At 46.2% G+C, this 70,191-nt stretch overlaps 2 protein-coding genes and 2 long non-coding RNA genes across 6 annotated transcripts; 2 read left to right on the top strand and 2 right to left on the bottom strand.

Annotated features, from left to right (window-relative positions):
- Positions 1–22,883: 22,883 nt before the first annotated feature.
- On the bottom strand, positions 22,884–50,396 carry LOC148128619 (vomeronasal type-2 receptor 26-like). Of its 3 annotated transcripts, none has more exons than XM_087948711.1 (5): positions 49,865–50,396; positions 41,030–41,821; positions 32,204–32,416; positions 24,854–24,980; positions 22,884–23,998 (listed from the first exon to the last, which is right to left on the bottom strand). In XM_087948711.1, the coding sequence occupies exons 1-5, from the start codon at positions 50,120–50,122 to the stop codon at positions 23,313–23,315; spliced, it is 2,076 nt and encodes a 691-aa protein (XP_087804837.1). In that variant the 5' UTR covers positions 50,123–50,396; the 3' UTR covers positions 22,884–23,312. The 3 variants fall into 3 exon arrangements, with proteins under 3 accessions (XP_087804837.1, XP_087804838.1, XP_087804839.1); XM_087948712.1 differs by having other exon boundaries at positions 22,884–23,848; positions 49,865–50,395; XM_087948713.1 differs by lacking the exons at positions 41,030–41,821; positions 49,865–50,396 and adding exons at positions 45,188–45,476; positions 46,303–48,402.
- A 4,082-nt stretch (positions 50,397–54,478) lies between these two features.
- On the top strand, positions 54,479–54,856 carry LOC148128618 (uncharacterized). Its single transcript, XR_015746227.1, has 2 exons — positions 54,479–54,687; positions 54,719–54,856. It is a non-coding gene; the product is annotated as an uncharacterized LOC148128618 (long non-coding RNA).
- A 2,724-nt stretch (positions 54,857–57,580) lies between these two features.
- On the top strand, positions 57,581–61,573 carry LOC148128617 (uncharacterized). Its single transcript, XR_015746225.1, has 3 exons — positions 57,581–58,729; positions 60,913–61,045; positions 61,488–61,573. It is a non-coding gene; the product is annotated as an uncharacterized LOC148128617 (long non-coding RNA).
- A 2,844-nt stretch (positions 61,574–64,417) lies between these two features.
- Positions 64,418–69,548, bottom strand: LOC113428572 (zinc finger protein with KRAB and SCAN domains 4-like). The gene is made up of 5 exons (XM_087948714.1): positions 69,278–69,548; positions 68,484–69,090; positions 68,111–68,225; positions 67,927–67,994; positions 64,418–66,997 (listed from the first exon to the last, which is right to left on the bottom strand). Exons 2-5 carry the CDS (start codon positions 68,895–68,897, stop codon positions 66,827–66,829), a joined length of 768 nt encoding a protein of 255 aa, XP_087804840.1. The 5' UTR covers positions 68,898–69,090; positions 69,278–69,548; the 3' UTR covers positions 64,418–66,826.
- Positions 69,549–70,191: the final 643 nt, after the last annotated feature.

The raw sequence follows: 70,191 nt of genomic DNA, 5'->3' as shown, positions 1-70,191 counted from the left end.
AGTTTTATGTATTTATGTTTTGTGTAATGTTTGTTTATGTTTGAAAGGATTTTGGAAGAGAATTAATGAAACTATATATAATGAATATATATAATTTAAGGCAAAAGAAATACAATTAAACAGAAGGAAAGGGAGCAGTAAAGAGAAGTTGGGAAAGGATATGAAGTTGAACAGATAAGATAAATATATATATTAAATTGTGTTTGTATAGAAATGTGATAATTTGGAATTATCTTGTTTTTAAATAAGATATTCTATGTGTTTTTTAGAAAAAGATATTTTATGTTACTACATCCTATGTTTTGTTTGCTTGTGTGTGTTTTTTAAAGAAATAATAAAATTTGTTCAAAAAAAAGAAAGAAAAAGAAAGCCCGCCTCTGAAGGAGGGGCCCTCCTTGGGATTGGCTGAAAGGGACGTTATGATCGTCGTCACGCTATGCCACCATCTGGTTTATGTGTTTTGGCCTGGCACCTATTGCCAACATTGCAGTTCTCTTCCATCGACCTGGGTTAAGGGCATTGTGTGGACTCACCTAGTGGGGAGGGTCAACTCAGCCTGTCTGCACACAGGATGGGGAGCTTTTCCTAGGATCCGTTTCTGGCTCCTTGGGGGGTTTCAGCAGCTGCAACATTTGGAGTAAACTACGGCTGAGCGAACGGGGGTTGGCGGAATGTGTGAACCGGATCAGACTTTGGCATTCAGGGGAAAAAGTTTTGCAACCGGAAAGACTCACTCAGGATCCGTGGAGCTTCGGCGACTCTGCCTGAGCCTGAAGGGCCAGGAAGGGCCTGGATTCACAGGGCATCCCAGGCTTGGCTACAAGGCGGCTCAGGGCGGCCTCAGAACCAGCTGGGATGGCTCCCAAACCAGGATCCGGGTCTTTAGGGGATATTGAGGGTCAGTCCAATTCACGGTGGCATGTTTCACTTCTGATGGCCATAAGAAACCATGTTTTCTGCATTCTGCAAGCTGGCCAATGACTGAGGGTCTCTTCAGGGCTCTCTGTTGTTTCTCAAAATGGAGGAAACGCGTGGAGAGAGGTTGGTCTGCATGAGTGTTTTTCAAACGTGAAGAGGAATGGACTTCAACTCCCAGAATTCCCCACCCAATAATGCATGGACTTCCTCATGCTGGGCAGGGAATTCTGGGAATTAAAGTCCCTTCATCTTCAAGTTCCAAATTTGGAAAATTCTGGTCTACCTTTTTCGCTGAGGTGAGGAGTTAACGCCCTGCACCAAGACTTGGCTAACTCACAGGTTACTCCATCTATTTTGTTTCTTTCTCTGTGTCTCCCTCCCTCTCCCACTCTCCCTCCCAGGTAACCCCAGATCCCCCTCTGAAGACCCGGCCCTGCTTGGCTTCTTCCTGAGAGGAGCCTCTCCTGGAAAGCCACGGAGCCCAAGTGAGGCTGGAGAAACCCTGGGCTGCGTCCCCCCAGCATTCAACCAGGGACTCATAAACCAGGTTAGTCCCTTCCCAGAAATGGGGGCCTCCCTCAAATCCCTTCCTCTTTCCTAGCCCTCTCTATGGATCTGGGCTTTGCTTTCCCCTGAGTGCCCCATGTATGAAAAAAAGTGGCAGTGGAACATGGGACTTGGGCTTCCCTCTTCCCAGGACTTGCCTGGCCTCTACATCGGAAAAAAAGGCAGGGGAACTATTTGGATTTTGGCACTAAATAGGCATAATGAAATGTTGAAGTTGAACGTGTTAAAAAGAAAGAATAGCTAATAACTGGAATTAATGAAATTAATGAAAGTTTAAAAAGGGAAAAGGGGAAAAGAAAGGGTGGAACGTGGAAACAGAACTGAGCCCGCCACTTAATGGTAAAGGGAAAATTTCAGTGACTCTTTGAAAAGTCTTTTTAAAATTGGAATTTGAAAGGAAACAAAAGGAATTCCATTATAATAAAAACCCTTAAAAGTGAAATACTAGAATATTAGAAGGGAAAAAAGATACATGAAGAAATTGCCCTGGGATTATTTGGTGACTTTGGGAAAAAGTTGGAAATACACAGAAGGAAGCTGGAAACAAAGATTTATGGACACTGACTGTTGAAATTTAATATAAAGGACGCTGGTTGCAATAAATTACTAGACAATTGGATTGGACATAAATATTAAAGAAAGGAAAATAAAAGAAGTAGTAGTGTACAAAATGGGAGAAATGTGTGTGGAAATAAAATTGGAACAACAAAATAGGAAGGAAATGATGAAAGAAAGCTTGGAAATGTACAGCATTATACTACAAAAATTAGAAATGGTAATGCAGATTAAAGAAGAACAAAGAGAAACAGAGGGGAGGAGTGAAATAAAGAGGAAACCAGCCCTAAAGAACAAGTGGAACAACATTAAAACAGGAAAAAAAGAATTAAAGTTAAAAATGTGAGGTTTGATGTGATAATTAAAGGGGGAATTGTTTGGAAAATTAAACAAAGGAAAAGGAAACAGCAGAAGAGGGAATTACAGAGGAGAAATCAAGAGAGGGAGGGGGATAAAATAAATAATTGGAATAAGAAATGGAGAGAAATTATAAAGGAAGAAAGGGGAATTAAGAGAAAGAACCAGAAAATGATGGGAAGTAGAAAGCAAACAACAATGAAAAAAAATCATATAGTCAGGAGAATGAGAGACAATGGGTAGAAGAAGAACAGGAAGGGGGATTCTGCAAGGTAACGTGTCGTGATATATAAGAACATAGATTTAAAAATGGAAAAGAATGGAACTGATATTTTTCTTTTAAGGATTATTGTTAAACCAGACATAGATTTAATTGAAATAGATATGGAAATGGGAATTTACTGTAAGAATATTCATTTATATTTAATAAAGCAGTGAATAAAGTTAAAATGAGATGAGAATTGTAATGGAAAGACTAAAATTAGTCTTTCTAAAATCAGTTTCTAAAATTAATTGAATAAGTATTTTTGATATATGATTTAGAATGTAATTGAGAAAAAAAATACCATGCGGAATCTGACACACACACACACACACACACACACACACACACACATATATACATATACATAAATACATGTGTGATATGTAGTAGTTAGATTGTTATTAATGTAGAATGTGATAATTAAAAAATGACTATACTATGGTAAAGCTTTATAATGATTTAAAGGGAATAAATTGGGAGAGTGTATAAGGCAAAGGGGTGGCAAGCTCGAATTGACAATTAAAGGGGACACCTGGATTATTAGAATTAGGATGGAACCTATTGAACAATGAATGGAATAATAGTATGTGATGAAATTGCAAATGTGACAGATAAAAGTAAATATATGTACTGAATATAGAAATGAAATAAGAACCTTAGATAATACTGTAAAACAAGATATGAGAATATTTAAAGAAAAATGAAATAAGTTATGATATGAATTGGAATTGGATAAGTGTAATGAATATAAGAATATTTGAGAATATTTAAAGGAAAATGGAATAAGTAATAATATGATATGAAATTGAACACGAAAGATGAATATGTAACTATGGTCATTTTGTATTGAAATGTAAAAACCTGGAACCACGCTGTTCACCAAAAGAGATGTTTTTTTAAAATATAAAAATAAAAAAAATATTAAAACAAAAGAAAGGGAGGCAGGGGAACATGGGATATGGGTTTCTGCATCCCCAGGTCTCAAAGAAGGAGGTTGAAAGAAGATTTTGCTTGTCTGTTTTCCGTCTGCAACACGAAGCTCCGGAGCTCCCCTTCCCTCCCTCCCTTCCTCAATACCAGTTCTCCACAACTGGTCAAAACCTACTGAATTCCACTTCTGGATAAACCCCTCTTTCATGTGGCACAAAGCCACAAGTCTCGGCCTTTTTCTACTGCTTGTGCGAGAACCAAAGGGATTTTTGTGAATCTTAGACTGACCTTCTTCTGATCCAACAGAGCTTTTCTTATCTCCTTAAAATGGAATTTGCAAAGGGATCCTATTCGCAGTTAGGAGCCATTATGAGACATAAAAATTGATTCCCAATTGATCAGCAATCTCTGTGGTTGGAGAGCAGAGCAGCTTCCACGGGTGCCTCTTCCTAGAAACCTAGAAGTCCCCTCCCCACTTATTCAGCCCCTTCTTGGACCTGGATGAACATTATGCAGCATTGGAGGTTTGTGACCTGGTCAATGATGCGGCTGCCTTGAGACAGGATCCCTGCAACCTCCTCCTGGGAAGAGTCCCAAGGTCCCCTTTCTCTGGACATCTCCTCCAGCCCTTCACAGACGAGACAGGCTTGGAGGAGGAGTAGAGAAATGCTTCAGGTACAAATTGTAGAGTGGAAAATTAAAGAGCCTGAAAACGGCTATTTTATTTCTCTGGTTGATGAAAGAAAAAAAATATACAGTGGAAATTTCTTTACAAACTTCATTTTTTTAATTTTTTAATTTACTTTTTTTTTGCTGTGAAGTACATACAATCCCAAATTGAAATCCCAGACAGCTGTTCTGCTGAATTCTTTCTGCAAAGGAGGTTTTATCAGGAAATCAAGAAAGACTCATATAAGATGGATGAAGATTTCCCTCCTCAGCTGGGAGCCAGTCAAGCATGGCATTTCACATCATTCTGGCATTTTAGGGAGAGGATCAGGCAACCAGGCTGGTGTTTGGTTCCCACAGCTTCCTCCTGACCTCTTTTCCTACACATTCTCTCACCACCCACCCACATGTTTAGCTGCTGTCAGTGGGAACAAGTGCGTCAATCGTTTTTTATAAGGTATCATGTTCAGTAGCTGTTGCCAAACAGCTGAATTCCTCTGAATTTTACAGTGGTCTCTGTTAGGGATATACACCCTAGCAGAACATGCAACGGCAGTCTAGCAGGCAGGTATGTGAGATAAACGTTGTTGTAGCTTACACTCAGTAAGACAGATACACTGTGCCAGTTAAATAGTTTTTATTCCAGCAAGAGTTATAGCATAGTCAAACAGTCCATATATCACACACTAGTTCAGTCCATCCGGGGATTAATCAGTTGCAAAGTCCAGTGTCGAAAAAGAGGTCGGTAAACTTACAAATAATCAGTCCAGTAATATATCTCTTTTGCAGTTAGAGATATGAAGAAAATCAAACCTCTTTTCTTCTCTCAGCAATAGTAGGGAAAACACGCAGTCATCACCATCAATCCATCATTGTCAGCATTCCAGTAAAAGCCAGCAAACAGTGAGCACTCTTATGGTGATTTTACAACCTCACCCAAAATACATGTTTTACAGTTAAAGTGATACATACACTTAAACTCACTAACATAGTTCATATATATTATTTTACCCAAACCAAGTTAGGTAACCAATGTTATTCCTAACAGTCTCTTTAGCAATATTTATTGAGATGGGAGGGAACTGCAAGAATTCCAGTCGTTCAACAATTCCCCATTTTGTAACATACAGATATCATTTTCTTTGACTCCTGCATACTATCAAAATGGAAATCAAATAAAAGAAACATTAACAATTCTTCCACTATCATAATGATGTTATATCTCATGTTTTTACATTTGTTCTGGCTGTGAGATGCTCCTTTGTGTTCAGCTCTGGCCTCAGAAGGATATTGTAGCACTTGGGGATGAAGATGCAGCCCAGCAGACCAGCACTGGAGGCCAGGATGGAGAAGACCTGCACAGCCACCATGTGTTTCCCTTTGGTGCTCAGGTAGGTGGGCACAAAAGTCACCCAAACACTGCAGAAGACCAGCATGCTGAAGGTGATCAACTTGGCTTCGTTGAAGGCCCCAGGCAGATTCCTGGCCAGGAAAGCCACCGTGAAGCAGACGGCAGCCAGGAAGCCCATGTAGCTGAGGGTAACGTAGAACATGACAACGGCCCCTTGGTTGCATTGCAGGATGATCTCTCCTGGCTGGGAGAGGAGGTCAGAGTCAGGGAAGGGGGGAAAAACTCCCAGCCAGATGGAGCAGATGATAACTTGGACACCAGAAGAAGACAGGATGATGGAGTTGGCCAAGCTCTTCCCCAACCATCTCTTCAGTCGGTTTCCTGGTTTTGTAGCCAGGAAAGCCAGCACCACCATGATGGTTTTGGCCAAGAGAGAAGAAACGGCAACTGAGAAGATGATGCTGAAAACCATTTGTCGGAGAAGGCAGGTGGCTTTCCTTGGTTGACCAATGAAGAGAGAAGAAGACAAGAAGCAAAGCAGGAGGGAGACCAGGAGGATGTAGGAGAGGTCCCGGTTGTTGGCTTTGACAAGGGGAGTTTCTCGGTATTTAATGAAGACGATTAAAACAAGGCCTGTGGTTAGGAACAAGAATAGGGCAAAAGAAACCAGGATGATGCCCAGAAGTTCTTCATAAGACAGGAAGGTTATAACTTTGGGGATACATTGGACTCTTTTTTTATTTGGGTATTTATCATCTGGACATTGGGTGCATTTTTCTGTATCTGAGAAAAAAAACAACAACTCCATATTTCTTCGTCCTTTGCATTTCAAGATATATTATACATTCTTTGGGAACAAGTGATTATCAGGAGCATTTTCTGGGATGGATTTCTTAATATCTCCAGAGACAAAACATAAGTGTATCACTTGTTAAAAAATATAGCTATGGTATATTTTTGACAGGCTATGAAATTGAGGGAAGGCTTAGGACTTGAAAGATTTATTTTGTAATGTTCAGAATATGGATAGGAACCTCCATTACTAAAGGTAAATAATGAATCAATTAATCTTTCTAGAGAAACTTATCTGTCAGGTGGCAATTCTTCTCATACTTGCCTCAGAGGTGGCTGGCAGATCAAGTGACTGCTGAAAATAATTTGGAATGGCCATTGGAGCAGTGGTGATACGGGTGCAGCCAGAAACAGGCATAACTGTCCATGCCACCACATTGTGCATCTCGTATATCAGCAATACCTTTTCAGTGTTCCTCAAAGGGAACCCGTGTAGACTGCATTGCAATTCTACTTTCAGGTGGTGGACCTAAAACCATTCCTCACATTTCAAGGAACTCAGGTGTTCCTGGAGAAGTCAATGTGGAAGGAAGGACACATCCAACCTAAAAAGAAGAAATATTTTCTCTGGCAGTAGTAAAACTTGCCCAATCTGCCACAGCCACCTCTCTCTATCCAGCCCTTCCTTCACAGTCTTTTTGTTCTTCTGTTTAGATAAGGAACGGGGAATTTTGGAAATAAAGAAGAAACCAATTCAGCTTCAAAGTGTTTTTTAATTCACACTTTCATGACAATGCTCTGGATGGATCCGGTTCCATCAGGCCTCCCATTTTCCTCTGGTGTCACCCACCTTTCTGAGTGGAGAAGGTCCCCTCCGGACAAGGAGCACAGTCATAGCAGCAAACTGCCTCTCCTTCTCGAGCCCTCTTGACAAATCCAGGATGACAACTTTCCACACATTCAGATTGAGGAAAGGACTGAGCAGAAAAAAAATAGGATTGGCAAAGGAAATGTGTTACGACTCTCCATCCATGGAAAATGGAGGTAAAAATGGATATTAGACAAGATATTAGATATTAGCCTCTGGTCTTCACTTAAGTAAATACAAAATCTCTCACTATTTACAAATGGTTGGAGATATAACTTCTGGAAGATTCTTCCTTTAGTTCCTCTCTTTTGCTTTTGGCATCTCACATTGCTCCCAGTCAGTCCTTTTTGTTCATGCGTGGCATCGCCTGCAGCCTGCTTTTGCCCACTCGCCAGGCCAGCCATTGCTGCATGCCTTCCGCTGTGGCCCTACCTGATCTCCCTGGGTGAGTGAGGTTCTGCAAGCTCTGGGGCCCAGTCGCCTATATGCCACTGCCGGTCACCTTTAACCCCCCCACCCCACTTGCCTTTTGCTGCCACCACCTGCCGCCCTCACCCCCAGCAGGTAAGGCTCAGTATCTGCGGTGAATCCAGGTGAGAGGCGAGATGCAGACTGGTGGGGACCCGAGCTACATTTCGCTGTACTGGAAGACATGTGGGGAGTCTCATGTCCTCCTACTGCTGGGAGAGCAAGAGAGTCTTTCCCGGCACAGCTCCGGGTGGCAGAGAGAAACAGGATTCAACCAGGCTGCTTCTTTGCCGCCCAGAGCCGCCCGTTTCCCCATTGGAGAGGAAGTTGCAAACTTTTCACTGTGCTGGGAAAGACTCTCTTGCTTTCGCAGCAGCAGGAGAACATGAGCCTCTCCACATGGGATTAGCTGGGATTCACGCAGCTGCTGGCAGTGAGGCAGAGGTGTGGGGGAGGGAGATCAGGGAGCATGGTCCATTTGCCTACCATCCCTTCCCTCTCCCGCCCACAGCCCCATTGTTGGACCCAGAATAATCACCCCTGGTTGGCCCTGCCACACCCACCTGGTTGCACCAATGTAGGCAACAGGCATTGTCATTTTGAAGTTGAAGGAGAATTTGGGGAAAGAGTTGGAGGGTCCTGCAGTGGATGGTACAGGAGTGCCATTGAGAAGCAGGGAAGTGGCCTTCTAGTAGTCCAACCTGGTGTTCAGGCTGGAGGCGGGCCACGGGAAGTCAGAGCACTGAGGGAAAGGGGTATTGCCAGGAAGAGGCACCCTCTCCTAGCAGAATTGGGACCATTGGGGTAGTCCTAGGAATTGGGTGAGTCGAGCCACAGCTCCTTGCCTTCTTAGCTCACACACAGCCTTCTGACCCTGCTATTCTTTGATTCTGTAAGGATCTCCTGCTAGAGCAGGGGGTTGGACTAGATGATCTCTGAGAACCCTTGCAGGCCAGCCCTAGTGTGCTGCTTCAACGAGTCTTCTGAAGCCAGGGTTTGTGTCCTTCCTTCCTCTCCTTTTTTTCTCTCTCCCTCCCTCCCTCCTTCCATGTATTTATCTATCCATCCATATATCTCATTAACTTTCTCCATTCTCTGTCTCTTCCTTTCTTTTTCTTTTTGTCCCTTCCTTCCATCTCTCCCTTTCTCTGTCTATCCCTTTTCTTCCTTTTGCTTCCTTTCTCTTTACTTTCTCTTTCTCTCTTCTTTCTTGTCTCTCTCTTCCTCTCTCATTCACTCTTTTTCTCTCTTTCCCTCTCTTTTTCTCTCTCTTTCTCCCCTCTCTGTATCTCTCTGTATCTCTCTCTCATTCTGCCTCTTTGCCTGTCTTCCCCCTCCCCCCCCACTTGGTGTGTGTGTGTGTGTGTCTGGCAATTGTTCAGCCAGTCTGGATTCCAAAAACAAGAAATGAAAGAAGTAACGAAGAGCGCCAAGGAGAGCTTGCTGGCTTGGCCATACCACGGCGTTCAGGGAGACACACAAAGACACACACAGAGTGGGAGAGAGATTCGGGAAGATAGGGACCTGGCCACTTCACTATCCCCCGCCATCACCCTCACCTTCTTAGACCAGGCAAGGGAGAGGAGGGTGAGGGGCGGGGCCAGCCGCTTCAGCAAGGTGAAGAGGTGGCGACCAAGCACAGGCGAGTAGAAACCTGGGAACGGCGGCTCCTAAAGGGCTTTGAGGTCGGATGACCTGGAGCGGCCAAGATCCGAGTTAGCATTGCACCACAGGTTCACCTGATCTCCCACTTCTTTGGTGTTGGCTTTACGGAGCTGCAGGGTGAGGTCTGGGCTGACATGTGACAGCAGTGCCTTTAGCTGTGCTCGCTTGTAAGTGTCCAAATAATATGGTGAAGATGGCGGAGGAGTCACTCAGGTAGACCTCCCCCATCCGCAGTCTTCCTCCTGCACAAAAAGGCCATTCCCTGAGCTATGAAGGCAAGGAGCTGCGGTTCGACTCACCCAATCCCTAGGACTACCCCAAATGGTCCCAATTCGGCGCAGAGAGGGCAGCTCCCCCTGGCAATCCCCCTTTCCCTCAGTGCTCTGACTTCCTGTGGCTCACGTCCAGTCTGAACACCAGGTTGGACCACCAGAAGGCCACTTCCCCGCTTCTCAACGGCGCTCCTGTGCCGGCCACTGCAGGACTCTCCATCTCTTTCCCCAAATTCTCCATCAATTTTGAAATGACGACATCTGTTGCCGACATGGGTACGACTGGGCTGCCGGTCACCTTTACTCCCCCACCCCACTTGCCTTTTGCCACTGCCATCCACTCACATGGAGCTTTGCTTTTTCTGTCTCCCAAGTGCAAAGAGCTGATGAGCCCAGTGAAGAAGTCCCTGAAGAATCTGGATGAGCCAGAAAAAAAGCCATTAGAGAGGAAGAGCAGCTGGAGCAAAGTCGGAGTTGCCTGCTCAAGGTAGGAGACCACATGGCTGAATGTTTGAAAATCCACCCTGAACAGGAAGTTCTTGAAGAATGGAGATGGTGGTTTGCCTGCCCACCAATTCTGCAATCTCCCTCTCTCCCCCTCTCTCTCTTCTCCAGATGTTCCAGTCAGATTTGCAAGTCAGGAGTCTTTGAGTTTGGAGGTCTAGGGGAAGAAGAGGCAGAACCTGGGGATGGAGTTAAAAGAGGAATCGCCTAGAATCTCTACATAGCCACAAGCAAACAGTCCAACTCTCCTTGAATACCTGCTGCAATGTGTCAGACTGTGCTCCTTCTAAATCCCAAGAAAGAAATACTCAGACTCCATGCTGTAGAGCAGAATTTATCTTTTACTGGAAAATGAATGGTAGCAAACACAATCAATTCCAAAACTAAAATATTGGCGGGTAAAATGCATATACAAAGGGATAGAATTGCTCCCCCCCTCCAGAGATCAAATGATTCTTCCAATTAAAACTTCTGAATAGGATCATGTGGTCATCTCTAGGTGATGATGAGGCTACTGTCAGTGACCTTGACATATTTTGATAAAAGTTCGCAGTTGCGCATATAAGAGGACAGAGGTTAGTGAGAAATGGAAAGTTACAACAAAGAATCCCCCCTCCCTTTTCTTACCCAGCAAAGGAATGCAAAACACCTCCTGTCTTCTTCCCTTCGAAGATTCCCCCCTCCCACCGTTTCATGACAGCCGAAAGAGAAGTAAAAAGCATAGCAAGAAATGAGCCATATTTAGGAGCGGAGATATCTTGATAGGTAGGGATGGATATCTCTTGAGGCTGACATTCGGACCCCCTAGAAAAAGGACATTTGTCCCTGTAGGAGAAAAACAATCATGTATTAACATTGGCATACATTCCTAGGGTTTATCAGGGTATTTGGCATAAAACTTTTTTAGCAAATCAGGGGCCCTAATGTCTTTTTCATTAACCCATTCAGCTTGGGAAGGAGGAAAATGTTTCCACGCTACAAGATATTGGACACGGCCCCTCCATTTCCTAGAATCTAGAATTTATTTAATCTCGAAATGTTGTTCCCCCTCGATTAACAGGGGTATGGGTGGATCAGACTGGGTCGGTCTCAAAGTACTGGTATGTTCTGGTTTCAACAAACTAACGTGGAAAACAGGATGAATACGACGAAGAGTCTTTGGTAAAGTCAGTTGAACAGTCACCGGATTTACAATCCTGTCAATGGGAAAAGGTCCCACGTACTTAGGACCCAACTTCTTCGACTTCTGAGTAGTCTGCAAATATCTGGTTGAGAGGAAAACTTTATCGCCCACCTTATACATCATCTGTGGGGCTCGCTTTCTGTCAGCAAATTTCTTATGAGATTGGTGTGCCTCGTCCAGAGCTTTACGCACAACCGGCCAATTTTGTTGAAGCTTAGATATCCAATCGTCCAACGATTGGATAGTGGGGTTTTCTCGAGGCAGTTCAGGTATGGGCACAAAATCTTGTCCCGTGGCTACTTTGAAAGGGGTAAATCCCGTACTACTGTGTACAGAATTATTATACGCCACCTCCGCAAAAGGCAGTAAATCCACCCAATTATCTTGCTGATAGTTTATATAACATCTGAGGTACTGTTCTAACACCACGTTTGTCCTCTCACAGGCCCCATTAGTTTGGGGATGATGGGCGGAGCTTAGGCTCTGGGCGGAGCCTATCATTTTCAAGAATTCTCTCCAGAAGTTCGAGGTAAATTGGACCCCTCGATCAGAAACTACACGCTCAGGAACGCCATGCAACCTGTAGACATGTATAATGAACATTCTGGCCAATGATTTCGCTGAAGGAATCTTAGAGCAAGGGATGAAATGAGCTTGCTTGGAAAACAAATCAGTCACTACCCAAATGACCGTATGTCCAACACTCTCGGGTAGATCTACTATAAAGTCCATGGAAATTTCCTTCCAAGGTGCCGTTGGCCTGGCCACATTCTGCAACAAACCTGGTGGTTTACCAGGCGGCCTTTTCGCTGAAGCACAAACTGGACAGCTCGCCACATAAGTCTCAATGTCCTTTTTCAGCGAAGGCCACCAGAACTGTCGTTTCACCAAATGTAGAGTCTTCACAAACCCAAAATGACCAGCCGCTTTAGAATCATGAGTTTGTTGTAAAACTTGGCTTCTTAGGATTTGGGGTACATACAATTTTGCACCTATCCAGGCTAGACCATTTCGAATAGTGCAATTATTCGTATTTGCTAGGAACCAGTTATCTGTTTTCAAAGCCTCTTTAAATCGTTCCATCAGGTCAGTGGACAGATCCCTCTCCTGGTCTCTTTTTTGTGCTCTGGTAATTACAGGAGCAGCCAACTGTGTAGTGGACACGATTGGTCTTACCACTTCTTTTCGGATACTGTTGTATTGAGGCATTCTAGACAAAGCATCCGCCATAAAATTTTTTCCCCCTGGGATATACTTCAATGAGAAATTGAATCGCTTGAAAAACTGAGCCCACCTAACCTGCTTAGGAGATAGCTTTCTAGGAGTCTTTAAAGCTTCCAGATTTTTATGGTCTGTCCATACCTCAAATGGATGTTTCGCTCCTTCCAAAAATTGTCTCCAGGTTAGAAGAGCCCAACGGACTGCAAAAGCTTCCTTCTCCCAGACGGCCCATCTCCTTTCAGTGTCAGTCAATTTACGGCAGGTATAAGCACACGGCTGTAGTGTCCCCTTCTCGTTTAATTGAAGTAGAACCGCCCCCACCGCCACATCGCTTGCATCAGCTTGGATCACGAAAGGGGCATCCATGTCGGGGTGTTTCAATACTGGTTCTGCAGCGAAAAGTCTTTTTAACTTCTCAAATGCGGCTTGGCATTCCATGGACCAATTCAACGGTTGGCTGGGTTTTGGTTTCGCTTCCCCCTTTGTCTTCAGAAGGTTGGTGATGGGCATTGCTATTTTTGCAAAAGACGGGATGAATTGCCGATAGAAGTTGGCGAACCCAAGAAAACTTTGAAGTTGCTTCCGGGTTCTCGGGGGCCCATTCCAATACAGCTCGCACTTTCTCTGGATCCATCTCGATGCCCTCGGAGAGATACGATATCCCAAGTAGTCGATTTTTCTTGATGGAACTCACACTTGGACAGTTTGGCGTACAGTTTGGCTGCCCTCAGCTTGTGCAACACCGAGCGTACGAGTTTCACATGTTCGTCTTTATTCTCCGTGTAGATGAGAATATCATCAAGGTAGACCAGAACCCCCTTGTATAGATGTTCGTGAAGCACTTCATTTATCATTTGCATGAAAACAGCGGGCGCCCCCTGTAGACCGAAAGGAAGAACGTTGAACTGGAAGCAACCCATCGGGCAGTTGAACACAGTTTTCCACTCATCGCCTTTCTTAATCCGGATCCTGTAGTATGCCTCCCTCAAGTCCAACTTTGTGAAAATCTTCCCCTTCGCCAGGTGGGCTATCATGTCCTTCATCAGGGGGAGGGGGTACATATTCTCCACCGACACCGCGTTTAAATTTCTATAGTCAACTACCAGACGTTTTGAGCCATCTTTCTTCTCGCGGAACATTACAGGGGCCGCCACTCGAGGTCTGGCAGGCGTGATGAAGCCACGTTTCAGGTTTTTGTCGATGAACGCTCTCAGTTCTTCCAGCTCCCCCGGTGTCATCGGATACAGCTTCGGTTTCGGGAGCGTTACCCCCGGTAGAAATTCGATGCTGCAATCGGTTGATCGATGGGGAGGGAGCTCGTCAGAGGCTTTTTCACTAAACACTTCTCTTAAGTCCCAGTATTCCTTCGGGATTTTCTCCTCCCCCTCCACTCGTTCGACACCTGCGGAAGCTACCTCGGCCGGACCTTGGGGCTTCGGATGGGGCTTCTCCTCCCCCTCCCGAGAGTGGGGCTCCTCCCCTTCCGGGGGGCGATCGGTGCGGATGCGTATCCACCCTTCCCTCCAGTTTATGTGGGGGTTCCATTTCCGAAGCCAAGGTAGTCCCAGTATTAAAGGCTGTTCCATCCCAGGGGCCACGATAAAACACAAGATCTCGCGGTGAGTTCCCATGGTCATTTCTAAGGGTTCTGTTATAAAGCTTGCCGGGCTACCTCCCGCCACAGATCCGTCCAATTGACAGAAAGCTATGGGTGTTTTCAAAGTTCTTAGTCCGATGCCCATGTCTTTAACTACTTTCATGTTAATTACACACCTCGTGCACCCCGAGTCCAACAAGGCCAACATCTCTCCCTCGGTCCCCGATGTAGGGTCCCTTAACTTTATTGGGATGGTCATGGGCCCCTGGGTAGGACTTACCGAGGCGTCATCCTCCGAATCGGTCTCGTCGAGTAAGGTTGGAGGTCCCAGCTCCTCCCCCGCCGGAAGGGCGACCTCTACAACCTCCCTCGCCTTCAGTCCGGTCTCGCGGGCTTGGTTGGGGTTTACCGGGCTTCGCCCCTGGACCCTGCGGCTTTGGTGGGACCAACTTGACTCGGCACTCCGCCATCCGGTGGCCCTCTTTCCCGCAACGGAAGCAGGCTGTGGTCTTGGCTCTTGCTGCCATCCCTCCTCTTTGGGGAGTGAGGGCCTCTTGGGGGCGTGGGGGTTTAGATTTCTCCAGCCAGGGCCCCTTCTGCGTCTGTTTCGAGCCAGATCAATATCCACCTCTTCCGCCAGCAAGTACCACGACTGCAAATCACGTGGATCCTTCCGGGAGATGCACATGTGGTATACATCTTCATTTAAGCCGTCTTTGTAGGTTTCCACCAGGGCCTCTTGGGGCCAGCCTCGGAGACAGGAGACCAACTGCCTGAACTCCTGGGTGTAATCTGCCACCGATCTTCCCCCTTGGGTCAAGGTTTTCATTTTGATTCTAGCCCTTCTCTCTGCCAGGGGGTCTTCAAATCTTCTCCTCAATGCAGTCATGAAAACATCGAGGTTTCGCAGTTGGGGGGAGTTATCATTGAACAAAGTCACCACCCAGTCTGCTGCCATCCCTTCCAGGGTCCTGGTGACACATCTCACTTTGGCTGCTTCAGAAGTGAACTCCCTTTCAAATTCTGCCATGTAGCTTCCCACTTGCACCAGGAAAAACCCCAAGTCTCTGGGATTTCCTCCAAATTTCACATCTAAGGGAGGCAGGGGGCGCCTTCCAGGAAGCACACCTATTGCTGGGGCTCCCCAGGCGGCCGCGGGTGGCTGCACCGGCGTAGGTTGGGCTAGGGGGGTGGGGTTGGCTTGACTTCTCCGGGCTGACTTCGCTCCCTCTTCCCCCTCATACCTTTGAGCCGTGCCGGGCTTTTCAGAAGCATCCATAAGGAACCTGCCACCTTGATCCAGCCTGCATTCCATCTCCTCCCCCTCCTGCCACAGTTTTTTTTTTTTTTTTAGAGTGTGTTGCACAAGCTGAGGGCAGCCAAACTGTACGCCAAACTGTCCAAGTGTGAGTTCCATCAAGAAAAAATCGACTACTTGGGATATCGTATCTCTCCCGAGGGCATCGAGATGGATCCAGAGAAAGTGCGAGCTGTATTGGAATGGGCCCCCCCGAGAACCCGGAAGCAACTTCAAAGTTTTCTTGGGTTCGCCAACTTCTATCGGCAATTCATCCCGTCTTTTGCAAAAATAGCAATGCCCATCACCAACCTTCTGAAGACAAAGGGGGAAGCGAAACCAAAACCCAGCCAACCGTTGAATTGGTCCATGGAATGCCAAGCCGCATTTGAAAAGTTAAAAAGACTTTTTGCTGCAGAACCAGTATTGAAACACCCCGACATGGATGCCCCTTTCGTGATCCAAGCTGATGCAAGCGATGTGGCGGTGGGGGCGGTTCTACTTCAATTAAATGAGAAGGGGACACTACAGCCGTGTGCTTATACCTCCCGTAAATTGACTGACACTGAAAGGAGATGGGCCGTCTGGGAGAAGGAAGCTTTTGCAGTCCGTTGGGCTCTTCTAACCTGGAGACAATTTTTGGAAGGAGCGAAGCATCCTTTTGAGGTATGGACGGACCATAAAAATCTGGAAGCTTTAAAGACTCCTCGAAAGCTATCTCCTAAGCAGGTTAGGTGGGCTCAGTTTTTCAAGCGATTCAATTTCTCGTTGAAGTATATCCCAGGGGGGAAAAATTTTATGGCGGATGCTTTGTCTAGAATGCCTCAATACAACAGTATCCGAAAAGAAGTGGTAAGACCAATCGTGTCCACTACACAGTTGGCTGCTCCTGTAATTACCAGAGCACAAAAAAGAGACCAGGAGAGGGATCTGTCCACTGACCTGATGGAACGATTTAAAGAGGCTTTGAAAACAGATGAGTGGTTCCTAGCAAATACGAATAATTGCACTATTCGAAATGGTCTAGCCTGGATAGGTGCAAAATTGTATGTACCCCAAATCCTAAGAAGCCAAGTTTTACAACAAACTCATGATTCTAAAGCGGCTGGTCATTTTGGGTTTGTGAAGACTCTACATTTGGTGAAACGACAATTCTGGTGGCCTTCGCTGAAAAAGGACATTGAGACTTATGTAGCGAGCTGTCCAGTTTGTGCTTCAGCGAAAAGGCCGCCTGGTAAACCACCAGGTTTGTTGCAGAATGTGGCCAGGCCAATGGCACCTTGGAAGGAAATTTCCATGGACTTTATAGTAGATCTACCCGAGAGTGTTGGACATACGGTCATTTGGGTAGTGACTGATTTGTTTTCCAAACAAGCTCATTTCATCCCTTGCTCTAAGATTCCTTCAGCGAAATCATTGGCCAGAATGTTCATTATACATGTCTACAGGTTGCATGGCGTTCCTGAGCGTGTAGTTTCTGATCGGGGGGTCCAATTTACCTCGAACTTCTGGAGAGAATTCTTGAAATTGATAGGCTCCGCCCAGAGCCTAAGCTCCGCCCATCATCCCCAAACAAATGGGGCCTGTGAGAGGACAAACGGGGTGTTAGAACAGTACCTCAGATGTTATATAAACTATCAGCAAGATAATTGGGTGGATTTACTGCCTTTTGCGGAGGTGGCGTATAATAATTCTGTACACAGTAGTACGGGATTTACCCCTTTCAAAGTAGCCACGGGACAAGATTTTGTGCCCATACCTGAACTGCCTCGAGAAAACCCCACTATCCAATCGTTGGACGATTGGATATCTAAGCTTCAACAAAATTGGCCGGTCGTTCGTAAAGCTCTGGACGAGGCACACCAATCTCATAAAAAATTTGCTGACAGGAAGCGAGCCCCACAGATGATGTATAAGGTGGGCGATAAAGTTTTCCTCTCGACCAGATATTTGCAGACTACTCAGAAGTCGAAGAAGTTGGGTCCTAAGTACGTGGGACCTTTTCCCATTGAGAGGATTGTAAATCCGGTGACTGTTCAACTGACTTTACCAAAGACTCTTCGTCGTATTCATCCTGTTTTCCATGTTAGTTTGTTGAAACCAGAACATACCAGTACTTTGCGGCCGACCCAGTCTGATCCACCCGTACCCCTGTTAATCGAGGGGGAACAACATTTCGAGATTAAAGAAATTCTAGATTCTAGGAAATGGAGGGGTCGTGTCCAATATCTTGTAGCGTGGAAACATTTTCCTCCTTCCCAAGCTGAATGGGTTAATGAAAAGGACATTAGGGCCCCTGATTTGCTAAAAAAGTTTTATGCCAAATACAAAATATTTTAGTTTCGGAATTGATTCTGTTTGCTACCATTCATTTTCCAGTAAAAGATAAATTCTGCTCTACAGCATGGAGTCTGAGTATTTCTTTCTTGGGATTTAGAAGGAGCACAGTCTGACAATATTCCGAAACTAAAATATTGGCGGGTAAAATGCATATACAAAGGGATAGAATTGCTCCCCCCCTCCAGAGATCAAATGATTCTTCCAATTAAAACTTCTGAATAGGATCATGTGGTCATCTCTAGGTGATGATGAGGCTACTGTCAGTGACCTTGACATATTTTGATAAAAGTTCGCAGTTGCGCATATAAGAGGACAGAGGTTAGTGAGAAATGGAAAGTTACAACAAAGAATCCCCCTCCCTTTTCTTACCCAGCAAAGGAATGCAAAACACCTCCTGTCTTCTTCCCTTCAAGATTCCCCCTCCCACCGTTTCATGACAGCCGAAAGAGAAGTAAAAAGCATAGCAAGAAATGAGCCATATTTAGGAGCGGAGATATCTTGATAGGTAGGGATGGATATCTCTTGAGGCTGACACAATGCCTCAAATGAGATGCCGTCTCCAATTGTTGAATTCCCCTATTTGGAAATGTGTTGTTAAATATGAGTGTTAAAAACAAAATCCACATTTTAGTCCAAACCCCTAGAAAACCATGATACCGGCATTTGCAGTAGTCAAGAAAAGTACCAGACTGGTCATGCCATGCTTGCATCAAACTCTGCAGACTTTATCTTGGGAGTCTTCATCACTCAAGTTTGAAGTAAGACATTTTTGTGTAAGAGGGAACTTTTGGGCCCCAGAAGAAAGCATCTCTCCATCACTGCTTCTTTGGGGCTTCTCTTTCCTCCAGCATGAAAAGTCTGGGCTTCTGGCCCAGCTCCTAAAAAGAGAAAATTAAAATAGCTGTTCACCTCCTTTCAGGAATCTATGGGTATTTGCCTCCAAGTTTATTGAATTGAACACCAAGAAAGTACATAAGTGTCAGTCGGTGCTCCATTCAAAATCCAAGAAAGAAATACTTAGACTCCATAAATTAGAGAAAAGAATTATTTTACTGAAAATGAAGTGGTAGCATCAGTAGGATTCTGAATCTGAGAAATAAGGCACGCAAATCAGATATACAAAGTGAGGGAATTGTTCCCACCCCCCATAGTTCAAAAGATTGTTCCAATTAAAAGCTCTGAATATGATCATGTGGACATCTTCAGGTGGTGATGAGGCCTCTGTCCGTTGACCTTGACATATTTTGATTAAGGTTTGCAGCTGCGCAGAGAAAAGAAGGCTAAGTGAGAAATAGAAACCTAAAAGCAGGAATCTATGCTCCCCCCCACTCCTCATTTACACAACACAAGAATGTAACACCTCCAGCTCTCTTCCCAGACATTAGCCCCCCTCCTTCCCCCATTACTTATGGCAGCCAAAAGATGCAAAGCAGTAGTAGAAGATCTTGAAGGCTGACAATAAGTTGCTCAAGATGACTAGCAAAAAGCAAGCCTGGGAACAGAAGGTAAGAACAGAGGTGTGTGTGTGTGTGTGTGTATGTGTTGTGTGGTAGAATGAAAGGGATACAAATATAAATAAAGAGAAGGAAGGAAAGGCAACATTTTGTGCAAAAGAAAACCTCAGGAACGAGAGGAATTCTGGTTGAGACTTTTAGGCGGGACTGTGCTCTTTTCTTTTCTTTTCTCTCTCTTTCTTTCTTTCTTTCTTTCTTTCTTTCTTTCTTTCTTTCTTTCTTTCTTTCTTTCTTTCTTGCTTGCTTGCTTGCTTGCTTGCTTGCTTGCTTGCTTGCTTGCTTGCTTGCTTGCTTGCTCCTGGCTCTGCCATTGCTGTGTTAAGAGCCAGGCGTTGGGTTGTAGAAGAGAGGAGGAGAAATCCTATCTTTAGGAGGGGGAAGACTGTCAATGCTCAGGGGAAACAGGTTGGGGATCAACGCCGTGGAGTCTTCTGGACATTCCTTGATGGGATTGGAATTCTCGGTGAGTCTCCAGCTCCTTTTGCTGGACTTGGCCCTTTATTAACCAATCAGAATGGAGCTGGAAGGGACCTCGGAGGTCTTCTAGTCCAACCCCCTGCTCAAGCAGGAGACCCTATAGCAGAGGTGGGATTCTACCAGTTCGGACCAGTTCTATAGAACTGGTTGTTATGATTCTGCACAGTTCGGAGAGCTGGCAAATCATGCCCCTGGCTGGCCCCTCCCCTCTCCACCCTCCCCTCCCAATCAATCTTTATTGCACCTGCCCGACATCACTGACTGCGTCCTTCCCCACCCAGTCACTCCTGAAGGCATCTTTTCAGGTTCTTTTTCCCTTCCCAATGATCAGCTGTGCCGGGATCCCCCTCGCTGTCTTACTGCTTTGCCCTGGACGCTTCCCTGAGGCCCAGGAGGCAAAAGGGGTTGTGGGATGCGTATGTATGCTGCGCCCCCCGCCCTGTGCTCCGTTTTGTGCCTTCTTGCGCCCCAGGGAAGACTTCTGGGAGCAAAAACGCCCCCCAGGAGGCTTCCCTGAGGTCCAGGAGGCCCAAAAACAAGGGGGGTGCTGCAAAAAAGAAGAAGCCACACCCACCCAGCCACGCCCACAGAACTGCTTGTTAAAACAATTGAATCCCACCCCTGCCCTATACCATGTCAGACAAGTGGCTGTCCAATCCCCATTGATGGACTTACACCCTCTTCTTCTTCTTCAAGTTGCCTGCTGAATGCAACTGTGGGGGTCCCTGGGGTGCCAAAAGGGGCTGGCCTAGCAAACGTTGATGATGAAGACATTTTGGGCCACAAATGAGGAGGTGGGCGGAAGAAAGCCTGAAAGCTTTCACTTTTCTTTCTGTTTGTTTGTTTTCATCTTTTCCTCTAGAAGAGGCCCTCCAATATTCTCCAGTCATCTCTCTCCTCCCCAGCTCTGGTTAATAAGACCCAAATCATTGTTACTGTTCGCCTTTTGAGATTTCTGGTGATGTTTTCAGAAGAAGAAGGAAGAGGCAATGAGTGGCAAGCGGCTTCGTCCAGAAACTCCTGGGCCCAGCCGAGATATTCCGAGATATTCCGATATCTCCTGTCTCCTCACCCTTCCCAGATGCATGGACACCCACAAGAGAACCACCCACAGCCAAAGAGAAGACATTGCAGCCATGCAGGTGAGCGGTTATCAGGCCCGGCCCAGATTGGACCTTCAGGAAAGAAAGACTCGTCTTCATTTGCAGTCGAGCTGCATCTAGTAAAAGGTATGCTTTCACTAAAGCCAAGTAGTCAAAGCGAAAGCAAAGCTAGATCTGAGGATTCCTGCATAAACTCGGTAATCTTCCCTTTTTTCTCCCTGGTCATCTACAATCATGTCCACTGAAGGCCAGTCATGCAGATAAAATGGCATTTCCAGAACCTTCCATCTCCGCCTTCATTCCTCAAATGAAACAATGGCATTGTTTATGGAGCCTACCCATCTTCTGGGAAACGCACAGCCTAATTTTTTGCATGAATTGCCGGTCAATTTGAGTGAGCTTCCTGACAATAATTGATTTAGAGCTTGTTGGTTGTTTCGGCCAAGATTCGGGAGGCTTTGAGTTCTAATCCTCCCTCAGGCAGGAAAACTTCCTGGGGGACTTTGAGCGGATCACCAGGAGACTTTTGAATTCCAGTCCCGCCTTAACTCTTATTGAATTTGGGGTGGGAAATTTGGAAACATTTTCTCAGATTAATGTGAGATACTAAAATTGGATATTCCTAGAGTGTGAGATGGCCGAGTGTCCAATGTTGTGGGTAGTGATGGAGGAAAGTGAAATTGTGGGATAATCACTGTGGTGGGGATCATTTTTTTTACTACTGGTTCTGTGGGCGTGGCTTGGTGGGCGTGGCTTGGTGGGCATGGCTTGGTGGGCGTGGCAGTGGAAAGTTACTTCAAAAGCCCATTCCTTCCTCTCCCGAATAACCTGCTTTCAAGCTCCGTTCTCCTGTGCAGGGCAACCAATCCAGCCGATCAGCTGGGACTCAGTGGGAGGCAGAGAAGAGATGGGGGCGAGGCCACTCAGAGGCAGTATTTGCCAGTTCTCCGAACCACTTAAAATTTCCACTACCAGTTCTCCACAACTGGTCAAAACCTACTGAATTCCACCTCTGGATAAACGCCTCTTCCATGTGGCACAAAGCCACAAGTCTCGGCCTTCTTCTACTCCTTGTGCGAGAACCAGAGGGATTTGTGTGAATCTTAGACTGACCTTCTTCTGATCCACCAGAGCTTTTCTTATCTCCTTAAAATGGCATTTGCAAAGGGATCCTATTCGCAGTTAGGAGCCATTATGAGACATAAAAATTGATTCCCAATTGATCAGCAATCTCTGTGGTTGGAGAGCAGAGCAGCTTCCATGGGTGCCTCTTCCTAGAAACCTAGAAGTCCCCCCCACTTATTCAGCCCCTTCTTGGACCTGGATGAACATTATGCAGCATTGGAGGTTTGTGACCTGGTCAATGATGTGGCTGCCTTGAGACAGGATCCCTGCAACCTCCTCCTGGGAAGAGACCCAAGGTCCCCTTTCTCTGGACATCTTCTCCAGCCCTTCACAGGCTTGGAGGAGGAGCAGAGAAATGCTTTAGGTACAAATTGTAGAGTGGAAAATTAAAGAGCCTGAAAACGGCTATTTTATTTCTCTGGCTGATGAAAGAAAAAAAAAATATACAGTTGAAATTTCTTTACACACTTCATTTTTTTTCTTTTTTTTTTATTTTATTTTTGCTGTGAAGTACATACAATCCCAAACTGAAATCCCAGACAGCTGTTCTGCTGAATTCTTTCTGCAAAGGAGGTTTTTATCAGGAAATCAAGAAAGACTCATATAAGAGGGATGAAGATTTCCCTCCTCAGCTGGGAGCCAGTTAAGCATGGCATTTCACATCATTCTGGCATTTTTAGGGAGAGGATCAGGCAACCAGGGTGGTGTTTGGTTCCCACAGCTTCCTCCTGACCTCTTTCCTACACATTCTCTCACCACCCACCCACATGTTTAGCTGCTGTCAGTGGGAACAAGTGCATCAATCGTTTTTTATAAGGTTGATACCTTATAGCTACTGGTCAGTAGCTGTTGCTGAACAGCTGAATTCCTCTGAATTTTACAGTGGTCTCTTTAGCAATATTTATTGAAAGGGGAGAATTCCAGTCGTTCAACAATTCCCCATTTTGAAACATATAGATATCATTTTCTTTGACTCCTGCATACTATCAAAATGGAAATCAAATAAAAGAAACATTAACAATTCTTCCACTATCATAATGATGTTATATCTCATGTTTTTACATTTGTTCTGGCTGTGAGATGCTCTTTTGTGTTCAGCTCTGGCCTCAGAAGGATAATGTAGCACTTGGGGATGAAGATGCAGCCCAGCAGACCAGCACTGGAAGCCAGGATGGAGAAGACCTGCACAGCCACCATGTGTTTCCCTTTGGTGCTCAGGTAGGTGGGCACAAAAGTCACCCAGACACTGCAGAAGACCAGCATACTGAAGGTGATCAGCTTGGCTTCGTTGAAGGCCCCAGGCAGATTCCTGGCCAGGAAAGCCATCGTGAAGCAGACGGCAGCCAGGAAGCCCATGTAGCTGAGGGTGACGTAGAACATGACAATGGCCCCTTGGTTGCATTGCAGGATGATCTCTCCAGGCTGGGAGAGGAGGTCAGAGTCAGGGAAGGGGGAGAAACTCCCAGCCAGATGGAGCAGATGATAACTTGGACACCAGAAGAAGACAGGATGATGGAGTTGGCCAAGCTCTTCCCCAAACATCTCTTTGCTCGGTTTCCTGGTTTTGTGGCCAGGAAAGCCAGCACCACCGTGATGGTTTTGGCCAAGAGAGAAGAAATGGCAACTGAGAAGATGATGCTGAAGACCGTTTGTCGGAGAAGGCAGGTGGCTTTCCTTGGTTGACCAATGAAGAGAGAAGAAGACAAGAAGCAAAGCAGGAGGGAGACCAGGAGGATGTAGGAGAGGTCCCGGTTGTTGGCTTTGACAAGGGGAGTTTCTCGGTATTTAATGAAGACGATTAAAACAAGGCCTGTGGTTAGGAACAAGACTAGGGCAAAAGAAACCAGGATGATGCCCAGAAGTTCTTCATAACACAGGAAGGTTATAACTTTGGGGATACATTGGACTCTTTTTTTATTTGGGAATTTATCATCCGGACATTTGGTGCATTTTTCTGTATCTGAGGGAAAAAACAACCCCATATTTCTTTGTCCTTTGCTTTTCAAAATATATTGTGCATTCTTTGGGAACAAGTGATTATCAGGAGCATTTTCTGGGATGGATTTCTTATATATCTCCAGAGTCAAAAAAATAAGTGTATCACTTTTTAAAAAATATAGCTACAATATATTTTTGATAGACTATGAAATTGAGGGAAGCTTTGGACTTGAAAGATTTCCTTTGTAATGTTCAGAATATTGATAGGAACCTCCATTACTAAAGGAAAATAATGAATCAATTAATCTTTCTAGAGAAACTTACGTGCAAGATGGCAATTCTTGTCATACTTGCCTCAGAGGTGGCTGGCAGATCAAGTGACTGTTGCAAATAATTTGGAATGGCCATTGGAACAGTGGTGATACGGGTGCAGACACATACAGGCATACCTATCCATGCTGTCACATTGTGTATCTCGTACATCAGCAACACCTTTTCAGTGTTCCTCAAAGGGAACCCATGTAGACTGCATTGCAGTCCTCCTTTCAGGAGGTGGACCTAAAACAATTCCTTGTGTTTCAAGGAACTCAGGTATTCCTAGAGAAGTAAATGTGGAAGGAAGGACCCATCCAAGCTAAAAAGAAGAAATATTTTCTCTGGCAGTAGTAAAGCCTGCCCAATCTGCCACAACCACATCTCTCTATCCAGCCCTTCTTTCACAGTCTTTTTGCTCTTCTGTTTAGATAAGAAATGGGGTATTTTGGAAATAAATCAGAAATCAATTAAGCTTAAAAGTGTGTTTTAATTCACATTCATGACAATGCTCTGGATGGATCCAGTTCCGCGAAGCCTCCCATTTTCCGCTGGTGTCACCCACCTTTCTGAATGGAGAAGGTCCCCTCTGGACAAGGAACGCAGTCGTAGCAGCAAACTGGCTCTCCCTCTCGAGCCCTCTTGACAAATCCAGGACGACAACTTTCCACACATTCAGATTGAGGAAAGGACTGAGCAGAAAAAAACCAGGATTGTCAAAAGAAATGTGTTAGGTCCATTGAAAATGGAGGTAAAAATGGATATTAGACATTAGATATTAGCCTCTGGTCTTCACCTAAATAAATACAAAATCTCTCACTATTTTCAAATGGTTGGTGATATAACTTCTGGAAGATTCTTCCTTTAGTTCCTCTCTTTTGCTTTTGGCATCTCACATTGCCAAAAAAAAGAGGACTTTATTAAATAGAAAAGTCTGGAGAGATGGAACCAGTGGTGGGATTCTACTGGTTCTGTCCAGTTCTATAGAACCGGTTGTTATGATTCTGCACAGTTCGGAAAACCGGCAAATCGCACCACTAACTGGCCCCGCCCCTCTCTGCCCATCCCTCCCCTCCGTGCCCAGTCAGTTCTTTTTTTTTTTGTAAATTTTATTTGAGTTTTCACAAAGAGAAAAAGAATACAAATAAAACATCTTTTTTGAAAGTAGCGTAATCCCGGGTTATATTCTTCGTACAGACACAAATTCAGGTTCATCCTCATTTTTATATTCTATTCCATATCTTATTACTATTTTACATTTTCTGCATAGCTTCTCCCCTCTTTTAATTTTCTCAATTTTAATTATCTCATCTCAATTCAAATCATTGTATTTATATTTTTTGTCTGTCCTGTTTCAATTATCTATTATTTTTTCGCCTTAAACAAAATTTCTCCTCTAGTTACTGATTGGAGTATGACGCCTTTATATCTTTTCCCTAAAGTTGTAACATTCAATATAATACATAACTTCCATTCGGATTCTGCTTGGTACATTCTTAAAATACACACTGTATTCTTAAAAAAAGAAAAAATTATAAATGTATATAATTAAAACAACAAATTCCATTCCAATTCAATTCTATCATTAATATTAATATTCATTAAAGTCTTAACATCTTTTACATTACTTTTCAATTAAATATCATACTTCTATGAGAACAATTATAAGCTTTCCATAATTAATTCCCCCCTCACTTATATTTTATAAAACATTAACTAATTAAAATGTTCTCGTTCCTTCCTAATTCAATTTTCTCATTTATTTTATTTCACTTATTTTATTCACAAACATTTCACTAAATTACACTAACTATTTTATCCCTCATTTTAATCATACGTTGTTTCCAATTTTCTAAAGTTATTTCTATTACTAATATAACAATCTTATGTACCTTTACAGAATCCCTTTTTCAGTTAGATTTTCACCCATGATCTCTAAATAGGTCCTGTTTCTCTATATCTTGTTCCGGTCCTTTGTAACTTCTTATCCTTTCCTTCTTCCCTCTCTTCTTCTCTCTCCCCTTTCTACCCCCTTGTCTCTCTAGCTCTATTACTCTCTTCTGTATTCCCCTTTTCTGTTGCTTTCCAATATTATACTTATTTTTCTAATTAGTTTTCTTTTCTTTGGTTGTTTTTTAAGTCTTAAATTCTCCATTCTCTTTCCCCCTTTCCTTTTTCTTCCCACATAAAATTACTTGTTCATTAAAGATGGCTTCTTCTTTGTCCCAGTCTTCTTGTTTTGCAGTCGTTTCTTGTTCTTTCTCATAGTTCCAAATCTCCATTTCTAAGAATTGAAAAACAAAGCCAAAAGAACCCTTCCCTTCTTGTGCATCTTCTTTGTACTTTTTAAATTCCATTTTCAATTCATCCAGAAGTGGTGCCATTGTATAAATTTTTAAACAACCACCCGATTGATTTTAGTCATTCAAATATAATAACCAAGAATCCAAAGATCACCATATAATCTAAATACAGGCAAGCTGTTTCTTTTTGCTCTTTTTTTTCACTTTCTCTTCCTGGGGTTACTATTTAGTTGCAAAGTTTCAGTTAAAATGTATCTTTTAGAAGTCTTGTTGAAGTTTTACTGTAGATTCTTTTTAATTCCAGGCAGTCTCCTCCCTCTTCCAGATCCTGCCCTTATTCTTTTTCTCTCCCTTTCTGCTTATGAAAAAGAAAGCTTTTAATGTCCAGAAATCTTTATTATCCCTTTGGCATTTTGTTTTATTTTCAGCTTAATTGCCTATTGATGTCAAAGCGGATTTTTCGATTTCTTATTTAAGTCTCTTAGTTGTCAGTATAGGGAAGGAGAGAGAAGAAAAAAAGCCAAACCTTTCCCTTTTCACTTTCCTTTGCTGCTTCCGACTCTTCTTTGGGAGCGATGTTGTTTTTGTAAGTTTAAATTCCAGGGTACCTTGGTTGTTGCTTTTACAATTTAACCCAGTCAGCCAAAACTTTCACTTCTTATTTTCCTCCTGCACATTCTTTTCCGGTCGAGTTCCTCTTTGTGGTGGCCATTTCTGACCACCACTGCAACCGCCGGGAAAGGGAGTAATGGCCAGCTGGGGAGGAGAGATGCGGCTCTCCTGAACCCTGCTGGTGGTCTCCCCCTCTTCACCACCTCTACGGGTGGCTTAGCCCGAAACCAGCCGGCTCGGGCACTCCAGCAGCGAGCCCAGACAGAAACCGCGCACGATCGTGGATTTCTGCCTGTCACCAAAGCCCTTCAAACCGGAAGTACAATGCCCAGTCAGTTCTTATCGCGCATGCGTGGCATCGCCTGCAGCCTGCTTTTGCCCACTCGCCAGGCCAGCCATTGCTGCATGCCTTCCGCTGTGGCCCTGCCTGATCTCCTGGGTGAGTGAGGCTCTGCAAGCTCCGGGGCCCAGACACCTACCAGCCAGTACCAGTCACCTTTTTCCCCCACCCCACTTGCCTTTTGCTGCTGCCACCCGCCACCCTAACCCCCAGTAGATAAGGCCCAGCAGATGTGGTGAATCCAGGTGGGGGCGAGATGCAGAACTGGTGGGGACCAGAGCTACATTTCGCTGTACTGCAAGACATGTGGAGAGGCTCATGTTCTCCTACTGCTGGGAGAGCAAGAGAGTCTTTCCGGCACAGCTCTGGGCAGCAGAGAGAAACAGGATTCAAGCAGGCTGCTTCTCTGCCGCCCAGAGCCGCCCGTTTCCCTATTGGAGAGGAAGTTGCAAACTTTTCGCTGTGCCAGGAAAGACTCTCTTGCTTTCCCAGCAGCAGGAGAACATGAGCCTCTCCACATGGGATTAGCTGGGATTCACGCAGCTGCTGGACCCTGCCGGTGGTGCGGCAGAGGTGTGGGGGAGGGAGACCAGGGAGCATGGACCATTTGCCTACCATCCCTTCCCTCTCCCACCCGCAGCCCCTTTGTTGGACCCAGAATAATCACCCCTGGTTGGCCCTGCCACCCCACCCGGTTGCACCCATGTAGGCAACAGGCGTTGCCATTTTGAAGTTGAGGGAGAATTTGGGGAAGGAGGTGGAGGGTCCTGCAGTGGCTGGTACAGGAGCACCATTGAGAAGCAGGGAAGTGGCCTTCTAGTGGTCCGACCTGGTGTTCAGGCTGGAGGCGGGCCACGGGAAGTCAGAGCACCGAGGGAAGAGGGGGATTGCCAGGTGGAGCTGCCCTCTCCTAGAAGAATTGGGACCATTGGGGTAGTCCTAGGAATTGGGTGAGTCGAGCCGCAGCTCCTTGCCTTCTTAGCTCAGGGAATGGCCACTTTCTGCAGGAGGAAGACTGCGGAGGGGCAGGTCTACCTGAGTGACTCCTCCGGTGTCTTCGCCAGATTATTTGGACACATACAAGTGAGCACAGTTAAAGGCACTGCTGTTAAACAGCACTGCTATAAAATCTTTTATAGATGGCATCTCCCTCCTTCGAGGATAGCGAAGATGCACCCCAACATGAGTCCACATTGCTGGAAGTGTAGGAAAAAGAAGGAACCTTTTTCCATATGTGGTGGTCTTGTGCAGAAACCCAAAAGTATTGGAAGAAAATCAAAACTTGGTTGGAAGAAATCACAAAAGAGCAGATCGAATACAAACCAGAGTCCTTCCTACTAGGGATTTTTGACAAGCAAATTTCCAAAAATCTAAATACATAACAATACACATTTTAACAGCGGCCAGATTAGCCTTTGCTCAACACTGGAAACAACATCAAATTCCATCAGAAGAAATGATTATTGAAAAAATCTCCAAATGCGCAGAAATGGATAAATTGACTTTGGCGCTAAAAAACAAAGACACTTCACTATACTACGATAACTGGAATTGTTGGTATAATTGGATTGACCAAAGACAAATTATATATCATAAGGCATAAAAGAAAAAAGTATCAATCCATAATAATGAGGTAGCGATATAAGTAAAAACAGGTGTGGTTATATGACACAAGTTAAGGTTATGAAAACAACAGAAGATCTTGCAAACTGTTAAAATAAGAATACTTTTAATCTTGTAACCTCCTTCTTTCTTTCTTCCCCCTTTCTTTTTCTTTCCTTTCTCAAAATTCTTTCCCTCTCTTCCTCTCCTCTTTTCTTTCTTTTTCTTTCTTTTGCTTATTTGTGTACGTATTGTGACTGGTTTTAATTAATAACTATAATAAACTATATTTAAAATAAATAAATAAAGGCACTGCTGTTGCATGTGAGCTCATGCCTCAATCCACAGCTCCGTAAAGCCAACACCAAAGAAGTGGGCGATCAGGTGAACCTGTGATGCAATTCTCACTTGGATCTCGGCCGCTCCAGGCCGTCCGACCTCAAAGCCCTTTTAGGAGCCACCGTTCCCAGGTTTCTACTCGCCTGTGCTTGGTCGCCCCCTCTTCACCTTGATGAAGTGGCTGGCCCTGCCCCTGACCCTCCCCTCTTTCACCTGGCCTAAGAAGGTGAGGATGAAGGTGGGGGATGGCGAAGCGGCCGGGTCCCTATCTTCCCGATTCTCTCTCCCACTCTGTGTGTGTGTGTGTGTGTGTGTGTCTCCTTGAAAGCTGCGGCATGGCCAAGCCAGCAAAGTTCTCCTTGGCGCTATTCATTACTTCTTTCATTTCTTCTTTTCGGAATCCAGACTGGCTGAACAATTGCCAGACCGCGGTGAAAGTGTCCCTTCGGGTGACCCTCCTCCTCCCTCTCCTCCTCCTCTCATAACCGGCAGTTGTGGCGGGGCCGGGAGGATGCATGTGCACGGGGAGATGCACCTCAAACAAATGCCAAAGCACAGAAATACCTGGTATGGGGTGGGTGGCTACTCACTTGAGGAGCGAGCGTCTCCCCACACAAGTGCACCCTCCTGATCCATCCACAGCTGCCAGGTGCAAGAGGAGGAGGAGGAGGAGGGTCGAATGGATGCTTCCACCGCGGTCTGGCAATCCTTGTTCAGCCAGTCTGGATTCGAAAAAGAAGAAATGAAAGAAGTAGCGAAGAGCGCCAAGGAGAGCTTGCTGGCTTGGCCCAGCCACAGCTTTGAGGGAGACACACACACATTCACAGATACACACACACACACAGAGTGGGGGAGAGAGGGGAAGATAGGGACCCGGCCACTTCGCTATCCCCCACCGTCACCCTTACCTTCTGTCACTGCTCCATTTGGTGAGCCATCTATGGTTTAGTATCTCCTTCAAACTGGTGAGAAACCCACAAGGGCTGGAGAATGTGTCACTAAGAGCTTCAGGTTTGTTTGCTCCTTGTGCCCAAAATAGCAAAGAACAAGGGAATTCTGTTGACCAGGGCCTGAATTCAGATGAATTTGAATCATGATTGGGTGGAGGTCCTTTTGGTCCCATTGGGACAGAAGCTTCATCCTGCTTGGGAAAAGTGTCCCCTGAAAGGGCCGGTTCATAGTTGGGGGAGGTTCTTAAAGAGACCAGACCTGGTCAGACTTATCCATGCCTCTCTTTTACACAAACACACACACACACACACACACACACACACACACACACACACAGAGTGGAGGGGGGGAAGTTAGAGAAAGAGAGAGAGAGATACAGAGAGGGAGAAAGAGAGAAAAAGAGAGGGAAAGAGTGAAATAGAGGGAATGAGAGAAGAGGAAGAGAGAGAGAAGAAAGAAGAGGGAAAGAGAAAGAAAAGAGAGAAAGGAAGCAGAAGGAAGAAAAGGGATAGACAAAGAAAGGGAGAGATGGAAGGAAGGGACAAAGAAAGAAAAAGAAAGGAAGAGACGGAGGGAGGAGAAAGTGAATGAGATATATGAATGGATAGATACATGGAAGGAGGGACGGAGGTAGAGAGAAAAAAGGAGAGGAAGGAAGGACACAAACCCTGGCTTCAGAAGACTCGTTGAAGCAATGCAACAATCTAGGGCTGGGCTGCAAGGGTTCTCGGATATAGTCCAACCCGCTGCTCCAGCAGGAGACCCTTACAGAATCAAACAATAGCAGGGTCAGAAGGCTGTGTGCGCGTGTGTGTTTGTGTGTTTGTGTTAATGGTTGTCAAAACTCCAAAAACAGGGTCAAGGAGCTCTGGGGAGATCAGTTATAAATTAGAAAACTTGCTAAGCAACTGGCCATTAAGCGAGGACCACTTGTATTTGGTTTGCCAGTCACATGGCCACATGGCCATGCCCATCTGGTCACGTGACCACCAAGCCATGCCCACAAATTCAGCCACAACCACAGAACCGGTTGTTACAAAATTTGAATCCCACCCCTGGGTGGAACTGAGAAAATATTTCAGCATTAAGTGATAACCAGCCAGTTCCTTCTCATGACCCCATTAACATGCATTTCTCCCCTCTTCTTACACCCATAATTTTAAGGTGTGATATCAGAACAATCTTGATAATTTCAGGTGAACTGAAAGCCTTGGAGCTGCTTCCTAGGAGCAGAAGGCCCATTGCTCCATCCCAGGGAGGGTGAAAGGGAGGCATGGAGATCTCTGGCCATGTCCGTCCTCCTTAAGAGCCTCCCAGATTATGGAGCTGCCCCTTCAGGGGACACTTTTCCCCAAGCAGGACGAGAGGAAGCTTCTTTCCCCCAATGGGGCCAAAAGGATCTCCGTCCAATGACGATTCAATCCCATCCGATACAGTCCAAGCCTGGATTCAGGCCCTGGTCAGCAGAATTACCGCCTTCATTGCTCTTCTGGGCACAAGGAGGAAACCACCAGAAGCTACTAGCGACACATTCCCCAGCCCTTGTGGGTTTCTCACCCCTTTGATGGAGACCCTTAATCGTACGGGGTCCACAAAATGGAACAATATTGAAGCCTCCCAAGCAGCCTAAGGGAAAAAAATCCGGTTTCTACTGCCCAGATTCAGTTCTCGCTGAAGGTCAACCACCTTTGGGGAATAGCATCAGCCCTCTTGAAATGGGACCTCAGGCTTTGGAAAACAGAGGAAAGACATCAAAACTTTCTCCTACCTTGTTGAGCAACTTTAGCTGTGAAAGAACATCTTGCTTGATAGAAAGTCTGTTTCTTTTAAAATACGCCAGAGTTTCTCTTCTGGGATCATCCCTGGGAAGAACCAAGTAGCCCAAAATGGCCACATCTGCTGCTACCTCTCCATTTGGGTCCATGTAGAGTTGAAGGTCTGAAATATTGACAAACTCATTCTTCTCCAGGAAAGGATGGAACTAGAATGGGAACATTGAGCAATTTTAAAAGCAGAAAACTTTGTTTCTTATCCCAGACACTTTTTCACATTTGAATCTTTCTTCTGTAATTGCCTAATTTACAGACATGCTTGATTAGTGTGAGATTGTGGCTAAGAAAAACCACCAGGATTCAAAGTTGATCCAAGGAAAAAGTGTTAAGTTTGGAGAGTAATGGAGACCAGACATCTGACCAGTGACTTCAACTCTTTATTAACAGTAAATAGAACAGAACAGAGCAAGGCTATGGGCAACAGCAACCCTTTTATAGGGTTAGCTGCTACCTTATTAACCAACGACATGTGCAACAAGTTCAAACTTATAACCAATGAGAAGTGTCAAAACAGTGGCAAATCAGGGACTAGTTATGGACCAATCCCTAGTTGTTGTATAAGGGCCAATCAGGTGTGCAGGTTTCCAAACCCTGATTTGCATTTATGCTAATAACTTTTATTGATTCACAACACCCCTCCCCTTGGGTTCCGTTTGAGGGGAGCTGTAATAAAATCCTCAAGATAGACAGGCCGTTTGGTCTGTTTGGATGATTTCCGTGGCTCCACCGGTTTTGGTCTAAGGTCCGGTTCCGGTGGAGTGTTTGGATGATCTTTATTAAAGTCTGTTTCGCTGCACGGTGATTCCGTGCTGTTTTCACTGTGGTTGTCTCCGCTACTCCGTGTTTCTTTGGGGTTTTGCAGTTCGGTTTCCCGTATTAAAGTTCCCTGAAAAGGTCAATTCCCTCCCGCTTCAAGTTCCGGTGTTTCGCTGGGCGTAGGGTTTCCGTTGGCCTGCTATTTGTCATATCAAAAGTCAATTTCCTCGATATTTCCTCCCCTTGAGTTTGTGAACCCGGGAGTCATGGGCACTGGGTGGTAATCTCGATCGGAGTTGGTCTATGTGGCGTTTCCACCCTCCCATCGTCTGTTAGCAGGCGGTACGATCTAGGCCCGGTAAGGTGGGTAACGGTTGCGGGTATCCATAATGGGTCACCGGAAAAGTTTTGGCAAAGATTAAATTGCCTACCTTAAATTCCGGCATTTGCTGCTGGATCCGAAGGGCTTTTCCGGTGCGAATGCGGGATGGAGCCAGTCAAGGTGCGATCGCAGTTTCCGCCCCATAAGAAGTTCAGTGGGTGTTTTGTTGGTCACGCTGTGGGGCGTGAGGTGCTGCAACAAGAGAATTTGATTGATTTTCTCGTCGATGTTGCCAAATTCCATTTTGTGAAGGGTCTTTTTACAAATTGTACCATGCGTTCTGCACGTCCATTCGCCGCAGGGTGCGCGGGCGAGGTTAGCGCATGGCGGATGCCCCATCAGCAAGATTTTGTTCAAAGGGTAATGCAGTAAACTGTGGGCCGTTGTCCGAGACCAACATGTCCGGAAACCCGTGTGTGGCAAATAGTCTGTTTAATTTATTGATAACTGAGTCCATTGTAGTTGTGTTCATTCGATGGATCTCGAGCCAATTTGAATAGGCGTCGACAGTAATAAGGAAAGTGTGTCCTTTGGTAGGTCCCGCAAAGTCAATATGAATATGGGACCAAGGTCCCCTCGGAGTTTCCCATTCGGTTGGGCTTGCTTTAGGCGGGCGTTGCTGACGTCCCTGGCAACGTTGACAAGTAGCGACCCAGGCCTCGATTCTTTTGTCGATTCCTGGCCACCAAGCGTAGCTACGTGCGAGTGCTTTCATCCGCACGATACCCGGATGTCCTTCATGCAATACCGCCAAAACAGTTTGTTGCAATTTGCCAGGGATTACGACTCGATCGCCCCACAAGATACAGCCTTTTTGGGAAAACAGTTCGGTTTAGCGGGCTTTGAAGGCGCCCATTCCGGTGCTATTTGGTCTGTCGGCCACCCCGTTCAACCCAGCGTAGGATGTGTTGCAGAACTGGGTCACGTTTTGTTTCAAAGGCAATGTCTCTAGCCGTCAATGGTGGTACATGTAGAGCTTCGATCTGTAGTGTTGAGATGGTTGGGGCTGGATCTACAACAGAGTCTGGGAGCAGCGTTCTGCTCAATGCATCAGCGTGGAGAATTGATTTCCCGGGCGATGTTGCAAGGTGTAGTTGTAGGCCGCCAAGAATTCAGACCAACGGGTCATTCTGGGGGGACAATATATACGGGGTTGGTTTATCACCCGCAATGATCCCCAGTAGTGGTTTATGATCAGTAATTATCATAAATGCACGGCCATAAACATATTCATGAAATCTTTTAACCCGCCACAATAGCTAAAGCTTCTTTGTCCAGCTGACTATAATTTCTTTCAGCTTTAGCTAAGGTTGGCGAAAAAACGCGATGGGGGCTTCTGCTCCATTTGGTAATACGTGGGCCAGAATTGCCCCAACCCCAAAGGTGATGCGTCACACGTGATAGTGAGCGGAAGAGTCTCGTTGTACTGCATAAGTACAGAATCAGAAGTTAGCAATTTCTTCACTTGTTGGAAAGCATATTGTTCCCGTTGTCCCCAAACCCACGTTGCTTTTTTGTCTAATAGTCTATGCAATGGTTCAGCTACCGTTGCTTTGTGGGGTAAAAAGACATTATAGAAATTGATAAGTCCAAGGAACGCCTATAGGTCTGCCTTGTTCTTTGGAGTGGGGGCTTTTTTAATTGCCCTTAATTTGTCTTCGGTGGGATGGATTCCTTGGCTGTCCAGGAGGTATCCCAAAAATTCTACTTTTTCGGTACATAACTGGCATTTATCTTTTTTAACTCTGAGGCCTGCGTTTTGGAATCTTTGTAAAACCTCTCTGAGTCGTTTTTCTAGAATGTCTTTGTTAGGGGCGGCGATGAGTACATCGTCGAAATATGGTACGACCCCTCTTATCCCTTGTAACAACCTTTCCATTAAGCTCTGAAAGATTCCGGAGGCAACGCTACTCCCGAACTGGAGCCAGTTGCATTTAAATGCGCCCCTATGCGTTACGATAGTTTGCGCCTCTGCCGTGGTCGGATCCACAGGCAATTGTTGATACGCCTGGGCTAGATCTAGTTTCGCGAAAACTTTTCCGCCACCCAGGGAATGGAGCAAGTGTTGCACTACCGGCACTGGATATGCACTTTGCTGCAGTGCGTGGTTTAAGGTGGCCCGGTAGTCTCCAAATTCTTAGTGACCCATCAGGCTTGATAGGCGTCACTATAGGGGTTTCCCAGCGGGTGTGGTCGGTGGGCTCCAGCACGCCCTGCACTATTAGCTTATCGAGTTGTTCGTCGATTTTAGGCTTCAAGGCGAACTGCACCCGACGCGGTTTAAGGCGGATGGGTGCTACCTCAGGGTTCACGTTAAATGAGATCAGGGTCCCCTTGTACTTGCCTAGTCCGTTTGCGAAAACGTCTTGGAATTCTTGCACGAGTGCCTCCTCCCAACCGCTGCTCTCGGCCCGGTGGACTCCGGCTACAGTGATTCCGAGCGGTCTGAACCATTGAAGGCCTAAAAGACTAGGCCTGTTGCGGTCCACGACAGTCAGTGGTAGTGCGACGGTGCGGTCCTTGAAAGAGACCTGGAATCTGCGGGACCCGACGACGGGAATTCGGTTACCCTGATAGTCTTTGAGTATAACCCTTTGAGGGTTAAGGTCTTGGCGGCGAATCGTTGGAATGAGCTGTTGGAGCGTTTTCCACGACACCATCGAGAGGGAAGATCCCGAGTCCACCTCCATCACACAAGGTTTGTTTTCGATGGCGACCTTTACTCGGATTTTCCCGCATCAAGGGAGGTAGCGTGGCCTATGGTGATTGTTTGGTGGGTCTCTTCCGCCTGGTTTCAATCACGTCTGGTGGAAGTGGTGGACGGTTTGTTTCTGTAGGAGTGGTTTCCCCATTGGTGGTTCAGTTTTTCTCGGTGTGTGCCGAAGAATCCGGAAGACTGGCATTCGGCCTGTTGGGGTTTGGAGTTTTTTTGCTTCTGCAAACCTTTGCGATGTGACCTCGTTTCCCGCATATGCGGCAAAGTGCGTCGAGGAATTTGTAGTTGGATCGTGGGTGATTCGCCCACATCCTGCACACGGTCGGGATGAGGGTTGTGTGAACTGGTCTCGTTCCGTTCGAGTCGGTTGACCTCTTCCTCATCGCTTTCTGATGGGGATTCTAGGTCTTCGTGGTGAGTAGATACCGGTGTCTCTCTGAGCGAGGCGAGGTATCTTTGGCGAGTTGACGTAGCGGTGCGTTGGTGCGGCGCATTCGGCTGCCGACTTCTTGGTCGCCTCTGCTGCAGTGGCTTCTTTAAGGGCATCGGTGAGGCTGATGTCCCCTTTAGCCATAATTTTGCTCTGGATCGTGCCGTCTTCTAGGCCCAGAACCAGGCGGTCCCGGAGGGCTTCTTCTAAGTTGGAGAATCCTCAGAGGCCTCCAAGGTTGTGGAGGTCCGCGATGTAATTGGCAAGGCTTTAGCCCTTCCGTTGGTCCCTCTGGTAATATTCGTGTCTTCTGACTAAGGTTGGCACGGTGGGCGCGTAGTGAGCCCGTAGCAAAGGCTCGAGGACGTCCCAGTCCATCACTTTTACTTCGGCTGGCTTGGCAAGCGATTTTGCCATTTTAAACACGGTAGGCCCGCAGTGAGTTAGAAAGATAGCTCTTTTTTTGCCGGCTGTTGCATCTTTCAAATTGTTGGTCTCCAGAAACATCTGGAACCTATCCATGTACGATTCCCAGTCTTCGGTTTCTGGGTTGAATGGAGCGGGTGGTACAGCACCGCTGGCCATGTTGCAGTTGATGATGCGTGTTCGACCACGTGCTCTGTGTGTTGCTCTGTAGATCAGTCAGCTCTTCGGTCTCCGTATCCCACCTTCGTCGCCAGTGTTAAGTTTGGAGAGTAATGGAGACCAGACATCTGACCAGTGACTTCAACTCTTTATTAACAGTAAATAGAACAGAACAGAGCAAGGCTATGGGCAACAACAACCCTTTTATAGGGTTAGCTGCTACCTTATTAACCAACGACATGTGCAACAAGTTCAAACTTATAACCAATGAGAAGTGTCAAAATAGTGGCCAATCAGGGACTAGTTATGGACCAATCCCTAGTTGCTGTATAAGGACCAATCAGGTGTGCAGGTTTCCAAACCCTGATTTGCATTTATGCTAATAACTTTTATTGATTCACAACAAAAAGGTTTTATTGTAACATTTCTGCAGAAACGGGTTCCTGCCCTGGCAGGTGGGAGGAACGAAAGGCAAAGCTTAAAGGCTCTACTTTTATACCCAAAACTACCCCCTACTACTCCCCCCCCCAGTATACAAATGGCTTGATTTACAATCTATCTTTCAGGATACAAGTTACATTTTATTATCTTTCATGGTGCCTAGCTCGTAACAGACACTTCTTTATCCGGTATCTAGCATTTCAAAGGCATTCCAAAATGTGTGATAGTTCCCAGCACTTCAAAAACATTCCAAGATCAGTTCTAATCAGTGCTTGATACCGCATTTCCTTATTTCAAAAGGAAAACCTCCCTTTTTCATTTTGAGTTTTGAGTCATAAAATGAATACACTTCCCACATTAGGAAAATAGGTGTTTCCACTATCTTACAAGTGAATGAAAAAAGTTCACAAAAATTTGTTGATCATATCCCGACAATATAGATTTTAACAAAATATAGTTGAACAACAGAAAAAAGGAGATTTATGAACTCCCTGAAAGCAACAGGTTGGTTATCGGAAACACGGATTTGTCAAGAAGAAAATTGTCAGGGTAATCCTCTCCCAGGAAGCCCAGACAGGAAACCTGAGCTAGGCCCACTTCGCTGTAATGCTGCACTGACAGGATTTGGGGAGTCAGAAAGTACAAATCTCCCACTGACCCTTTTTTTATGCAGCTGTAGGTGTCCTCCTCTTATCTGGTTCTTCCCCAGGCAGAATCTCTTTTCCACCCCCCAAAAGTCATTCCCTCCTATCACTGCCCTTTCTAAATGGATTGTGGGGAAGGGGGGGATATAACCTATGTGCTCTGTACAAGTCATCCTCACATATTATTTCATTTCCCAAATACATTATGGAAATACTGCTGATATAACTCGATCTCAGGAAAGAATAATAAACAATTTTGTGATGTGATCAGAAACCCAGTTAAGTGAGGGGTGGATGGTATGATAATTAAGTGGATAAAATTGATTTAAAAATGGTACTCAAATAATCTTTAGGTTTTTTTAATCTTTGTCATGAAAGTGGGAAGATACAACATTTTGTCGTTAAGTCAGCAATTTTTCTATGTTGTCATCAATATAATAGGGTTGATAAATTGCTATTATACAAGATTTATAACAATTCTCAGGCAAATATACTTTTATGTTATTTAAACATTACCAACTTTCCAGAAAAATATTTATGATTTCCTCCTAGAAACAACTGTATGACTAAAAAGCAGTAGAAAACTATCTGGGTTTTAGGATTTGATAAACTATAGTATCTCATATAAGAACATTAATGATGCACTGGATGAAGGATTGTGCCAAGCTTGATAAGTATATAAGGGAGCCAGTTTTCTCTACTGATTAAGCGTCCGAAGTAGAAAGCAAGAGGCTGTGAGTTCAAGACCCGCCTTGGTCATGAAGCAGGCTGGGGGATTGGGGGCCAGTCTCTCAGCCCAACTCAACTCACAGGGTTGTTGTTGTGGGGAAAATGAACACACAACTACTCATTGGTACTCAGCCCCTGTGGCTTCTGCAGGGAAGGGCTTTTAAGGATGGGGGATGAGTTAGTGCACTTAGTGAACTCAAACAAGGTCTCAAAGATCTGGAAATCCAACAAGATGGGGCTGCTCTTCCCAAGAATGTTTATTTGAGCAGCCTTTAGAGCAACGAGATATTTTTATCGAATAACCGTGCCAAAAGTCCAAAGGGAATTAACCTCCGAGAGCTGCAACGGAGTTCCCAGAGCCGTTTCAGGGGGCCGATACAAAGAAAGAGCACCTGAGCTGAGACTGGGGCCCTGAGGACAAGGGGCCACGAACTGCAGCTCACGGCCTGCTATGCTGCATATCCTATCAGGACTCAGGGATTCACTTTGTGATGCCTTTCCTAATAAAATATCCGGGAAATTCGGAACTCTTTTATGTGCAACTGCAGTTCTCAGATCAACATGGTGAAGTTTCTCTGAATGGGGCCAAATTCTGTTCTGCTGTAAAATGGATAGGTTGAAGGAGGAACCTGTGTTGGAGACATTTGCCATCTTGAATTATTTGTAAATAAATACATGTTTATGAAAACAATCTCAAAATCGTACTTGACTGCAACCTGAAATGAGTCTTGAGAGAAGACGAGGAGGAGATTATGAGAGCAGCTTCTCCAACTTACAAAATCTCTCAGTTGGACAAGGGAGGATTCAACACTCTTCCAAGGACTGAAAGAGGTGTTAGGAGTAGTTAAAACCATCCCCTCTCCTACGAAAATGAAATATTTTAGGATATACTAAAAAGGGAGAATATATTTCCCCTTAAAAGAAAAGTAGAAACTCAGAGAGGCTGAAACTCAGCCCCCCTCCCACCTTTGCTAATGGACCATTACTCTGGCCTAGGCCAGTCTATTTTACATAACAAAGTTCTACTCCAGGTAAAGCTATATAGGAATTGCCCAAAGCCCTTTCATTACATCACCATCATCCAGCGAGGCTCAACCAAGCCTGGGACTCAGGACAGCCTACAGAGTTGCCCCTGCATGGCCCCATGGGAGTCTGACCAGCAATCGGAATAGAAGCTCAAATTCAAATCCCAACAGAGGGCATCAAACAGTTGCACTCTCAGCATCTCAGCCCTTCTTTCCTCAACCAAGGCATGTGCTCCTGTCCACCATTAAACCATCTTCCAAGCAGTCACCATGTTTCCAGCGTCTTTCTTCCCCACTTGGAACTGAACCCAGAAGGAGATTTCAACACTCTTCCAATGACTGAAAGAGGTGTTGGGAGTTAAAACCCTTCTCATTCCTAGGAAAATAAAATATTTTAGGATATACTATAAAGACACAATACATTTCCCTAAAAAGAAAAGTAGAAACTCAGAGAGGCTGAAACTCAACCCCCCTCCCACCTTTGCTAATGGACCATTACTCTGGCCTAGGCCACTCTATTATACATAACAAAGATCTACTCCAGGTAAAGCTATATAGGAATTGCCCAAAGCCCTTTCATTACATCACCATCATCCAGAAAGGCTCAACCAAGCCTGGGACTCAGGACAGCCTACAGAGTTGCCCCTGCATGGCCCCATGGGAGTCTGACAACCGATCAGAATACAAGCTCAACTTCAAATCCCAACAGAGGGCATAAAACAGTTGCACTCTCAGCATCTCAGCCCTTCTTTCCTCAACCAAGGCATGTGCTCCTGTCCACCATTAAACCATCTTCCAAGCAGTCACCATGTTTCCAGCGTCTTTCTTCCCCACTTGGAACTGAACCCAGAAGGAGATTTCTTCCAACAGAGGCTAGACAGAAAATTCAGATCTAATCCCTGTTATTCTGGAGCGTCAGACAGGAGCAACTAGATGGTGCAAATCTCTTGACCTTTTGCACCACAAGAAGGTTGAGATGTTCTCCTCCTTCTCCTTTGGGTTCCTTCTCCAAAAGGATCTCAGATTAATGGATCCCTATCGGGACCCCTCATACCTGCCATGGCTGCAGCCTCGGAGCCCCCAACCTCTTTTCTCCCTCCTTCCTTCCCCTCCTCGATCTGGAAGAATAAGCGGCATTCATGGCCTGGGCCAGAGTCTGAATGAAACGGTAATAATGGGGGTAATTTGCGATCCATCTTCTGTTCCTTTTCTCCTGGGTCTCCAGTGGGGCTTTCTGGGTGCATCTTTTCCGGCCTTTGACAGAAAAGACGTGCTTGGAAAGGGAACAGCGGAAATGATCTTGAAACAGATCTTCCACAAAGAAATGCGGTTCAAAGGCAGCATCCGTTGGCCGTTTTTTTTGCAGATAAGTAAAATTCGAAATACTATGGATGTATTTGAGAAGTATGAGCTTGGTTATTGTATTCCTTACAAAATTTGTGAGGATCCAGACTTTCCCTTCAATGGATCCTGGCAAATGCATAAGTGCTTCATGGAAAAGAATAACTCTGTACAAGATGGGAATAAATTCTATGAAGTGGACAAAGACATTGACTTGTCTCCACTTAGAAAGGGCCTCCCTGAGGGGTGCTGTTTGTCCAGTTGCTGAAAATTGTTGTGATATAATCACACAAATTCCATTCCTGACAAGCATCGGAGGGAAAGTCCTCATGAAATTATCTCCATTCTCTGTGTCTGAAGCAAAGAGGCCAATCAGGGTCCATCTGAAATGGAGGAGCAGCTGGACAATTGCTGGGTATTGGAATCCTTCTTTTTGGAGCAATGGGTGGAAAAAGGGGAATCTCCTTTTATAACTCAGAGCCTCTGAAGGATTTCTAACATTGATCTGAAAAAGTAATGAAGAATGCTGTGTTACAATTTGGTCCAGATCAACTCCAAAATATTACTTATTGACAAACCCAATTTTGTTTTGATGAATATATAAGAATAGTTTGTTCCTTAGTCACGGTTTAAAATATTTAAGACAGAATATTAACAAGATTGTCTATCAAAATGGAACGCAAAATCATATTAAATAAAAAACAATAAAAATGCAATGTAAATTTCTGTGTCACCCATACAATTTCAACAATTAGATTCAAATTAGCAGATGTTAGATAAAATGTCTGGATCTAAGATATAGGGCTGTATTATGTGCTATTTTTGAGTACTAAAACCACTTTCTCAGCTTCTATATCCCAAATTCTTTGTGAAGCAATTTTTCAGCTTCTTCTCTAGATGTACAAGAGATTAAGAGACCGCAACTGCTAACAGAAATTGACAGTTGTACAATCCAATAAGTGTTTAATTGAAATTTTGTCTGTTTGGGGACTATGTCTGTTTCATCACTTTAATTTTAACCCAATAATTATATACCCTGAATTTATACAAAGCAGAAATTGTGTACATTAACAATTATCTATGAGGGCACTTCCGGTTTCGCCAGGCTTCGGAGGTGGCGGGGTTTCGCGATCTCTGCGATCCCTGCCGCGCTAGCCGCTCTTGGTTCCTCCGACCTAGACGGGTCTGGAGGATAAGGTTGCCCCGTAGAGGCAACCGAAGTCAGGGAGGATCCGGACAAGGGGTTGGGGTGTTCGCAGACCCCTTCCCCACCCGGCATAACCTCCTTTTCTCAAGTCGGTCCAGCGGCGGTCAGCAATGGCCGCCACAAAGAAGCCAGCAACCGGACAAGATCGTGCTGGAGGAAGAAGGAGAAATTTTTGAAGCGAAAGTTTTTTGGCTGAACTGGGACTAGAAGATACGTTTAATACCCTGAAATCTAAGATTTGGTTTTTTGTTTGAAAGATACTTTTTTTCCAGAAGAGATTTGCAAGCGGCGAGTGAAAGTGTTTCAAGTGAAAGTTTACTCTCCTTCCACATGGAATTAACAAATGAATGCTGAAAATACTACTATTCTATAAAAGGTAAAAATCTGAAGCTTCTTGTTATAAATGGGAAGGGAGAGGACAAAAGGAAAATTTATACTAAGATTTTGTTGAAGGAGATGCCTGGAAGATTTTAGAGATTGGAAGTTAGTGTAATAAGAATTTAAAATACAGACTGGTTTTTTTTTCTCCCTTTGCAACTGATTTTAACCCAGGAAGAAGGGAAGAACTTTGTGCTTTGTTTGGATTGTTTGGTGACTTTGGGACTTTGGGATTTGCTTTAAGCTTGGAAATATCTTTGGCTGTTTTAAGAAGAAGAAGAAGAGGATTTACAATGACTTTATCTGCTGATGAACTGAGAGACGAATATGGCAAAATAAAGAAAGACGATGTGGGAGACATTTTTTGCTTTTTAGAAATTGCGCTTGCTACTTATCAGCAAATACAACAATTGATGGAAGAAGAAGAAGAAGAAGAAGAAGCCATCTTTAATGAACCCATAGAGGTGCTTAAGAAAGGAAGGAGAAAGAAAGGGAAAAAAAGGATATAAGACTTAAAAAAATATCTAAGAAAGAGAAACATAAGATGCAAAATCAATATAAGGCTAGAAAGCAAAAGGAAAGAGAAATACAACAGAGAGGGGAAGTTAAGGGGGGTAAAAAGACCAGATGGGATAAGACAGGGAGGAAGAAGGGGGGAAAAGGCCACGAGGGTATGAAACAAGATGTGAAAAAGAAATGGTTTTTTAGGGATAAAGGGTAATATAATTTTGTTTTAAAAGGATTCTGCAAGGTACATATGATAGTATTGTAGTATTTGTATTAGAAATAGAAAATTATAATTTTATAAGATTTGAGTAAAGACTAAAATATTAAAGGTTTAATAATGGTAGAATTTAAGATTTAATAAAATATTAAAAGGAAGGTTTAAAATATTTAGTTTAAATATAGATTTTAATTGACTATTGTGTGGATGTTAGTATGAATATATTATTGTAATACTTGTTTTTGAAATAGATAATTGGAATGTTATGAGATTTAATGTTTAATGATATATTTAATTATGTTATGGATTCACTATTTTCTTTTTGTAAGTAGTATGTACTAAGCAGAATCAGATAGGGAATTTGGAGTTACCTTAAATGTTAATTTAGAGGTGCGATGGAAAGGCATCATACTTTGATTTGTGATTTCAGGAGAAATTCTTTTATTTTATTATGGGGAATGAAATAAATAGACAATTGGAAAACAATGGACAAAGGATAGAAATATAATGATTTAAATTAAGTTAATAAACAAAATAGAATTAAGAAGAGTGGAAAGTGGGGAGAAGTTATAAAGAAGTTACAGAATGGTAATTAAGATAGGTAATGGCATATAAGATGAATATGAATTTAATCGAAGTCCATACAAAGAGTGGTAATCCGGGGCCAAGCTACTTTTTTGAAAAAGAAGTTTTACTTTATGTGTTTTGTGTGTCTATGTCTATGTGAGATTCAATAAAACCTTGGAGGAAAGCGGGAGGAGAATAATTGCAAACAAGACAGAGGGAAATATGAATATGATGATTAAATTTAAAGAGAAGAAATGAGAGTGTTAAAAGATACTTAAGTAGAAATGGGATATATTAAAATTACACTGTATAAAATATTGTATTATCTGCCTTGTAAAAATTTACAAGGGAAAGAGGTTTAATGTGTACAAGGTTTATGTTTTGTTTGTCTTTAAAAACTAATAAAATTTGTTTTAAAAAAAACAATTATCTATGAGGGCAGGAGGTGAACTCCTTTTATCCATCCCAAAGATACTCTTCTTGGTCTGAATATTTTTTTATACATAGACAGGACTATTGCCAACTTGATTCCAATTGGATAAGGCAGATATTATTGATATGTGAAAATGAATACGCTAATGGAGGACCTCAAAACCTGGATAGTTTTTCAATAGTGGAATATTCAGTAGAATATCCTCTATAGGGACCTTATGGCTCTTCAGTCCTTTAATGGTGAACTTGAAGATGAACATAATAGGCTAAGACATAGTTTATTTATTTATTTATTTGATTTGCCAATTGTTTACAAGATAATAAGTATAAATGTATACATAGTTGTGAATACATGAAATGGATACATATAAGAAAAATAAAAGAATAAGAGAAACAATAGGACAGGGACGGTAGGCACGTTGGTGCGCTTATGCACGCCCCCTACATAGTTGTTATGTTCCCTAATATTCTGAAAAACAGCTCTTGAATTCTATGAAGATATTGGATCTGTTGTTTATCCCCACCACCCCACTCACCTTAGATAGAGAAAAACACACACAAACCTGTGGGACTTTGTAGGTGCCTACAAATGTTGACATCTGGATGGAGATGTCCCTGCCAGCTGCATCAATCAGAGCCAGGAGGTTGTCCTTCCTCCCACAGCCGTAGTTGGGGACATTGGCTTCTCCAGTGGAGAGCATGTCCAGCAAGGCATCTGAAGTGCGGAAGGTGCTTCCATAGTTGTCATGGATGTAGTAACCAAGTGTGAGGTTGTACAGGAGCTGGGAATTCTTGCTGACCATTTGAATGGCAAAAATGAATTGTTGGGTAGCTTTTAAATCAGAAATCTCCCTATTGTAAAAATAATGTTCATGTTATAGTGATCAGCAACAACAAATACTTTTAAAATATATAATCCTTCACAAACCTGCTAAGCTTTAGGCCAACATTGATCCAAATTCAATTATCTAGGAATAGCTAACAACCAAGAAGATAGCCTCAAGATTCAGATGGATCTTGATGGACTAGAACACTGGGCCATATCTAACTAAATGAAATTCAATGTAAAGTCCTACACTTAGGCAAGAAAAACCCAAAGTACACATATAGACTGGGTGAAACCAGGCTCAATAGCAGTAACTGTGAGAGGGATCCTGGAGTCTTAGTGGTTAAAGTAAGTTAAAGATTAAAGATTGTTAAAGATGAGCCAGCAGTGTGCAGCAGGAGCCAAAAAAGCTAATGCAATCCTAAATTGTAATGCAATCCTAAATCGTATTAACAGAGGGATAAAACCAAGATCAAGGGACGTACTAATACCACACTATACAGCCTTAGTAACACCACATCTAGAGTACTGCATCCAGTTTTGTTCACCAGATTACAAAAAAGATGTTGAGACTGTAGAAAGAGTACAGACAAGAGCAACCAGGATGATTAGGGGACCGGAGACTAAAACATACAATGAACGGTTGCAGGAACTGGGCTTGGCTAGCCTAGTAAAGAGAAGGACCAGGGGAGACATGATAGCGGTCTTCCAATATTTGAGGGGCTGCCACAGGGAGGAAGGGATCAAGTTATTTTCTAAAGCGCCCATAGGCCAGACAAGGAATAATGGATGGAAACTGATCAAGGAGAGATTCAACCTGGAAATGCAACTCCATCACCCTGCATGACTTACCAAAAAGGAAGAGGAGGAGGGCCATTGAAAGGCAACATTTTAGGCAACAGAGATGCTCGAGTTACGACCACACCAATGAGATGATCCCCACGCCTGTAATAGCTCCATCGATTGAATCTTTGCTGGTGCTTCAAACTCAATGGGCATTTCCTTCTCAGCTTCCCACAGACTGATGGGGACACCAGCAGCAGCAGAAGCAGAAGCAGGAGGTCCATCATTCATGGCATTAATCAATCCACTTCCAGTTTCTAACACAAACAACAGGAAAAGTTGGAAAAATTCAAAGACTCTGAGAAGTGCCAGTGGCTTTCCTGATCTAAACAGAGAAGCACTCAGTTTCATCTGCAAAGGAGAGAAAGGTACAATCAAGAGCAGAGCCTGTACCTGTCCCAAAACTTGGTCCCAGAGAGCTTCACCAAGGAATTTATCCTTTTCTGATACAAGATCCTTTGCATGTGTCTTCAGTCTAATGCCTGCATCAAAGTGAAAAACTGGAGATATAGCATCACAGGTCTCAAAGGTCATAATTACAGCAAGAAGCAACTTCTCCTCTTGGGATCCTGAACTTTTTCCGGGCTCCATCTGCAGAGGAGAGGCTGGAATAAAACATGTTAGTAAAAATTACAGATACACCCCTGGGATCATTGTTCTGTTATGGTTGTGGTCCTTCCTTCCTGTCAGGGCAAGTCCAGAAAGTGATGCTGGGGAAGAGAGTTCAACACCCAGGAAATTGACTTCTGCTGTCCTTCAACATGGCCTCTTGTCTCCAGAGATTGCTGGGGAAGGTCATTCAGAGCTATGGAGTTTGGTGACACTTCAAGTTAATGCCATTTAACTCTAGTGTTGCCTGTCTTCTAATGACAATGGGCAACCTTGATCTCTGCCCAAGGTTAAGAGCATTTGGAATTTTGTTCTATGTCATAATCCTATATATTGATCTTAATTGCAGCCGATTTTAAAATTGCTTGTGTCTGAACTGAAATTTCATTTCCCATCTTTTCTAGCAATATTAATTTTGGGATAAGAGCTCATTAAGAAGCAGGAAAGTGACAACTTGTGGACTAGATCGTTGAGTAAATAGGGAGAAAGTTATAGAATGGATGGAAATTTTTATTTTTATTTTCTTGTCATTCCTGTGTTATCTTACAATGTTCCTATAATACACCAAGATTCTTTATATTGTGATGTTTCTTAGTTTTTTAAATAAAGAATGGACTGTAAAGTCTGCAGCTGAGATCTATCAATCCAAATCTATCTGTCTGTCTGTCTGTCCATCCATCCATCCATCCATCCATCCATCCATCCATCCATCCATCCATCCATCCATTCAATTTACTGGCCACCCATCTTATCACAGGGAAACCCTACAAAGATGGCAATGATGCCCACAGTGTGGTGGATGGTGCAACCTGATTTCTAGCGACATGATTTCTGGAGATCTGGTGGCTCTTCCTCTGTTGTGGGGATCTTCTATTTGGGGGGGAGGGACCCCTCTGACCTTCCCAATTTCTGGGGCTGAGACTTTCTATACCAAAAAACCTCCAAGGGGTTTGAAGGTGCTGTTGGAACTCCTTTGTTCCTGGTTTATTTGGATCCATTGTTCAGGGAGGATGTTTCTTCACTGAGGGGGACATTAATATGGACTTCTTGGCCCAGAAGGGGGAACCGGGGGGCTGAGTGCGGGGGGGGGAACTGAAGGGACAGGCAGGCCCACCCTGGCAGGGAGGAGCAGAGGAAGGCCCGTATCCCAGGTCCACCGCTTGGAAGTTCTCCCCCTGAACCTCCCTCAGATTCTGCTCTCAGGGCCTGCAGACCAGATCCTGGGTGGCTCCGGGTTCAAGCTGTGGCTTTTCAGGGCCAGGTTGATGTGCGATGAGACTCTCTTCTCCTCCAGGAGGTTCACAGCCATGTCTGACCGAAGCCGGGTGAGGCCCAGAGGGGAGGAAGCCCCTCCTGGGTCAGGAATGAGCCCACCCCAACTTCTGGGTTTGTCCCAGGGAGACCCCAGAGGAGGGGAGGAGGGGGGTGGTCATCCAGGGTTTCTCACAGGCCCTGAGGAGGCTCCACGTGGACCTCTGGCTTCTCTCTGGGGGGCTTCAAGGACCCCAGCCTAGTCAAGCATGTTGTGTGAACGGGGTCCTCGCCAGAAGAAAAGGGTACCCAACACAGGGAGTCCTTGACTTATGACCACAAATCAGCCCAACATTTCTGTCGTTAAGGGAGACATATGCCAAGTGAGTTTTGCCCCATTTTATGACCTTTCCTGCCACAGTCATTAAGTGAATCATTGCGATTAATAAGTTAAGAACACGGTTGTTAAGTGAATCTGACTTTGCTTGTCAGAAGGTCGCAAAATGGGACCACGTGACTTGGGACACAGCCATAACAGTCATAAACATGAAATTTTGGCCAAGCACCTGAATTCTGATCTCTGCATTTGATGCTGCAAAGGTCATTAACTGTGAAAAATGGTCCTATTTCTCAATACAGTTGTAACTTGAATCGGTCACTAAATGAATAAGTTGAGGCCTGCTTGTGTATCTCTACTTGTTCAGCTTCTCTTCCAGGAATTCATCTCCTTCCGAGTCTCCATCATCCACTGACTTCTTGGCCAACAGGTTCAACCTCAGGAAACAAACCCCTGGGGAAGAAACCGGGTTCGGAGGGTCGTGTGGATCCCACCGGTGTCAATTAGGTGGGTGGGGCTTCAATCCGGGGGGGCTGAGTTCCAGTCCTGCCTGGGGCGCCAAGCCAGCTAGGAGGCTCTGGGCCAGCCGCTCCCTCGGAGCCCTGGGAAAGAGGCAATGGAACCGCTTCTGAGCAGCCTGGCCAAGATCTCTGGGCTGGCCTCCCCTGGGGACTTCCAGACCACCTTCCCACCCATCTGGCCGAGGCTGAGGTGCCTCTCTGGGCCTGGCTTCCTCCTTGCCGGTCAAGCGGCCTCCAACGGGCTGGATTCGGAGAGGGTTTGGCAGGGGGCTTTGCTGTGAGGAGGGGGCATGGAGGGGTCCTGCAGGGCCGGGGGAGGGTCTGCAGGGGTCCGCCCCTCCCTAGTGAGGGCAGGGAGGGAGGGGGCTGGGGGAGAGGGAGGCAGGGGGAGCCCCCCAATCTGGTCTGGGCAGCTGAGGTGCTGTCAGAAAGCCCGCCTCTGAGGGAGGGGCCCTCCTTGGGATTGGCTGAAAGGGACGTTATGATCGTCACGCTATGCCATCTTCTGGTTTATGTGTTTTGGCCTGGCACCTATTGCCAACATTGCAGTTCTCTTCCATCAACCTGGGTTAAGGGCGTTGTGTGGACTCACCTAGTGGGGAGGGTCAACTCAGCCTGTCTGCACACAGGATGGGGAGCTTTTCCTAGGATCCGTTTCTGGCTCCTTGGGGGTTTTCAGCAGCTGCAACACTTGGAGTAAACTATGGCTGAGCGAACGGAGGTTGGCGGAATGTGTGAACCGGATCATAGTTTGGCATTCAGGGAAAAAAGTTGGGACAATGGGAATGGGACAGAGGGGCAGCTTTAGGGGTGGAGGGGGGTCAGTGATCCCCCCCCCAATGTCTGGACAAACCTGGATAGAGATTTGGGTGTTCAGAGGATCAACTGGTGACTTTGATGCTCTTTCTCCTGCTTGGAGCCACAGACATGGTTCTGGATGCTGGTTTCCAGTATTCCCAGTGAGGCCAGGACTGAGGATACTGGGGCTGCTGCTCCCCAGGGCAGAAAGGCTGGGGGCGAATCCCAACACTGAGAAAAAAGGGAGAACATGGCTGTGACCCTCTCTGGGTCGGCTTCCTCTCTCTCTCTCTCTCTCCCTCCTGCCAGGCATTGGGAGGAAGGAAGGAGGGAGGGGCTGCTTCCCAGGGTTTTTTTCCAGGTCCTCCGGGTGGATCTCTGTCCTGCCCGGATCGAGTGGGTACCCATGCGGGCCTCCCAAAGGCCAGGACTCCAGCCCCCATCGTCCTCAGCCCCAGCCGTGCCCTGAGCAGAGGCCCCAAAGGGAGGCCCAGCGGAGGCTCTTCCGACCCCCAGGGAGGAACCAGGGGGCTCAGGGGTCCCAGCCAGAGAGCAGTGACCATGGAGGAGGAGGAGGAGGAGGAGGAGGAGGAGGAGGAGGAGGAGGAGGAGGAGGAGGAGGAGGTTTGCGACCGGAGATCCTCAATCAGGATCCGGGGAGCTTGGGCGACTCTGCCTGAGCCTGAAGGGCCAGGAAGGGGCGGGATTCACAGGGCATCCCAGGCTTGGCTCCAGGGCGGCTCAGGGCGGCCTCAGAACCAGCTGGGATGGCTCCCAAACCAGGATCCGGGTCTTTAGGGGATATTGAGGGTCAGTCCAATTCACGGTGGCATGTTTCACTTCTGATGGCCATAAGAAACCACGTTTTCTGCATTCTGCAAGCCAGCCAATGACTGAGGGTCTCTTCAGGGGTCTCTGTTGTTTCTCAAAATGGAGGCAACGCGTGGAGAGAGGTTGGTCTGCATGAGTGTTTTTCAAACTTGAAGAGGAATGGACTTCAACTCCCAGAGTTCCCCACCCAATAATGCATGGACTTCCTCATGCTGGGCAGGGAATTCTGGGAATTAAAGTCCCTTCATCTTCAAGTTCCAAGTTTGGAAAATGCATGTCTACCTTTTTCCCTGAGGTGAGGAGTTAAAGCCCTGCACCAAGACTTGGCTAACTCACAGGTTGCTCCATCTATTTTCTTTCTTTCTCTGTGTCTCCCTCCCTCCCTCTCCCACTCTCCCTCCCAGGTAACCCCAGATCCCCCTCTGAAGACCCGGCCCCTGCTTGGCTTCTTCCTGACAGGAGCCTCTCCTGGAAAGACACGGAGCCCAAGTGAGGCTGGAGAAACCCCGGGCTGCGTCCCCCAGCATTCAACAAGGGATTCATAAACCAGGTTAGTCTCTTCCCAGAAATGGGGGCCTCCCTCAAATCCCTTCCTCTTTCCTAGCCCTCTCTATGGATCTGGGCTTTGCTTTCCCCTGAGTGCCCCATGTATGAAAAAAAAGTGGCAGTGGAACATGGGACTTGGGCTTCCCTCTTCCCAGGACTTGCCTGGCCTCTACATCGGAAAAAGAGGCAGGGGAACTGTTTGGATTTTGGCACTAAATAGGCATAATGAAACGCTGAAGTTGAACGTGTTAAAAAGAAAGAATAGCTAATAACTGGAATTAATGAAATTAATGAAAGTTTAAAAAGGGAAAAAGGGAAAAGAAAGGGTGGAACGTGGAAACAGAACTGAGCCCGCCACTTAATGGCAAAGGGAAAATTTCAGTGACTTTTTGAAAAGTCTTTTTAAAATTGGAATTTGAAAGGAAACAAAAGGAATTCCATTATAATCAAATAAAAACCCTGAAAAGTGAAATACTAGAATATTACAAGGGAAAAAAGATACATGAAGAAATTGCCTTGGGATTATTTGGTGACTTTGGGAAAAAGTTGGAAAAGAAGTCAACAAAAGGAAGCTGGAAACAAAGATTTATGGACACTGACTGTTGAAATTTAATATAAAGGACGCTGGTTGCAATAAACTACTAGACAATTGGATTGGACATAAATATTAAACAAAAGGAAAATCAAAGAAGTAGTAGTGTACAAAATGGGAGAAATGTGTGTGGAAATAAAATTGGAACAACAAAATAGGAAGGAAATGATGAAAGAAAGCTTGGAAATGTACAGCATTATACTACAAAAATTAGAAATGGTAATGCAGATTAAAGAAGAACAAAGAAAAACAGAGTGGGAGGAGTGAAATAAAGAGGAAACCAGCCCTAAAGAACAAGTGGAACAACATTAAAACAAGAAAGAATTAAAGTGAAAAATGTGAGGTTTGATGTGATAATTAAAGGGGGAATTGTTTGGAAAATTAAACAAAGGAAAAGGAAACAGCAGAAGAGGGAATAACAGAGGAGAAATCAAGAGAGGGAGGGGGATAAAATAAATAATTGGAATAAGAAATGGAGAGAAATTATAAAGGAGAAAAGGGGAATTAAGAGAAAGGACCAGAAAATGATGGGAAGTAGAAAGCAAACAACAATGAAAAAAATTATATAGTCAGGAGAATGAGAGACAATGGGTAGAAGAAGAACAGGAAGGGGGATTCTGCAAGGTAACGTGTCGTGATATATAAGAACATAGATTTAAAAATGGAAAAGAATGGAACTGATATTTTTCTTTTAAGGATTATTGTTAAACCAGACATAGATTTAATTGAAATAGATATGGAAATGGGAATTTACTGTAAGAATATTCATTTATATTTAATAAAGCAGTGAATAAAGTTAAAATGAGATGAGAATTGTAATGGAAAGACTATTATCAGTTTCTAAAATTGAATAAAATTTTTTGAAATAGATGATTTAGAATGTAATTGAGAAAAAAAATACCATGCAGAATCTGACACACACACATATACATAAATACATGTGTGATATCTAGTAGTTAGATTGTTATTAATGTAGAATGTGATAATTAAAAAATGACTATACTATGGTAAAACTTATAATGATTTAAAGGGAATAAATTGGGGGAGTGTATAAGGCAAAGGGGTGGCAAGCTCGAATTGACAATTAAAGGGGACACCTGGATTATTAGAATTAGGATGGAACCTATTGAACAATGAATGGAATAATAGTATGTGATGAAATTGCAAATGTGACAGATGAAAGTAAATATATGTACTGAATACAGAAATGAAATAAGAACCTTAGATAATACTGTAAAACAAGATATGAGAATATTTAAAGAAAAATGAAATAAGTTATATGAATTGGAATTGGATAAGTGTAATGAATATAAGAATATTTGAGAATATTTAAAGGAAAATGGAATAAGTAATAATACGATATGAAATTGAACACGAAAGATGAATATGTAACTATGGTCATTTTGTATTGAAATGTAAAAACCTGGAACCACGCTGTTCACCAAAAGAGATGTTTTTTAAATATAAAAATAAAAAATTATTAAAACAAAAGAAAGGGAGGCAGGGGAACATGGGATATGGGTTTCTGCATCCCCAGGTCTCAAAGAAGGAGGTTGAAAGAGGATTTTGCATGTCTGTTTTCCATCTGCAACACGAAGCTCCTGAGCTCCCCTTCCCTCCCTCCCTTCCCCACATGGGGTGAGAGGCTGCCTTGATTCCTCCATCTCTTTTCACTTGGTTGTCTCTGACTTCTCCCTCTCTGTGCATGTGTTTGTTTTTGGGTGTGATTTTTTTCAACTATGCAAAGTTCTGATAACTAGTTTTTCATTAAAGTTCATTTTATTCTTGGAATCTGGCCACACTATTACATCAACCCCTTTGTGAAGGTGTCACTGAGCATCTGTTTTCAAAATAAAGAAAATGTTGCTTCCATTTCACACCTGTGACATGCTCAGACATTAACTGTCTCCCGGGATTGTCTCTTTAACCACGATGCCAACAAATGTCACACTTCTTTTTCTCTTCATCCACAGGTGCCTGTATTCCCTCTGGGGCCAATTTCAAGAATGAAGCTCCCAAACCTCTCAATTCCAGATGACGGATTTAATTCAATCTCTGCCCTGTCATTATGAACCACATAGGGATTATTTCCCTTTCATTTCCCTGCAGAGAAAGGCCCAACAAACTCTGAGTGCAAGAACCAGCTGACTTATCCAGGGATCCCTCCTGAGAGGGAGAATTATGATCAAAGTTTCAGCTCTGCTCTGTGGCTGAATCCTCCCGGGAGACTCTGGGCAGAGACAGGGAGTCTGTGGCAGCTTCTCTCTTCTCCCCTGACCCCGGAGGATGGAAACTTTCCCTGCTGGAGAACTTGGCTTCAGGCAAAAAGTTTCATTGAACAATTTGAGAACTTTGAACTTCTCTCCTCCTTAAAGATCAGGGCTGCCTGGATCCCTTCCCAGCAAAGTTTGCTCCCTGGGGAAAAGAAGGGCAAATGGAGCCCCCAAGAAGCCCCTTTTCCATCTCTGCTTCCTTACAATTCAAGGGCTGAAAGTTTCTCCTGGTTTCTTCCCATTGGGGCGATGGCTGGGCAAACCACCTTTGGGGTCCCTGCAGAGGCAGAAGAGGGAGGCCGCTGGGCAGCCCAGCTAGGTTGGTTAGCATTAAAGTTGGACTGCTCAATTTGTGGTAAGGGTGTGTGGTATGGGTGAGTGGGTGTGTGTGTGTATGAATGCTTCATTGGCCAAGTGTGATTGGACACACAAGGAATCTGTCTTGGTGCAAATGCTCTCAGTGTCCATAAAAGAAAAGATACATTCATCAAGCATCATCAGGTACAACACTTAATGATAGTCATAGGAAACAATAAGCAATCAAATCATACTTAGGAAACAGTCAAAAATCATTAGGATACAAGCAACAAAGTTAAAATCATACAGTCACAAGTGTGTGTGTGTGTGTGTGTGTGTGTGTGGAGAGAGAGAGAGAGAGAGAGAGAAGTCCAACCTCCAATAGACATTCTACCCATCCTATAGAGTCTATACAGACAGTATATATTCTATACATCCCAGGATTTCTCCCCTCCCCCAGGGTGGAATCTTGCCAGGCGTGGGAAAATCCGCCGCTCCTTTCCCACGGGGAGGGGCACCCAGGCCCTTTTCCCACCGCCTTCCACACTCCTCCCCCCGCCCAAGGGGGAACCCCGAAAGGCCCTTTGGTTCCCCCCCAGCAGCCTCTAGGACCCCCAAAAAGACCCAGCCCTGCCTGCTCCACCATCGCTCCAGTCCCACCATCGCTCCAGGGTCCCCACCCGAGCAGCTTCAAGGCGGAGCAAAGGAGGGCCAAGTCGGAGGGGAGCAAAGCAAAGCCGGATTGCCTCCTGCGACCCGCCCATCCTGAAGCCTCCGATCCTGGGCGGCTTCAGAGGGCGAACAGAGCATGCGCGAGAGGACGTTGCCCGCAGTGAGGTTTATGTAGGGGGAGGAGAGAATTCCACACGGAAGGAAGCGGGTCCTCCTTTCCGCTCTAGGATGTCATAACTCTCTGGGCTTAACCCTTGCGCTGCACTCTGCTCTGGCAGGCAGAGATGAGAGATACGAACTCTCTATCACCCATGAAGAACTACTACAGGGCGTCCCTGGGCCTTTCTCGAGGGCTGAGCTCCTCCGTGTCCCATCATCCACTCCCGCACCCGTCTGGTCTCAAGGCCGCTGGGATTGGGGCGCAAAGGCGCGTCCCTCTCCTGCCTCCCTCTCGCAAGGGGAGCTGCCGTGGCTGGCCGGGACCACCAGGGGCGCCCTCCGCAGGCGGCCTGCGAGCCTCAAGAAAGGGACTGAGCATGCGCGTCTGCCTCTTGCGCGCCTCTCGCTCCCCCAGCTTGATGGAAAGTCCCGGGGGGGGGGAAGAGGGGAGGGCTTCTTCCTGGGTACATTGTGTCCCCCCGCCCTTTGCACCTAGATATGCGCCCCCCAGCCTCCCCTGGGTCCAAGAGGCTGCAAGAGGGTCTGGCAGGGAGGAGCCTCCCCAGGAAGGGGTCCCGCCAGAGGGCAAGCTGGAGCGGGGCGGGGGCTCGCAAGGAGGGGGTTCCTATCCCCTCCGAGCCCCAATCGCAGCCAGTGCAGGAGTTTCTCTCCTTTTAGGCTTCTTTCCCACTTGATGCCAGGAACGTTTGGATGCTCTTTGGGAGGCCCGGAAGGAATCTCGCCTTTAGGGGTCTCCCCACAAATGCCAAGCAAAGGAGGGGGCACTGTCCTCTCCTCCCTCCCCAGACAATCCAGGACTTCCCTGCAGGGGAGCAGCTGGTGGCAGCATTGCTGGGGGTCCCATGCACAGACTGGGAGGGGGCGTTTTGGGAGTGAGGGATACCAGCCTCCCCCATTCTGTTGTGTGTGTGTGTGTGTGTTCCATCTGCCTGCCTGGCCCTTTCCGGCCCTTCAGCTGGACTGTGAGGCTGGTGGGTGAGTCCAGCCATTTGTATACTGGGGGGGGGGTGTGTGTCACTTTTAGGGTATAAGAGTAAGAGCAAAAGCTATGTTTTTCATTCTTCCCAGCTGCCAAAGGGGGGAACCGATCTGCAGATGTATATTTCAATAAAGTCTTTTTTCTTGGATCAACTTTGAATCCTAGTGGTTTTCTTTAGCCACAATCTCACACCAGCCAGGACTGACTTTGGTGGAAGGCGGCTTATCTGGGGGGAGGGCAGCTGCATCCCCAAAACTCCCTTTAATCTGGAGGTGTTTTTCCCCTAAAGAGATCCCAGATGACTGCGATCGGCTGGAGAGAGGAAAGGATCCCCCTGGACCACAAGGGAGCTTCTCCCTGTCTGGAGGGGGCTGAAGGGGGCTCCCTGCTCTCCCCACAGACACCATGCCAGCCCCGGGAGGGAAAGGGGGTTGCAGAGCAGCAGAGGGAGGGGAAGCCCCTTCCTTCTGGGAAAGGGGCCTGGGGGGGACTCTGGCCCAGCCTCAGGACAAGCAGCCCCAGGAAGGAGGAAGCGCCAGTCTGGGGCTCCCCAGCCCCCCACTTCAGGGAGGAGCTGCCATGAGGGACCCTGGGAAACGGGGCTGCCTCCCCACCCTCTGTGGCTGGACCAGGAGGGGCCCCGAGGTTCAGGTGGGGGGCTGGGGTCCCACTTGGATCCCTTCCCGGCCCCCTGTCCCTGGAGACAGCTGGGTTTGGGGTGGTGGAGGGAGGCCTTTGCCCGGCTGAAGAAGGAGGCTCCTTCCTGGGGAGCAGAGCTGCTCAGGCCCCCGCCTGTCCCAGGCCTCCCTGCCCGCCTCTCCTGGGGCCAAGACCGGATGGAGCAAAGGCCTCCCTTCCCCTTTGCTTGGCCCAGATCCCTTCCCTCCTCCCGGTTCAGGGCTGGCGAAAGGGCTGCAGAGGGAGAGGATCCAGCCCTTCCACCCCCCTTCCTTGGCTCCCAGGCTGGAATGGAGGGGATCCCCAGGCAAGAGGGACCCTGCACAGCCCCCAACAGCCACACTCCGTGTGTGTGTGGGTGTGTGTGTTCTCTGGGGATCCAAGTGGGGACCCAGCCCAGGTAAGGAAGGCGGCAAAGTCCCAGAAGGCCCCACCTGCCTCGCTTCGTCACAGTCGCACTCTGGGCCTTTGGTCGCCATTGTGGGTCTTTGTGTTCAATGTGGCTGCCCCATTTGGGAAGGAGGCCTCCAAATGAGCCTCTAGAGGGTCCTCAACTTACGACCATAATGGAGCCCCCACCCAAAGTGCTGTGACTCTCCCCCAGCGCCTGGACAAGGACCCTGGTCTCTCCTCCTGGGCCTCCATTGTCCCCCAAGAGAGAGAGCCAAGTGGGGGGCTCCCAGGAGCAAGTCCCCCTCGTGGAGGGGCAGGAACCAGGAGGGGGGGGCTCAGGGAGGGGGAGCTTCCCAGGAGCAGGAGGGGCTTCTGGGGGCAGGAAAGGCCCCTCCAGGCCGCCCTTCTCTCCCCTCTGCAGGGGAGGGGAAAAGGGACAGTGGTTGAGTTTAATGTCATTGTACCTTGTTCAACGAAATCTTCAGTGCACATCATAACCATGAAAATAAACACAAACATCCTTCACCCTCCACACATTGAACCGAAACCCCACCCATGACACCACACCAACACCGCACTATACAGCAGAATTCAACAGAGCTCCTGCCCTGGGATAGAAGCTGTTTTTCAGCCTATTTGTCCTCGTTTTTATTATTCTGCACCATCTGCCAGATGGTCATAGTTCAAAAAAAGGGTTCCAGGATGAGATGGATCTTTGAGGATGTTTTGAACTTTCTTAAGGCAACGGGAGCTCTAAAGCTCTTCCAAAGAGGGGAGAGGGCAACCCATGATCCTCTGGGCAATGACATTCACCCTCTGGAGTGCTGTCCTATCTGCCCCGGTGCAATTGGCAAACCCTACAGAGGTGCAGTAAGTTAAAATGCTCTCTATGGTGCAGCGGTAGAAGGTCACCAGCAGTTTTCCATTCAGTGGTTGTTTCCTGAGAAGTCCCATGTAGTATAATCTCTGCTGGGCCCTTTTGACCAGGGCTGCAATGTGAGCACCCAGGTCAGGTCCTCTTTTAGGGTAACAGCCAGAAACTTACAACTGGCCACTTGCTCCCCTCGGTCTCCATTGATAAGCAAGGGCTGGAGGTCTGATCTGTTCCTTCTATAGTCCACTATAAGGTCCTTGGTCTTATTGGTGTTGAGGACCAAGTTATTGTCTCCACACCATGAAAGCAACTGGCCTGTACTGTCCAGACAGTATATAGTTAATTGGGAATTGGGAGCTGTCCCCTTAAGGGAATGTCTCATGGGAAATGTAGTTCATGTCATGTGGTCACATCTGTAATCCTGATTGGTCACTGAATTGACCCTTGGTTGGGTTGGGGGAGTTGCCTTTACTCTTGTTTGGACCCCAGCAACGTGCTGGAGTCTCACCCTTTGCTCCATCATTACGGGATGAAGATCACTATACTTTCACACTATGAAGTCAGCTATGCAAAGATTTGGACATTAGATGAATCTCGACATAACTGTGAGTTATACCTTAAGAATGCCTTGTGATTCAATAAAGAAACTTTGTATGGAAGCCTTTGTAGAGTTTGCCTGACTGTCTTTATATTCAGCCAGCAATTGAAAGACAGAACAGGGTCCACCTCATCTCGGTAGGCAGACTCACCCCCCCTCCCTGCATGAGTCCCCCCACCACCCAGTTCCTCAGACTTTCCTCCCCCCAGCCCCGTCTTTCCTGCCCCTCCCTCCTTCCCCTAGTCTGACGGGAGGGGGCCCCACTTGGGGCCAGAGAGAAAGCGGCTCCTCTGCTGACCGACAGGCCCAGCCAGGATGCCTGGAACGGTCTGGACGGAGGCAGGAGGGAAACCCCCTCGGGGTCCCCCCGAGTCCCAGCAGAGGGGAAGAAATCGGGGGGAGGGTCAGAGAGACCCCCAAAGGAGGTGGACGGGTCTCTCCCCCTTGTCTTTCCATGGGAACTGAGACTCCCCTGAGGATAGTTCGAAGTCACCCATGGAGCTTTTCTTTTGAAGGCAGGATTAGAAGGGAAGGAAAGGAAATAAATAGGAGGAGGAAAGGAAAAGGAAGAAGAAAAAAGAAGATGGGAAGGAAGTGAAGTCAATAGATGAATGGAAGAAAGAAAAGAAAGGAAAGGAAGGAAGGAAGGAAGGAAAGGAAAAATAGGAGGAGGAAAATGGGAAGGAAAGAAGTCAATAGAAAGGAAGGAAGAAGGAAAGGAAAGGAAGGAAGGGAAGGAAAGAGAGAAGGGGAAAGGAAAGGAAAGAAAGGAAAGAAAGGAAGGAAGGAAGGGAAGGAGGATCCCAGAAGGAACCAGCAGGGTTGCACAAAGACCCCCGATAACCTGAAAGAAGACAAGAGAGACAAATATCAAAGGCAAAATCAGGGAGACGCAACTCAAGCAAAGCCCCCATTTTTAGGGAAACCAGGAAATCGGAGGCTCCAACTGAATGAAGCCAAACGCTGAAAGGAGTAGAAAGAGATTTCTTTCCAAAGGAATGGGGGGGGCTGGGGGGCAGCAGGGATGGTCGGGGCGCCCTGGATCTCCCCAGGGGAGAAGCACTTCGGGGGGCGGGAGAGCAGCGGGGGGGAGCCTCCCTGGGGAGGGTTAGGGGGGAGCCCACCCTCTCTTGGGGGAGGGGGTCAAGTGTCACCCCTCTCCCCCAACTGCTTCCCTGCCAAGAGCTCCCAACTCCCCCAAATGCTCTGAAAGGACCCCGGCCTTCTCTGCCCCCCAGTTTCTCCTCCGGGGTGGCGGGGCTGAGCAGCCAGGAGGGGCAGCCGGGGTCCCTCCGCTCCTGCCTTTCGCCCTGGCTGTGGGGCTGAGGGGGGCCCCCTGGCTGCCCCTCCTCCCTTCTTCATCCCGCCAACCACAGGTGGCAACCCCGGAGGAGGCGAGGGAGCCTCGGGGGCAGAGAGAGAGGAGAGAAGCCACTCCGGGGGGAGAGACCTGCCTTGCATTGGGGTTCAGGTGGGGCAGATTCCTCCCCATCTGACCTCCGCGGGCTCCAGTCACCCGGGCAGCCCCGGAACCTCCCCCCTGAGCGACAGGAGGACCCCCCCCCCCCACGAGGCCTCTGTGTCCAGGCCTGCGAGGCCATCCAGACGATCCCCGGGGCCCGGAAGCCGCTGCCCACCGCTTGGAAGGCCGGGGACAGGATGGGGCCGGGATACCTGCAGGAGCCTCCCCCTCCTCTCTGAGGGTCCCTCCCTGCCTGCCCCACCGAGCCAGAGGGGGGGGCTGCCTCCAGGTCCCCTCCCTCCAGGACCGCCATCCGGGCAGATCGCCTGGCGCCCCTTTTCCAGAGCAGCCCCGCCGCTGAGGAAGAGGCTCCCCCGGGGGATTCAGCAGCCCCCTCGCCCCTCCCCCTATTTTTTAGGGAATTGTGTTTGTGGCTTTTTGTGCTTTTTCCACACAGCAAAACATTTACTATGGAATCCGTTATAAGACATGCTGGAGGCTATGAACTTGCATGGATTTTAAAAATTATTTTATTCCTTTGTCGTACATCAAGTTCCATTTCTACAGCGACAGTGCAATGTCTGTGTCGGGTCTTTTTTAAAAATATCCATCATATTTTACACCTTGATTATGACCGTTATTCTCCTCATTGTACAACGGAGCCTCTTTGGAAGAGACTAAGATGGGGCGCCGTCATTATAACCGTTATTCTCCTCGTTCTACCACAGACCCAAAGGAACAAGGAGCGCTGTGATTGGATGAGAAGGCGCCTTTTGACTTCCGGTTTGCAAGGCGGCGGCGGCAGGAATCTGACAAGAACACTTCCCTGAGGCCCAGGAGGCAAAAGGGGGTGTGGGATGTGTATGTATGCTGCGCCCCCTGCTCTGTGCTCCGTTTTGTGCCTTCTTGGGCCCCAGGGAAGACTTCTGGGAGCAAAAACGCCCCCCAGGAGGCTTCCCTGAGGTCCAGGAGGCCCAAAAACAAGGGGGGTGCTGCAAAAAAGAAGAAGCCACGCCCACCCAGCCACACCCACAGAACTGGTTGTTAAAACAATTGAATCCCACCCCTGCCCTATACCATGTCAGACAAGTGGCTGTCCAATCCCCATTGATGGACTTACACCCTCTTCTTCTTCTTCAAGTTGCCTGCTGAATGCAACTGTGGGGGTCCCTGGGGTGCCAAAAGGGGCTGGCCTAGCAAACGTTGATGATGAAGACATTTTGGGCCACAAATGAGGAGGTGGGCGGAAGAAAGCCTGAAAGCTTTCACTTTTCTTTCTGTTTGTTTTCATCCTTTCCTCTAGAAGAGGCCCTCCAATATTCTCCAGTCATCTCTCTCCTCCCCAGCTCTGGTTAATAAGACCCAAATCATTGTTACTGTTCGCCTTTTGAGATTTCTGTGATGTTTTCAGAAGAAGAAGGAAGAGGCAATGAGTGGGAAGCGGCTGTCCAGAAACTCCTGGGCCCAGCCGAGATATTCTGAGATATTCCGATATCTCCTGTCTCCTCACCCTTCCCAGATGCATGGACACCCACAAGAGAGAACCACCCACAGCCAAAGAGAAGACATTGCAGCCAAGCAGGTGAGCGGTTATTAGGCCCGGCCCAGATTGGACCTTCAGGAAAGAAAGACTCGTCTCCATTTGCAGTCAAGTTGCATCCAGTAAAAGGTATGCTTTCACTAAAGCCAAGTGGTCACAGCGAAAGCAAAGCTAGATCTGAGGATTCCTGCATAAACCCAGTAATCTTCCCTTTTTTCTCCCTGGTCATCTACAATCATGTCCACTGAAGGCCAATCATGCAGATAAGGAAGAAAAGTATTTATTTAAAAATATTTTAGGGAGGAAGCAGGAGAATCCCATCTCTTTGCTCACTCACGCCAGACCAACGCAACACTCTTGTATCATAACAAGCAAATATCTGCATCCAGTGGCTACACCATTACGTCTCCTTGCTGAATGGGTGTTGCCCACCATGAAACTGGGATGAAAAGGGCAGAGTTGGACCATGAAAATTAAGGAAGGAAAAGGGAGCGAGGGAGAAATGAAAGGAAAAGGGAGGGAGAGAAAAGAAAGGAAAAGGGAGGGAGGGAGAAAAGTTGGGAAAAAGGGAGGGAGGAGAGAAAGGAAAAAGGGAGGGAGGAGAAAAAGGAAGAAGGGAGGGAGATACAAAAAGGAAAAGGAGGCAGGGAGAAAAAGGAAAAGGAGAGAAAAAGGGAGGGAAGGAGAAAAGAAAGGAAAAGGAGAGAGAGAGAAAAGGAAAAGAGAGGATGAAAAGAAAAAAGGAGGGAGGGAGAAAAGAGAAAGAAAGGAGAGGGAGATAAGGAAAGAGAAAAAAAAAGGGAGGGAGAAAAGAAAGGAAAAGGGAGGGAGAGAAAAGAAAGGAAAAGGGAGGGAGGGAGAAAAGAAGGGAGGGAGAAAAGGAAAAGGGAGGGAGGGAGAGAAAAGGGAAAAGGAGGAGGGAGAAAAGAAGGGAGAAAGGGAGGGAGGAGAGAAAAGAAAGGAAAAGGGAGGGAGGGGAGAAAAAAGAAGGGAAAAGGGATGGAGGGAGAAAAGAAAGGAAAAAGGGAGGGAGAAAAATAGGAAAAAGGGAGGGAGGGAGAGAAACAGAAAAAGGGAGGGAAGGAGAAAAGAAAGGAAGAGAAAAGGAAAAGGAGGAAGAGAAAAAGGAAAAGGGAGGAAGAAAAGAGGAAAAGGGAGGGAGAGAAAAGAAAGGAAAAGGAGGGAGGGAAAGAAAAGAGAAAGGAAAAAGGGAGGTAGGGAGAGAAAAGAAAGGAAAATCGAGGGAGAGAAAAGAAAGGAAAAGGGAGGGGGGGAAAAGAAGGGAAGGGAGGGAGGGAGAGAATAGAAAGGAAAAAGGGAGGGAGGGAGAGAGAGAAAAGAAAGGAAAAGGGAGGGAGGGAGGGAAGTCGGCTGAATCTGCCATTTAAACCTCAAAGCAGCCCAAGGTTCCCAAAAGGGACCGTCCTCCTCCTTCCTCCTGGAGCCTCCAAAGTCAGCCCCCCCCACCCCCAGTTTGGAGTGTATCGATAAGAGCCTGATCCCTGATCTAGAGAGAGAAAGAGAGACTTTGTGCTTGGCAGGGGGGCTCCTTTGCCCACCCCAAAATACCCTGTTTCTCTAACAATACGGCCTCCCCCAATAGGAAGTCCCAGCATGTTTTATAGGCATGAAATGAAATTAAGCCCCTCCCCCCAGATTAAGGCCTATATTAAAACATGCGAAATGGGGGGGAATGGTGGGGGGCTTGCTGTTAGGAAGTACTTTTGTTGCACACCCGGATATGGTGCTGCCTGCGTTGACCCCAATACGAAGTGCCCCACCAACGCCAAGGTCAACATCCAAGCCCTCGCCGCCTGCCTGCCCAAAGATGCCGGGGGGGGGGGGAAATTAAGTCGCCCCCGAAAAGACGGCCTAGCCATTTTTTCGGGGCTCAAAAAAAATAAGACCCGGCCTTATTATATGAGAAACATGGTACCACCACCTCCCCGAATAATTCAGGCAAAGCAAGCAGCATGCATTAAGGGGGCAGGGCAAGTCCTTTGGTGGGGCACCCAAACACAATGCATTCCGAGAGAGGTCGGCCGAGTGGTCAAGCAAAGGCCTGGATTGGGGGGGTGAGATTTGAACCTCAGAAACCATCAAGTCCAGATAACAATCCAAGGGGCAAGATGTGTGGGCTGCGTTGCTCCTACCCAGCTGCGTTAGTGTCTTCCTGTAAACTCTGCATTCAAGGATTTCCAGGATAAGGTCTCTGTTGCGGAGTAGTTGCCGAAAGAGCCAGTTGTCACATAGGGAAGAAATGGCCTTGACCCAGAAGAGGAAACCTGCTTCCTTTAAGTAGGAGAGGCCCAGTTTGTATGTTTGCATGCCTACAGTGGTGTGATATAGACATGATGATTTTTATATTCATGAGTCATGAAAGCTTTGAAAATATCTAGACATACCTTTCTTTACAATTATCTACTGTGTTTCTCATATAATAAGGCTGGGTCTTATTTCTTTTTGACCAAAAATGGCTAGGCCATTTTTCAGGGGTGACTTAATTCCCCCTTTGCATCTTTGGGCGGGCAGCAACGGCTTGGATGTTGACCTCGGCGTTGGTGGGGCACTTCGTATCGGGGTCAACGCAGGCAGCACCATATCCAGGTGTGCAACAAAAGTACTTCCTAATGGCAACCTCCCCCACCATTCCCCCATTTCGCATGTTTTAATATAGGCCTTAATTTGGGGGAGGGGCTTAATTTCATTTCATGCCTATAAAACATGCTGGGACTTCCTATTGGGGGAGGCCGTATTGTTGGAGAAACAGGGTATATATATATGCAAATCTCACTCAGAGTCAGTTTCGAGTTAAGGAATAATCAAGGGAAACATCCAAGGAGAAATTAGGAGAAAACTTACGATTTATTGAGGTGGCTTAATTTCCGCAGAGACTAGTGAGAAATGAAACAATTTTGAAAAAAGCTCCTTCGTCCCCAGTGTACCTTGGAGCAGCTGCTCCACGGCGTCTGTCTGGTGGGTGGGACCCCCACTCGGCCTGTTCCTTGATCCCAGCAATCATATTTTGGAGATAAATACCATGCTAGAAGCCTCCCATTGCCCCATTTTTGACGTCCCATTTTCAGCCTCCCCAATGTCGGGCAGGCCAACAGCAGGCCCATTTTTGGCCTGCTGAGTGCTTCTGGATGCCAGGGAGGGTGAAAATGGGACGAGCAGAGGGTTTGAGAGGCCAAAAATAGGCCCGTATTCCCTCTATAAGATGCACAGATAGTTCCACTTTTTTTGGGGGGGGAGTGCATTTTATAGTCTGAAAAATACAGTAAGTCCCAGCTGAATAGGGTGGGAGGATAGGTAGGGTGAATGTTGCAGAGCCTCTACTGTCATTTGTAAGTATGAACGATGGCTGTGGTGCTGCAATACCCATAATTTCGGGACTGGGTCTCAAGTATTTGGGGGAGGGCTGGTCGTAATATGGAATGGTCGCTAGTGAACTGTCATAACTCGGGGATTACCTGTACCCTAGGACAGGGGTTGTCAACTGGTGGGCCGTGAGAAAATTTTGGTGGGCCGCAGAGAAATTTCACCCCCAGAGCACCCCCCCCCCCAAAGCAATTAATCCAGGCTGTGCAGAAACACAAGGCTGCACTGCCCACATGGCCCACGGGAACTCTCCCGGCCCACTCACTCCTTACCCGGCAAACTTGCCTGCTAAATTGCTATTTTTCAGACCATCAGCTGTTCTGCTATGCCAGGAGATTTAGATTAGCTAGGACGCAGGAAATGGTTGGATTTCTTACTTTCTAGCTAGTATTTAGATCTTCGGCTCTGCTTTTAAGCACAGCCGAACCTCCCTTAGGACTGAAGGTTCTATTATTCAGTGCAGACTCACGGCAAGCAAATTTTATGTGACAGACTGAGCTAGCCGATGGCAGATAGATAGATCACTGAATGATTCTGTGAGCAATTCAATCTGCTTGCCTGCTTTGGGGTAAAAGTTGTTCCTTTTTTATAAAAAAAATCAATATTTACATACATGGTGTGTTGTGAGTTAATTTTGTGAGTTTGCTTGCAAGCAAATTTTATGTGACAGACTAATCTAGCCAATGGCAGATAGATAGATCTCTGAATGAATGTGTGATTCTGTGAGCAACTCAATCTGCCTGACTGCTTTGCCTGATTTTGGGTAAAAGTTGCTCTTTTTTTTTATAAAAAGTGCAATATTTATATACATACTTATAATATTTACATACAAGCCATGCCCAGCCAGTCACATGACCACCAAGCCAAACCCACAAATTAGGCCACACCCACAGAACCAGTTAATGGTCCCTGGGATTTAAAATTATGACTTTGGTGGTCCCTGAGGTCCAAAAGGTTGGCGACCCCTGGTCTAGGATGCTCTGAGTCACACTGCATGAGGCCTTTGTTCTTGGATTGGATTGGGAGAATGTGTCAGCCTTGGAAGCCATATTAGCACTGAAGCTTCCATGCTGCCACATTCTTGAGCATGGGAAGATGGGAGGGGGGAATTTCATGGAGTGTATGTGGTTAGACATAATAGCATTCTTCATTACAGTCAAGGTCATGTTGTTCCTGCACCTGGTTGAGGAGGAGTAGAGGACAACTCAAGATGGGACGGATGGTGATTGGGGCATGTGATGGAATGATGTGAGCAGGGAGTGGATTTGTAATTTTTTACTTATTGGAGAGAAACCTGGAATTTTCAGATTTGGGATTTCCCAGATGTGCCAGTTTACTACTCTAATAACAGGAACTTTGAGAACTTGTCTGTCTCGGAGTTTTTGAATGGAGTTGAGTTTTTCTGGAACGCTGACAGAATGCTCTTCCATGGGCTGAGCATGAAAGTTCTGTTCTCACATAATTTAGAGGTTTCAGAGGAGAAATGAGAACACACTCCTCTCACATGACCTCCACATAAAAGCACACCTCATTCGTTTCAGCCTCCACAGATAAGTTCAAATAGAAATGGAAAAAAACACAGGTAAGAAATGGCAGAGAAAACATCTAAGGAAAGAGACATTGACTCTTTCCTTCCTTGGAGCACGACAAGGCCAGATCCTTTCCTTCTCCCTCCCAGGAGACAATATTTGATTAGTGTTTTTTTTTAAATAAAAAACTAATTATAATCTCTCTTCCTGATTGGGGACTAGAAAAATCTTACCCAGAGAGACCACGTTCCTATGGTTTTCAAGCATGACTTCCGAATGCAGCGCTTTCTGGTCAGGATCCAGCTGAGACCATTCCTCCTCAGAGAAATACACAGCCACCTCCTCGAAGGACACAAGACCCTCCTGGACACGGAAAAAAGAGCAGAACAGGAGGATTCTCAAGAACTGTTCATCTTCATCACTGATTTAGACAAGAGGGTAGAAGGGGAACTCATCAAATTTGCACACAAGACCAAGTTGACAGGAATACCAACAGTCCAGAAGATAAGCTCGAGATATAGAAGGATCGACAGATTGGGCCCCATCTAATAAAACGAAATCAACAGTGAGAAATGTAAGGTTCTACATTTAGGAAACAAAAGCCAAATGTACTGGCATAGAATAGCGATACCTGGCTGAACAGCAGTAAGTGCAACAGGGATCTTGGAGTGCTAGTGGACAACCACTTAAATGTGAGCCAGCATATTATGCTACAATTGACAAAAAAAAAAAAACCCCAACAGAATCTCCTAATCGAGGCGTAAATCAGAGGATTGGAAATTATTTTGTAGCCCAAAGTACCACGATTACATGCTCAACATGGCCACAACGTTTGGATTTTAATAGTCTGCTTTATTTTTTAATATGATTTCCTTATTTTTGAACTACAGGTTATAAATAAGGCTTTTAAAAAATGCTAATGTAGCAATGTATTTATTTATTTATTGTTTTCATCAGCCTTGCACAATTCCGAGTCAAAGAATTACCAAAAAAGGGGGGTCTCTAGCAATTCCTGCCACTGTGATACATGTATTCCTATTTCTTGAAGGACTTTTAAAAAATTGCTTCTTGTAAACTACAAGTTGGAGGAGAACCTAGCAGAACAAGACAACCAGAGGAAGCTATGCTGGCTGACAGCAACTTGAACCTGCTATTCTGTCTCCATGTTGTGGAAGAACCCAAAAATAATCCAGGCCAAACAAGAGGAGGAAAACAGAAGGAGGGAGCCCTCTGCACACACGCTTCACTTCCTGAAGGAAGAATACAATTCTAGTATCTTTTCCCTTTCTTACTTGATTTGGAGGTTCAACTGCTGTTTGATCTCCCTCATAAAAACCAGAAATCTTCATTCTTTGTTTCTCTGTAAGGAATAAATAATTTCAAAATGCATAATTAGCAAAATAGGAGGAGGTATTCTATAGGAGAGAAGTGAGAGCGAAGGGAAGACAGATGGGGGATCTGAGGATCTTCCATTACCTCCTGAGGGGTCCTGTCTTGGATCTTCCCAAGGGATCTTCCTGAAAAATAGCTCCCGAGGGGGATTTGATGGGTTCTTCTTTCCCTCAGGATCTCTGATCTCCACACTGCAGCACTTCAAATAGGAGGAAGGAAAAAAGAAGCAGAATTAATATACGTCACAAGACACAAAGTGGATTCTTCTATTCGGAACACAACTTCAAAGCCCCCAATATCCATCCGTGTGGCTGAGTGAGAAAACAGTGGAACAACGTCCTACCAGAACTGGAGAACTGCTTCATATTATGAATGCAAGAGAAGTTTGGGAAGGAGGGGTGAAGCATTCAAACACTTTCTCTATTTATTCCCTTCCGAGCTCCCTAAAGTCTCCCACCTGCCCCTGGAGCTGCTCCTTCTGCTCCTCCGCCTGGCTCAGCAGGAAGCCTTCCGCCAGGGCCACCGCCTGGGAGCTGCTCTCTGCTCCACACTCCCGCACCCAGCCCTCCATCTCTGGGGGCAGGAGAGCCAGGAGCCGCTCCAGAACCACCAGGTCCAGCATCTGGGCTTTGCTGTGCTTTCCTGGGCTCAGCCATCGCCTGCACAAGTCACGGAGTCGGCTGCAAAGTCCTCGGGGACCCTCAGCCTCCCGGTATCGGATGGAGGTCCAGGGGGAAGTTCTGGAGGGAGGAGGGTTCCCTCCTGCAGGACCTCCTGCCCGGTTCTGGCCCAGCTCTCCCCACAGCTCCCAGGCTGAAGAGCCGCGGGGCCTTTTCCGCTCCCCTCCTTGGCCAAAGGGGGGTCTCTCCATCCTTCCTCTCTCCCCGGCAGAGCAGCTCCAAAGGGCTCCGGGGACTCCGGGGATCTCCGGGGGCCTCTTCCTTCACGGGACCATTTCTGGGGCCGCAGGACGGATCCCTGCCGGTCCTTCTGCTTCCTTCCTTCCTTCCCCGCCGAGGAGATCCTGGCTTGCAAAGGCTTCCGAGGGCTCCGAGGTTCCGGATCTGGGAGGGAGAGAAAAACCGACGCCCAGGATCAGAAAGGGGGATTCAGCCCCTGCACCCCCTTCCCCCAACCTGCCCGCAGCCCCAAGCGGCTCCTCCCAGCGCAGGGCCCAGGGTCCCCCCCCCCACTTCTCATGGAGAGGGCGGCTGGGGAGCATGGGACTCGGGAAGAGCCCCCCCCCCTCACCCGGGGCACGTCTGGATGTCCCCCCGCCGGACTCTCCCGCAGCCTCTCCGCGACCTGCGAGCTCCAGGGGTTGAGGAGAGCGAGTGCGGCGTCCTAGAGAGGCAAGGCTTTAGTGAGGTCACTTCCTTCGCTGCCGCCTCTAGAATGGTGACGTTCGCCCTCCAGTGGCCCAAGGGGGAAGCGCCTGGAGTTCCCTTCCCTTGGCTAAGTGCGCCCCCTGGTGGACCTGGGGCATAGGGCCAGGAGGGTAGGAAGGGCGGGAAAGAGGAGCGCCTGGGAGGGGGAAGGGCAGGGATGATGGGCTTGGGAGTAGCAGGAAAGGCTTCCCTCTCGCTACCTCTCTCTCCCTGCCTGTCATCCAGTGCAGCAGTTCTTCCTACGGCAGAATCTACCCGTGAAATATAGATCTTACACTGCAAAAACATATGGACGACACAACTCGATCAGGGCAAAGCAATAGGCGCAATCTACATAGACTTCTGTAAAGCCTTTGATTCAGTGGGACACGACAAACTACTCCTAAAACTAAAATCTTACGGTATCTCTGGACCCCTGCATAACTGGATAGAAGCATTCCTGTCAAACAGACAACAAATGGTCAAAATTGGGAGCGTCCTATCAAATTCTGTACCTGTCAATAGTGGTGTCCCCCAAGGCAGTGTTCTAGGACCAACTCTCTTCATACTCTACATTAATTGTAAATGGGATGATAAATTATATCCCTAAAATCTGTCATTTAATGAAGACTTTTGTTTCACCTGAGTTTGGGGCTCAGCAAAGGTATAATCTTGTGTACATTTAAAAAAAATTCTGATCCTAATTTAAGGAAGATTAATTTTTTAAGTAATAAATGAGAATATCAGACTTTATTTTGGCAAAGTCTTTATATTCTAAGAATGAGCAGATGAAGCAAT

This window comes from Notechis scutatus, unplaced genomic scaffold, assembly GCF_049901735.1.
Source record: "Notechis scutatus isolate UNSWTSFEM ecotype Mainland unplaced genomic scaffold, rNotScu1.2 NSCUCTG94, whole genome shotgun sequence".
NCBI lineage: Eukaryota > Metazoa > Chordata > Lepidosauria > Squamata > Elapidae > Notechis > Notechis scutatus.
Note: the sequence above shows the minus strand (reverse complement) of the source record. Positions and strands in the feature narration are given on the sequence as shown.

Coding starts and splice junctions, on each gene's coding strand:
- LOC148128619 (XM_087948711.1), bottom strand. CDS start 50,122: ATGCCTGGCAGGAGGGAGAGAGAGAGAGAGAGAGGAAGCCGACCCAGA. Junction 32,417..41,029: donor CGAGGCTGCAGCCATGGCAG/GTATGAGGGGTC, acceptor TTCCCATTCTAG/TTCCATCCTTTCCTGGAGAA. Junction 23,999..24,853: donor GACCTTCTCCATTCAGAAAG/GTGGGTGACACC, acceptor TTTTTCCCTCAG/ATACAGAAAAATGCACCAAA.
- LOC113428572 (XM_087948714.1), bottom strand. CDS start 68,897: ATGGAGAGACCCCCCTTTGGCCAAGGAGGGGAGCGGAAAAGGCCCCGC. Junction 68,226..68,483: donor AGGAGCAGCTCCAGGGGCAG/GTGGGAGACTTT, acceptor TCCTATTTGAAG/TGCTGCAGTGTGGAGATCAG. Junction 66,998..67,926: donor CAGTTGAACCTCCAAATCAA/GTAAGAAAGGGA, acceptor TTCCGTGTCCAG/GAGGGTCTTGTGTCCTTCGA.